This window comes from Capsicum annuum, chromosome 10, assembly GCF_002878395.1.
Source record: "Capsicum annuum cultivar UCD-10X-F1 chromosome 10, UCD10Xv1.1, whole genome shotgun sequence".
NCBI classification, from domain to species: Eukaryota; Viridiplantae; Streptophyta; class Magnoliopsida; order Solanales; family Solanaceae; genus Capsicum; species Capsicum annuum.
Genome location: NC_061120.1, coordinates 187,131,773 through 187,203,861, shown reverse-complemented (window position 1 = coordinate 187,203,861; position 72,089 = coordinate 187,131,773).

Here is a 72,089-nt window from a genome sequence, read left to right as displayed (position 1 = left end):
AATTGCATTTGCCACCTTGGTCGTGACCTGGAAGGGCACTGCGATGCGGTGGAATAACGTTAGTGCACTGGAATTTGACAATACTAAAATTAAGTCTTGGCGCGATGCACCAATATTGTGAAGGCTCACTGGAAATTGACAATTGCCATTTTAGATGGCTCCGCGATGCGCTGAAGTGCCAGGTGGCACACTGTCTCACTAAAATGGCTCTAACTCTTCACCCGAGTGTCAGATTTGGGCAAATTTGGTATTGATGGAAAGCTTATTCAATGCTCTACAGGATAAAAAGTCAAAATTAGGGAAATTCTATATGTTTAAATCATCATTCACTTTGGAAGTCATTTAAATATACTCAAAAGATAGATTTAGACTTAAGGAACGATCGAGGTATTACAAGCATTTCGCAGAGTCTTGGTACCCAAGTTCATTTGAGTTTTGCTTTTTATCCTCAGATAGATGGTCAAGCTGAGAGGACCATTCAGACTCTAGAAGATATGTTGAGGGCATGTGCTCTTGATTTCAAAGGTAGTTGGGATGAGCATTTTCCATTGATAGAGTTTGCTTATAACAATAGTTACCATGCTAGCATTGAGATGGAACCATTTAAGGCTTTATATAGTAGAAGATGTAGATCACCCATAGGTTGGTTTGAAGTGGCTGAAGCTGTTGTGATTGGGCCTGATGTAATGTTTAAGGCTATGGAGAAAGTTAAGTTGATTAGAGAAAGGTTGAAGACAGCTCAGATTCATCAAAAGTCATATGTTGATGTGAGGAGAAGAGGTCTTGAGTTTGAGGTGGGTAATTTGGTGTATTTAAAGATTTTACCCATGAAAGGGGTGAAAAGGTTTTGTAAAAAGGGGAAGCTTAGTGCCCGTTATGTTGGCCCCTATAGAGTTTTGAGCCATCTTGGGAAAGTAGCCTATGAAGTTGAGTTTCCCGCAAAGTTGTCAGCCGTTTATCCTATTTTTCATGTCTCCATGCTTAAGAAGCATATTGGTGATTCTGTTGTAGTGTATCCTTCGAAGAGTGCTGATATTCAGAACAGTCTTTCATTCTATGAGATTCTTGTTAAAATCCGTCAACTGAGGAACAAATATATTTCCTTGGCCAAACTTTTGTGGTGGAACCAGTCTGTTGAGGTCGCTACTTGGGAGGCAGAAGCAGACATAAGAGCCAAGTATCCACACCACTTTTCCGCAAGTTCAGATCAAGTCGAAGGTATTATTCTTCCTAACGTTAGCCCTTCTAAATATAAAGTTCATCTATATCTATTCTTGCATGAGTTCTTGCAATTTTTGAAGTATTCAAGAGTTTAGAAAGATTTTGAGCCATTTAGAAAATTGCTTCAGCTATGTATACTCAGTTTTTCCTGTGTTCTTGATCTAACAAGCGACATTTGAGGATGAATGTTCCCAAGGGAGAGATATTGTAATACCCCTGATTTGCTTTCAGTCAAGTTTCATCTTTAAGAAGAGTAAGGGCTGACTTCCCAAGTGAGAAATATTTTAAATCGTGTAGACTTTCCCTAATATTGATTTTTTGTCAAGTAGAGAATTGGATTAGCTTTCCAAGATACCAATTTTGTCCAAATCTGGTATCGGGGTATGGGGTTATGGCCATTTTACTGAGAGCTGTCGAAACTGCCCAGGTGCGACGGACAGGTTGACGGACCATCAAGTTTGAGATGGACCATCGCTCGGACCACCACAACTAAGAAATTGACTCCCTCTTCTGGCCCAAGTGCGACGGCCAAAAGGAAGGACCATCAAGCTAGCGACGGACCATTGCTAGGACTGTCGCAACTATGGTAGTGTGGCCTTTTTCTAACCAACATGCAACGAACGATCCGACGGACTGTCAGACAAGCGATGGACCATCACTCCAACCGTCGCACATCCCGTTCACTATTTTTAAGTCATTTTTAAAAGGATCTTTTGGGTCTTTTCCCTTTTAACACCTTGATATATTCAAAGCGAAGAAGATATCCACATTATCTCCCAAAATATCCAAGAGCTAGGGTTTCTTCCTCAAGAACAAATCCAAGACCCTTCTTTAAGAAATTCAAGAACTCACCATAGATTCTATAAATTGAGTTTTGATTTGAGTTGCCCATGTCCAAAGCTTCAAGAACCCCCTCTCTAAGAGTAAGAGGAAGAATATCAAACAAGCTTGTACATCCAATTACACAATCTAAGGTATGTGGGGTTTTGAACAAGGGTAATCCTTTCACCCTTGTGCCCAAAGACTTATTTTAAACTATAAGTTTTCTGTAATTTATGAGATTTTACATGAATTTGAATTAGGGTTTTTCACCCATTATTATTGGTTGCAAGCTTTTGATGTTTCCCATGAATTGAAAGTCAAATAGCATAATTTTACATGTTTTCTTAAGAAATTAAAGCTGGGTTTATACCCTATATTGTTATTCTTTGAGAATTTAATGGTTGTAATGCTCTAGAGATTGAAGTTTATGAGAACATTGAGTTTTTGAGACATTATTGTAAATTCTAGATTTCTATATGATTTATGAGTCCATATTATATCTAGTATGCATTTTGATGAGTCTTAACTTGGGATTTGATTACGGGTCATTAAGCCCTACTTGAGATTTGCAATTTCATGAACTTTTATGCTATAAGCACCCATGATTTTATTACTTCGAGATTATTGAGAAAGTTTTGACCTTAATGGTCATAGTAGCTTTGAAATTCACTTTACTACATAAGATTACAGATTTTATAATTGGGTTCTTTATGAACCACAAGATTATTTTTGAAGTGGATTTCCATGAGATGAGCGTAGCTAACTAAAGGGAGTAGTATTTAGCACCGAGTTGGGTAAGTTACTACAGGTTCATAACCCAGAACTATGTGCCATCATAGGATTTAGATTTATGGGCCCGAGACCCAGATAAGTAATCACTGAGTTGAGGTTATACTCCTTTGTAAGAGTATGATGCCTCTCCCCAATGTGAGGTTTCTTTCATAGGAGGACAAGACGTTGGAATCCATGTAGCTTTCATGGTTTATGTCGGTTAAGAGAACCTCTCTTGAGATAGAATCTTTTCCCTAAAGCTTTGAGATAAGTGATTTTCCCTAATAGTAAGATTTTCAAAATAGTTTCTTGAAGTAAAATTTTCCCAAGAAGAAAGTAGTTTTCTCTACTAGTAAGAGTTATAAAATTCCGAGTTCCAAGTGTCTTGAGTTTAAAAGAGTTCTAAGTTCTTGAGCATTAAAGAAGTTTACTCTCCACGAGATGTATGTATGAGTTTGAAAGTATTGTTTAAAGCTTTCTTTAGTCTTTGAGTAATGAGAATAAGAGAAGAGTTCAGATTTTAAAGCTAAAGTATAATGACTTATGAGATTTGTGTTACATGCTTCATTCTATATGATTTATGAGCTTTATATTGTAGACGTATTTAAGCTTTGTGAGTCATTCATATTTGTATTCATGATTTGATTAAAGAGTATGGATATTGTTATCTATAAATGCATACACCCCCATATACTCATTTCATTCCCAAGTGTTGATACATATATACGTATATGTGCTACATTGTCTATAATGTAGGTTCAGGTGCTCAGTCCCAGCCTCGTCAGTGATTTTTGAGTACTTTTATCTATATCTCCACAGTGGTAAGTCCTCATGGTTTGAGGACCTATCTTCAAACATTTCTGTATTTACTAGATATATTATTACTTTTAGTTCAGTTTGTGTCAATTAGGGACCTGTCCCAATAGCTCTCTAGTTCATGGAGTAGTAGAGGCTTTGTCAGACTAGCATCAGATTGTTAGTATGTTGAGATTTCCAGTTTTATTGTCATTTGGGCCGATTATTTTCTTCGTATTTCCTATCATTTGATATGACAGTACCAGTGTTTTGTTTATTTCATCTCGAATTGAGTTATTATATGTAGTAATAGGCTCAAAGGGTTAGCTTAGGGCTATTTGTAGCCTTAAGCTCCGTCTAAAGTCCCAGGAGGTAATTTCGGGTCGTTACAACATGGATCACATGATGACATAGATGGATTTACTTATAAAGCATCTACTATCTGGGAAGGTAGAAAAGGTAAAAGTTGTAGGGTCACATAGTAGAGGAGCTGCATTAGATTCTGAGGAGGAAGCAAACTATTTGAATAATCAGGGGTTTTTGAGGAAATAGCCAAGGAAATCAAGGTCAGACTTACTATGACAAGGCTAGTCATAGCGATTGAGACCAAGGCAGCTGGAAGAACAAGATTAATAAGAGTGGGTTATATGTACCACCTGGGAGTCGTGACACTGTTGTGACTAGTTCTGGGAAGATGTTAATAGAGGATATGATGGCTAAATTACTGAAAGGAATGGAATCAATAGATGTTGAAGTTAGAGAGATAAAAGGTCGCTTTTAGATTATGAGTCAATTAGTTGACTTACATTCCAAATTTGCCAAGTGATATCATGCAAAATTTGAGGAATGAAAATTCTTACATGGCTATCACCATGAGAAGTAGTAAAGTGTTACCTAGCCCTTTTGTGGGAAAACCTGTTATAGATGATGTAGTAGATTTAGAGGTAGAAGAAAACATCCATCGGAGTCTCAAAAACTGGAGACTAATGAGGTTTCATCTAATTAGAAGTAGGTTGATGGGTTAGAGAAAGACAAGGGAAGGAAGGAGAGACATTAGTTAAAAGAATACCAAAAATACCTCCTCCATTCCCGCACAAATTATAGAAAAAGGCAAATGACACAAAATTTAACACATTTATGGCCATGCTAAAGAAGCTAATACTAAATGTACCTATGGTTGATGCGCTACAACAAATGCCAGGATACGCTAAGTTTATAAAGGATTTTTTGACAAAGAAGTGGACTGTAAGATATGAACCAGTGGATAATCTTCACCATTGTAGCGTTATTGCTACAAGATCTTTGCTGCAGAAGAAGGAAGACTTAAGAGCATTCACTATTCTACGTACCATCAGATCGTTTAATTTTGCAAAGTCCCTTTGTGATCATGGGGTAAGTATAAATCTTATTCCGTTGGCGGTTTTCAAGAAACTGGGTTTGGGAGATCCTACACCCCCAAATATGCGGCTTCTAATGGTGGATAGATCAGTGAAAAGGCTAATTTTATTTTTCCAGTGGACTTTGTAATTCTATATTGTGAGGTAGATTTTGAGGTGCCCATAATCTTGGGTAGACCATTCTTAGCAACTGGGAGTGTATTAATTGACTTGCAAACCAATGAGCTAAAATTCAAACTTAATAATAAAATGGTCAGTTTGATGTTTGTCAAATGATGAAGCAATATAAAGAGATGAGTGTATTTTCAATTGTTGAAGTATCTATGAAGTTGAACAACAAGTACTGGTTGAGGAAAGATTTTCTATTAAGACATTGGATACAGTATTGATGAACTTCGGTAATGATGGAATAGAAGAATATGATGAGACTGTGTATGCACTGATAGTAATAGGGTCGTATTCTTATGCCTCCAAGAAGCTGGACTTGGACCTTAAAAATATCTTACACCACCGGCCAAACCTTATATTAAGGATCTACCAATATTGGAACAGAAGAAGTTGTCAGGCCATTTGTGGTATGTGTTTTGGGGTAGTGGAAATACCTTACCGGTAATTATTGTAACAGAATTGGTAGAGCAATAGGTTGAGGCCCTTATTTTGGTGCTCAGGAGATATAAAAAGACTATCAGATAGACGATTATAGATTTTATTGGTAATCCACCAGGAAACTATACACATATGATCCAGCTGGAGGAAGAATGCATACCTACAATTGAGCATTAGTGGATGCTAAACCACCAATGCAAGAAGTGGAAAAAAATAAATTATCAAGTCGCTCGACGCAGGGGTAGTGTACCCAATCTTCGACAGCAATTGGGTGAGTCTAGTACAGTGCATGCCTAAGAAAAGAGGCACGACTGTGGTTGCTAATGAAAAGAACGAGTTGATTCCGCTTAGGCCAGTGACTGGGTGGCGAGTTTGCATGGACTAATGGAAGTTGAACTAATAGTCTTTGAAAGATCATTTTCCAATGCCCTTTAAGGATCAAATTCTTGATTGCTTGGCAGGAAGAGGTTGGTATTGCTTTTTGGATGGGTACACGAGATATAATTAGATCTCGATTGCTTCGAAAGATTAGGAGAAAAAAAACATTTACATGCCCATATGTTATGTTTGTATTCAAGCAAATGTCATTTGGTTTATGTAATGAACAGGCCATATTCCAAAGGTGCATGATATAGATTTTGTCAGACATAGTAGAGGACACTTTAGAAGTGTTCATGGATGATTTCTTTGTAGTGGCTGATTCATTTGAATTATTATTGGTGAACTTGAGTAGAGCACTACAGAGATGTGAAGAGTTCAATCTCGTGCTAAATTAGGAGAAATGCCACTTCATGGTGAAGAAGGACATAGTACTTGGACATTGTATTTTAGCAAAGGGGATTGAGGTTGACCGGACTAAGCTAGAAGTTATTGAAAAACTACCTCCTCCTATCTCGGTAAAAGGAGTCCTTAGTTTTCTGGGCCATACGGGATTCTACCAGAGATTTATAAAGGTCTTCTCCAAAATTGCAAATCCACTTTGCAAATTATTGGAGAAGCAGACCAAGTTTTTATTTGATGATGATTGTATGAAGGCATTCTAATGCCTTAAAGAGAAGTTGGTTGTTGCTCCGGACTGGTCTAAGACATTTGAAATAATGTACGATATGAGTGGGGTGGAACTTGGGGCAGTCCTTGGTCAAAAAATGTTTCACCCCATCTACTACGCTTACAAAGCGTTGAATAGACTACAGAAAAATTATATTGTCACCGAAAAAGATCTTTTAGTAGTTGTTTAAGCATTTGAGAAGTTTCAAGCTTATTTGTTAGGGACCAAGGTGGTGGTCCACACCAACTATGCTATGTTCAGATATCTAATGGTGAAGAAAGATCCATAATTGAGGCTTATTAGATAGGTATTATTACTACACGAATTTGACTTTAAAGTTAAAGACTGAAAGGGGTATGAGAACCAAGTCACAGATAAACTATCCTGACTATAGCGAGGACAGTCCGCTATAGAGAAGATTGATATTGATGATGCTTTTCCAGATGAAAAAATTCTAGTGGCTGCTCTTAAGATGGTGCCTTGTTATGCTAACTTCGCCAACTTTGTTGTGAGTGACATTATTCTGGAGAATCTATCTTTCCATCAGAAAAAAAAGTTTCTTCATGATGCCATGAGATACTTCTGGTATGAACCATACTTCTTCAGAAGTTGTGTTGATGGCATTATCAAAAGGTATATCTCAGAAGTCGATATGCTAAGTATATTGGAGTCCTATCATGCTTCCCCAGTTGGGAACATCATGCAGGTGATCGTATGACGAGAAAGGTACTGCAAAGTGGCTACTTTTGGCCAATACTATTTAAGGATGCTTACAAGTTTGTAAGGAGATGCGATCAGTGCCAAAGACAAGGTTCAATCTCAAAACATCATGAGATGCCTATGGTGATAATGATGGAGGTTGAACTATTTGATGTCTGGGGTATTAACTTTATGGGGCCGTTTGTGAGCTCCTATGGGTTGAAGTATAGCTTAGTGGCTACGAACTATGTGTCCAAATAGGTTGAGGACGTTGCTTTAGCTGACAATAAAGGCAAAAGAGTGGTTTCTTTTTTGACAAAGAACATTTTCTCTAGATTTGGGGTACCACAGACTATCATAAGTAATGGGGGATCACATTTTTACAACAATATGCTCTGGGAAGCATTGTTGAAGTATGGTGTAAAACAACATAAGGTGGCCACTCCTTACCACCCTTAAACTAGTGGGCACATGGAGGTCTCGAATTGAGAAATTAAAGCAATCTTGGCCAAGACAGTGAATGTGGGCAGGAGTAACTGGTCTTGAAAGCTCGATGATGCCTTGTGGTCATATCCAATAGCTTTTAAGACACCCATTGGTATGACACCATACTAACTAGTTTTTGGAAAATCATGTCATCTTCCGATTGAGCTGGAACATAAAGTTTTGAGAGATCTCAAGCGATTGAACATAGACTGGAAGGAAGCAGCTAAATTGAGGTTGGGACAGCTGAATGAAATGGATGAATTTCATCATGGTGCATATGAGAGAGATGCCTTGTATAAAGAGAGAATGAAGAAGTACCATGACCAAAAAATTGAGAAGTGGGATTTTCAGGTAGGCGGTTGGGTATTGCTCAACAACTTCAAAATCAATCTCTTCCCAGGTAAACTCAAATCTAAATGGTCTGGCCCTTTTAAAGTCATGCAAGTCTACTAATCTGGAGTAGTTGAATTGAAAAATAAAGATGGAAGTATTTTTAAAGTAAATGGGCAACGAGTCAAGCAATACATCGGTCCAATAGATTTGGTGAAATGCTAAAGCACAGTTTATCTTGACGAATTCTGAGTAGTCAAGATAATTGTGTTGTGCCACGACAATAAATTAGGCGCTGCATAGGAGGCAACCCATGATTTTACTTTTATTTTATCATGTTAAATAAAAATACAAAAATAAGAGTCGAGCCATGACCAAAACTAAGACGCTTTGTGGGAGGAAACCCACCCTTGTAATTATTTGTAATTATTTTTATTAATGCTGCATTTATTTTTTTTAATATCCAGACATCTGAATCTAAATGCACCTTTGAATGATTAAGATGTTGTCTCTAGATTTGAAAACTAAATAATTAAGACTATTTGTTTTACAACATCTGAATGTGAAAAAAAAATTTATTTGCATATATAATAAAATAAAAGATATAATTTAAATAAAAATTAATAATATATCAGAAAAGTATGTAATTTAATACAACAAAAAATATTATTTGATTAAAAATTTTTCTATGTTTGTTAGTGATAGTGCAGATGTTTTATAATGGTGGTTACAGTGAAAATAATTGATGTTAGTGATTAGTAATATTAGTGGTGATAGTTGTGATGGTTAGTATTTTAGTGACTATTATGATGGTGGCGGTTGATAGTGGTGGTGGTGGTTGTGATGTGATGTTGTTTGATGTTAGTAGTTGGAGGTGTTGATTATGATGGCTGAAAAATGAATGCATGATGGTTGATGATATGTTGATGCTAGTTAGAGATGTTGTTAGTTGTGATGGTAGAGATGGTTGTTTGTAGAGATAAATTATAGAGATGATAGTGATTGAAGTAATGGTAGAGGTGGTGTTACTAGTGATAATAGTGGTGCTCTCCAAAGAATATGCGGAGGTTGTGATGTATTAGTGGTACTTAGCGGTGGTGCTAGTTGTGATAGATGAGTTGGTCGATAGTAGGGATTGACTGGTATTAGTTGATGGTGGTAGTGGTGTTGACGGCGATGGTGGCGGTAAATATAATTGGAGTAATAAAGGTAGTAGGTGTGGTAGCGGTTGATAATAGTGGTTGGTAGTGATGTTTGTTGTCGATGGTAGAGGTGGTTGGTGGTGGTTGACAATGATGCGGTGACAAAGGTGGTAAATGGTAATTATGAATAGAGTAACGGTGAATACTATTCAACACCAGAATACCTCTTCAGACATATTAAGACTTGATTTTTGATCTAAATGATTAAGACCTATTCAGACCTATTAAGAGCCAAAATCTTAATAAAAAATAAATGCACTTCATGGTTTGGAGTCTAAATTATTCAGATTCAGACCTCCATTAAGTGCAAACAAATAAAGCCTAAGTGTAGGTGTATGAAGTACTAAGGAGGTGATAGGTACCGAATTCAGGTTAAAAGTGATTCACATCAAATTTGTTGAGTTTTAAGTATTGGGCGCTTTACAGGTATGTTAAAGTGGTGGTAAAATGCTGGGTCTGAAATGAGTTCTTGTTGCAACACTGGAACTTTGATTTTGCTCTACGTCTTGGCCTTATAATATGGAAAGACTGCCTCCTATAGGCTATAGGGTGTACGGCGCCCAAGCATAAGTGTGCTATGGACTGTGCGGCGCCCAAGCCTAAGTAGGCCATGGCCAATGTTGCACCTAAGCCACCGTATATACTCACTGGTTCAATTAGGCGATCCCTTGAGTGGTGCCCAAGCCAATTTAGGCAATGATGTGTGCGGCGCAAAGGGTAATATTGGCGATAAGTTGGACGACACATACTTACACTTAGGCGATGACATTTGCGACGCCTACCATACCGCATACACTCACTGCCTCAATTAGGTAATAGAGTGTGAGGCTCAAAAGTCACAGTGTACGATACCTTGTGTGGCACGAACCACACCAAATTCAACTAATTTTCCAAACTCAAACCGGGTCAACCCGACCGGTTTCTTCTTTTATAAATAACATTCACACCCTAAATCCCCAAATTCCCTATTATTTTACCAAAAATAACATAAACTCTCTCCATTTTTGTCCGATAAACTTCTTCAACACTTATAATATCCCAAGAACTTTCCCTTTCTTTCCTCAATCTTTCATCTTCAAGGTAAGTTTTTGTAATGCCCCGAATCTAGTACCCAGAATGCTAAATGGTACTCATGACCCCAAAGGACCACAAGCTAACCCATGACTAATATTTGTACCTGAACGCTGCATAATATATGTATATAAATGTGGAACTATAAGCTGTAAGGCCATAAGGTTCAAATCTGAAACATAAAATATGATAAAAGAATGTTTAAAATGGGGTATAGAAATACCTAAAACTGAAATAAACTGTCTAAATACACCATAGTCTAAAAGCCTCTAAACTGTCTAAATAAGGAGTTGATGGGACATGTCCCCAACTAACTCCAACTACTAAAATGAACTAAGTACTGAAATGATAAAGTAATGATGATGTCCTTGGAGGATGAGGACTCACTGCTAACTCTGACTACTTGATACTGGAATGCTACTGATGCTCTGGAGTTCGTGCTTCTAAACCTATGGCGTAAAGTAAAACACCATAGAGCAAATGCATCAGTACGATTGAATGTACTGGTATGCAAGTGAGGTACGTTGAATGCAAGGGTTCATATGCATGAATAATACTAAATGATTGTATAACATAAATGTGAGAATACATGCATGAACAAGTAACTGTAACTGAGACCATACTGACACTGGGTACTGAGTTTTGAGTACTGATTTACTAATATCTGGGTTTACTGATACTGATAACTGAGTCTACTGAATACTGGGGAACTGATGGTATATTACTGATAGAGGAATGATTTTTTCTAATAGTTCTGATTATGAAGAACTGGTTTCATTAATTATATCTGACAGTACTGAAATTGATTACTGGTAACATGAGTTATTGATAACTGATATAACTAATATAACTGAGATAATAAGTATTACTGATATATATAATACTGAGCGACTATATTTGACAGTCTTTGTTTCGATGGAACTAGCTGAGTTTCGTACTATTCTGAGTTGACTGTATCTGACATTCCTAAATTCTGTAGAACTAGCTGAGTTCTATTACTGAGATTGAATGACTGTATCTAATAGTCCTAATTCTATAACTAAAACTATGAGAAGTATTTATCTAACCGATATTCCCCAAATAATCATAATATAGCTGAGTTGGGGTCCAATCTATAACCCCAATTGGAAGGGTGTCAATACCTCGCCACCGGCAAGGACAATCTGTGAGTAACCCTTATATAACAGGTAACTCTAGTGAGAACGATAGGAACCCTCATATAACAGGTTAAGCCACATCATCTTTTTTTTTGGTTTAATTTGGCTTTTTATTAATCAACTTAAAAGGAGTTTTGAATACATGTATGGAAATTTTAAACTTTAAACCTATGTGGCCCAAAAATTGACCAAATAAACAAGGTCCAACCCACTTGGTTTATTCGGCCCATGTTACTCTTTTAAGAAAGAGTAGGGTTTCTAAATTAATCCTCTTAGTTGATCTTTCCCTTTCACCACCTCTTTCTCCATTGCTATGTTCCTAAAGCTTCGATTTGTCCTTGTTTAGCTCTGGGTGGTCAATACCCTTCCTTTTTTGTTCATTTTGGTCCAGCTTTCATGAGTATGTAAGCATCTTCATTTCTTCTTTTACACTTCTGACTCTGACCTTTGCTTTCTTCAGGTGAAGTCTTCAGTATTGTATTTATGTTTTTTGGTACTAAAAGAAAGGTATCATCTACAGAAAGTTGTTTATCGTCTATAGAAAGTTGTTTCTTTCCTTTTGTAAGTGTCTTGACCTATTCACCTATACTCTTATTTGCTTCAAATCTAGTTTGGCTCTTGTCTCTCCACTTGCAGCTGTAGTTGGGATGGAAATACTGGGAAGCTCAGACCCTTTAACAATTGATGGAAAACAAGATTTTCAGCTGCTTGCATTCTATCTGACCTGGTGACCCCATGGCTTTCTTTCTTCTGGTTGAGCTATACAAGGGAAATAAATGCCTTCTTATCTTTTTGTTGTAACATTGTGATGCTTTGATGTATGTTGTGACTACCCTGAAATTCCACCATAATTTGCAGAATAATGCCATTGAAATATCTGTCATTTTTCTAAACCCCAATCCTCCCTCATTCTGTGGAAAACAAACCTCCTGCCATTTCACCCAATGCCTACTTTTTTCACCAATTTTACTACTCCAAAAACTGAGCTAGAGCTTTTTGAATTATATTCATCACATTAAGGGGTGGATTCATCACTGACAGGCAATGGATTGGGATTCTTGGTAATACATGTTGTATCAATACAACCCTCCCACCATAAGATAACAATTTTCCTTTCTAAGCCTGAATTTTATTTGTTATCTTCATCATCAATTGTTGATAGTAATCCTTATTCTTTCTCATGTAAAAAATTGGACACCCTAGGTAATTAAAAGGAAAATCTCCTCTAGTATACCTGTAGTTACTTCTGCCATCACCACAATTCCATTTGATACTCATTTATGCAAATATATTGCACTCTTCCCTTTGTTAATTTTTTGAACTGATACTACTTCATATCTCTCTAAAGTTGAAGAAACCATCTGCAGAGTTCTCACCTCAGCTTTGCATAAGATAATCATGTCATCAGCAAATGCTAGGTGATTAAGTTTAGGACTTTCTCTTGGCATTCCAAATAACCTAAACTCCTTATTTAACATAAGTTTCTTCATATTTCTTGATAAAACTTCAGCAGCAATGATGCAAAAAGTTGGTCATAATGGATCACCTTGTTTTAGTCCTCTTGTAAACTTAAAGAAACCTTTTGGCTGCCCATTAAGTAATATGGAACACCAATTATTTTCCAATAACCTGAACACCATATCAATTAATATTTCTGAAAACCCCATTTTCCTCAATGCCTTTGTCAAAAACAACCATTCCACCCTACCATAAGCCTTCATCATATCCAATTTCATAACCATATTAGGAGGTTTACCTCTTTTCCTAATTTCTGAGACAATGTCCTGCACAATCAATACATTCTCTGTGATACTTCTACCTTGTACAAAACCTGCCTGCTCTGGAGAAATTAACTGTGGAAGTAGGCCCTTTATCCTCTCATGAACTATTCTGGAAAATATCTTATTAATAAAGTTGCTCAATGAGATAGGCCTCAAATCTGAGAATGAATTCACCACTAATTTTTTTGGTAACAACACCAAGTTGGTGTGAGTGATGAATCTGGGTAAAGTATGTCCACAGTAAAAGGCTACCACCATATTCTGATTATCCAACTTAATGATATCCCATGCATCTTGAAAAAATACACCTGTCATTCTATCAGGTCCTCCAGTACTGTTCCTGTTTAATCCTATAATAGCATCTTTAATCTCCTCTTCTGTAGGGATTCTCATTAGTTCAGTGTTTTGTTCTTCTGTTACCACAGTAGGTAACTCATCAATCATTGAAAAGTCTTTTGCATCTTATTCTTTAGTGAACTGTTTATGGAAAAAAAGTGACAGCTGATTCTGCAATCTGACTTGTTTCTTCCATCCAATGTCCCTTATCATCTTGTATTCTTTTAATCCTGAGTCTATTTCACCTTCTTTTTACTATTGTGTGAAAAAATTTGGTATTTCTTTCACCATCTTTAAACCAGTCATACCTAGCCTTCTGTCTCCAATAATCTTCTTCTCTTTTCAGCTGTATATTCAATGTTGCATGTTCTTTAAACAATAGATCCATGTTAGTTCCACTTGGATTTTCCTCAGACTATTTTTATCTTACATTGATAATATCTTCCAAAGTTGCAATTTCTTGGAATATATTACCAAAGGTCTCCTTACTCCACCTTGTTAAAGCAGACTTAGTGTTCTTCAGTTTTTGATGAAACACTATGAATGGATCTCCTGTCAGTTCAGTTTTCCAGCTACCCCTTATGATATTCAGATAAGACTCTTCCTTTAACCAAAGATTTAGAAATCTAAATGCTCTGATTATTTTTTCCTTTTCCATTCTGCATTGTATGAGCAAAGGTGCATGATCAAACCCACTCCTTGGAAAATGTTCAACCTCTATTACTTGAAAAATATTCTGCAAGCTTTTATTACATTAAATCCTGTCAAGCCTTTTGAATATACACCCCTTATTAGTTCTCCCATTCCATCAAGTGTATTTACTCCCTTTAAATTGAGGTTCTTCCATGTTACACAAACTGATACACTGATTAAACTCCTATGTTTCATCAAGTGTAACAGGTAGACCCCCTAACTTTTCATCTTCATGCCTAATCACATTGAAATCTCCCCCTAATATCCATGGAATTTGATATGCATCAGCCATGTCTACTAAGGAGTCCCATGTACACTCATATAACAGGCTATTATGTCTCAACCTATGATGGCTACGTAGTTCAGGAACACAAGGATTGCTTCTAAGAATCACACCCTCATATAAGAGGTGAGTTCCTCCCATTTGAATAGACACGGAACATAATTAACTGAACTAAACTAGACTAATTTCATGGAGTTCCATTGATTGACGGAGTACTACTAAGATTTCTAAATTTACTAAGATTTCTTGAGTCATATGACTGACTGAGTTCAATGGATCAAGGCTTTACTGAGGATATCATGAAACATGACACTGGCTCTAGGTACTGTAACACCCTGATTTGCTGAACCAGAATGCTACACGATGCTCATGACCCCGAGGGATCACAAGCTAACCCATGACTAATATTTGTACCCATATACTGCAAATCATGATATAATAATACGGAATACATAGAACTGTAAGTCCATAAGGTTCAACTGAATAAAATCATGTGGGTGAAAATACCCAAAACAACTCAATCTAAAAGTTAAGTCTGAACGAAAATCTGAACATAAATCTGAAAGCCTCTAAACTATCTGCATAAGGAGTTGAAGGAAAATGTCTCCAACTAACTCCGTAAAACTAGACTGAAGAAATAAATAAATGTATCAAATCATATTGTCCTCGAATCAATGAGGACTCACTGTGTCTCTACGACTGGAATGCTACCGTTACTGCTGGGCTGGCGCTTGTGTCTTAGAACCTATGGTGTAACATGAAAAGAAAGCACCATAGCGCAAATGCGTCAGTGCAACTGGAGTATTGAGTATACGAGAAAAGTAGGCTGAACATAAAGGGTTTCATGCATAAACAACACTGACTGACTAATATGAACGTGGGAGTGTAAACACACATATATAGAAACTGGGACCGTGAATACGTGATAGCATGACCTGTAAGCTAATACATGGTTTACTGATAATTGTCATGACTGATACTGAAACTGATAACATGGATGACTGTATCTGATAGTCCTGTATATACTGAAATCTGAAGAACGCCCTGAGTTCTTTTACTGAGACTGATACTAAAACTGTGGGAAGTAGTGTTTAACCGATATGCCCCATGTATGCCGTTATGGCTAAGCTGGGGTCCAATCTCTACCCCGACTGGAGGGGTGTCATACCATGCCACGGGTAAGGATAGCCTGTGAGTGAGCCTTATCTGGCAAGTACTCAATGAGAATGGTGGGAACCCTAAACTAACCGGTTAAGCCACCTCATCAACCCTAATCTGATGGGTTAAGATGTCTCAACCTATGTTGGCTACGTAGTTCTAGAACACAAGGATAAATACTAAGAATCACACCCTGAACTGGCGGGTGAATTCCCATCCTTGGGTTCACTCGGTGCTAACCTCTACTCCCATCTGGAGGGAATGGACATGAATAACTGACTGTGCATGACTTAATCTTACTGAATTCCATTGACTGGCGGAATGTTACTGATATCTGACAACTGACTAAGATCATGTGGTTTTCCTGAGTCACATGACTGACTGAAGTCTATGGAATTATAGATTGAGTTCGGATATCATGAAACATGACATGGATCTAGGCACACAGCTATAGTTTTTAGGTACAAGTACCCCCAGGACTCGATCGAAAGAAACTGACACACATGACTGACTTGATCATAAGAGTAGAGTCCATAATTTATAATATCATAAGTAGGGATCTCATACTAAGCATGGTTATCAACAATGTATTGAATGGAAAGGATTTCATATCACATGGAAGTACTTGGACAATCTTAATATCATGTTCATTGTATAATCATATTGGCAACACATACCAATAGCATAGAAGTTCATGTGGATTGCAGGGTTATCATACATCTTGTTCATAAGTAGAATTTGCAAGTAAACATAGCATAATCTCATAACAATAGTTTATGAGTATTCCAACAACATTTACAAGGCACATTAACAACATAGAAGTCATTGGAACGTAAGGGCATATCATGAATCCTTCACTTTGTCACAATTTGGCTATATTGCATGATTTCTAGTTTCTTAGGCATTTTATCAAACACCTTACATGCACATCTTAAGAATAGGTGAAACCATCAAATTATACATCATGAACAACCAAATTTACATGTTTCCAACTCATATGATATCATGAAATTCAAAAAAACATATAAAGATTCCATCTTGGGAATCACCCAATATCAACAATATGATCATCAACACCCAACAATATAGAAATCATACTTTATAATGAAAAAGAGAGTTTTTGAGCTTTATGGATGAAAGGGATCCATAAATCAACTCACGCTTACCTTAGAAGGAAGATTCTTGATGATTGACGGAGGAATTTCCTTGAAATTGGATCTTCAAGCTTAGTTACGCAACCCTAGTTGTTTTTCTCTTTTAGTGATCTTGGATGATGAGCTTTGAGATGAAAATAGGGTTGTAATATGTTTAGAAGCTATATATTTCATAGGGTTAAGTTTAGGGATGTGTAAGGAGTGTTAAAAGACTTAATTACCCTTAAAATAACTCAAAACGGAGTATTTTTGGCACATGGAACTGACTTAGGCGGTTCCCAAGTGATTGCCTATACTAGGTTAGGCGGCGCCTAACCAATCGCCTATGCTTGGGTTGGGCAGCGCCTAACCAATCGCCTATGCTTACTGTCTCTCACGAAAATAGGCATAACTTTTTGCTTTAGTATTGGATTAAGGTGAAATTGGTATTGTTGGAAAGATAATTCAATTCTCTACAATTTAGTGGGTCTAAATCAGCCAAAATACCATATTAACATCGAGTTATACTAATTCAAAGATGACCCTTGTAAAATCGAGCACTAAAACTTGATAGATTCAAAAACTCTTAGCTTGTATTACCTTAAGTAACTCATATGAACATGCTTAATGCATCATAAGCTATCCTATCACTAGGAAATTCATTGTAAGTCATGTACTCAAGTATGAATCACAGGATAGGAGATTTCATACGTAGGAATACTTATTCACTTCCTAGCTTAGAAACATGCGGGGTATTACAGGTACACAACTATATTTTTTTGGTACAAGTACCCCCAGGACTCGATAGAATGAAACGGATAAAGCATGACTTTCTTAAATACATGACCAACATCAACAATTCATACTATGACTGTAGGGGATATTTCATGAAGCACATGGTTATCATAATCTTATATATAACTTAGAATGCACATGATCATGTATTAACTTCGTCATTTTAATATCATGATTATATCATCACACAATTTCATTACACAACAATCCTCATGGAAATCATTTTAAACATAAGGGAACACATACATTCATAACTTGGTTCACAGTCTAACTATCAAGAATAATTTCTATTCTACTAGGCATTTTATCAAACACTTAGGTTGCATGATTTAAGGCTTAGGCATGAGCATGAATTTAATACAATCTTACTTCGCAATTCAACCCAATTTCATGATTTCAGTCCACATATTTACGTAATTTCATAAAGACATAATAAAGGTTCCATCATGGAATTCATACAACAACAACATATGAACATAATTCAATTTATAGAATGAATATCATAATTCGTAATTTAAAACTTGATTCTTGGGCTTCATGGATGAAAGGAGTCCATGAATGAACACTATGCATACCTTAGATGGAAGATTCTTGATAATTCACAAAGAAATTTTCTTGAACTTAGATCCCCAATTGAAAACCCTGATGTGTTCTTGAGAGGATTTTGAGAGAAAAGGGTGCATTTTGGTGTAAATGAGGCTTAATCTCGTGTTTAAGCCTTATATAGGGTTGGAAAAATTACCCTTTTTCCCTTAAAAATATGGACATTTAATGACTAAATAACTGGGTACCGACGCAATGAGTGACGCAGCACGTCGAGGGCTGCGATGTTATACCCAATGCAGCGCGCTATGAACGCGTCGAGCCTCAGTTGTTTTGGCTCTGGAAATCTGCACAACTGGTCGCCAAAGCAATTGGCGACGCAGCGCGCCAAGATCGCGTTGTTCCACCATTTTGGAATTTCAATCTTGATCTAAATGATTTTTCCAAAAAATTTGAAACTTTTTCAGGAACACCTATTGACCTTCCTGATCATGAATCAATAAAAAAAATACGGACCATTAAAGGAAATTAAGTTGGAGAAATGAATTTGCCAACTTTTGAAGGCCAAAATTAAGCTAAGTCTGGAATGTAGCTAAAATTTTCTAAGTCTAGGGCCCCCTTGACATGCTTAAAGGACTGTATTAAACTTTAGAATTTTATGGGGTCTTACAATTTTGTTTTCTTAACCCTTAGTTGTTTCGACTTTATGTTGTAATTGTTAATCGGTTTCTTGTGGATTGTGGATGGAATTCTTGCCATGGCTATGTTAAAGCAAGGTTTTGAAAATCTTAGGAAGATAGACACCATTGTTGTAATGAACACCATTGTTGTAGTACTTTGAGCTTTTGTGTGTGATTGGATCGTTCATAACCAACATAGTTTAGTTGTGTAGCCATTATTTCACATCTTACTTTATTGAACATGGTGTTGGTAAAATTATAGGAAAGTTATGGTGTTTTATGTATTTTGATATGTTGTAGTTGTAAGGAATAACTTTGTTCAACAATCGTTTAATAGAAATAAAATTGGTGGAATTGGTGGTGTGAATGGGCTGATTTTGTACAACACTTGTGTGTTATGACATGTACTAATTTGAATTGCAATTTGTTATGAAATTTGAGGTATTTTGTAGAGTAAAATTGTGAATTTAAAAAAAAGGGTAACCACCATGTGAGTTGCAAATGTGCGAATGATGTTGGTGCCCAAGGTCAAAGTGTATGTTGGCAAAGTCTGAGTACCCGAAAACTCAACTTAATTTGTTTATATTAACAAATTAAGTATGGGTTGTGATGTCACCACCCTACTCTTAATTGTAGTTAGTTTTATTATGTGTGGCTAACATAAATGTACGATGAACTCAGGTATTATGGCTACAAAGGACACACGAGCAAAGAAATAGCATCTACATCTCAAAAGGGTCAAAAAAGGGCATAAAAGAAGAAGTCTGGCTTATCCTCCCTTCAAGGGCCTCGATGCACTTTTGGTATTAAATGGGTCAACCAGGAAGGTCAGGAGTGGTACAAAGACATCAAAGCACCTAGATACTTGCCACTGGAGCTCATCCAGAGAGAGAGTTTGGAGAGGAACTACCCTCGTATTTTAGCCAAGATCATTCAACTGATGCGTGACTTCATTTTTGAAGACATGGGTGAATGCAATTTGAACTGAGTCAGGGAATTTTATACAAATTAGTTGCCAAATATCTGTGGGAATGAGGTGAAAATCTGAGGGCAAATCCTAAATATGACAGCCGAGCTATTGAACTCACACCTTGGTACTCTGAATGTAGACCATTCTAGGCTGAGTGAACTATACAACAAGCCTCCATAGAACTATCAGACATACTTTATGTGGTTTACGGTCCCCAGATCATTGGTCCTATCACCAATATAAAGGCCACCCAACACTTTTCCATATGCTTTTCTGAATAGGGAAGCGCATATCTAGCTAAGGATAGTCAATGCTTGCTTGATTCTAGGAAAGCAGTTCACTAAAGTTTCTTATGATCGGGTATGTCTAGTGTTTTCTTTGATGACTGACATTCCTATAAATATTAGCTCAGTTATAAGTGTTTTTATGCATAAACCAAGGATGGACAAAAAGACAAAATTTAGTTTTGGAAGCTTGCTGACCTCCATCTTGAAAAAAATGGGATTGAGGATGAGCTAGCGGATCACAAGTTGCCACAAAACCCGAAAAGAGTAGATGTCACAAAGGTTAAGGATCTAGACACAAATCAAGGCCCAACTCTTAGCACTGTAGAAAGACATGCATGAGATGAGAGCTTCTTCCACCATCTTTATGGCTTGATAAAGCTCACTGTGATGAGCAGAGGCCGTGTTCCTACTACTGCAGAGCTACGTCAGCTATACTATGAGTATTCACTTAATGAGAATGTAAGTTCTTTGTGTGGCATGGGTCCTACTTTTTAGAAGCCAGTGGATGATGATGCACAGACTAATGAGGACCGAAGGATAATGGATTCTGACATAGAGGCCAAGTCTAGTGAGGATGACTCCGATGATGATTCCAATGCAGGTGGATAGACTCCTAGTGTGGAGGAGGAGGAGTACTATCCAGGTTCTTTATTTTATTTTCTGCATCGGGGACAGTGCTTAGCTTAAGTGTGGGGTGACTGGTTATTTTGTTCCTTATTTTGTAGAACTTGTTTTGTAGAAAAAATAGTAACTTCTTCTTAGTATACATTGATAGGATTAATTATTTTGTTTATTTTGTTTTTTGTTAGATGTTTGTTTGATTTAGTCATAGTTAAGTGCTTTTCTCAATTATGGATGGATGACGACTGTCTTAAGAGAAAATTAGTCATTTGTAGGCCCTGTGAACTTACATGTAAATGTTTTTTTGGATCACATGGTATTATAACATAAGTATGTGATGGACCATTATGTTTGAAACATCTAGGCTCTAGTTATGACTCTTGTTGCGATTGTTGGCTTGATTGAATTCATTTGATTATTGGGTCAAGAATCTATAATGATCCTAACTGAGTTGACCATGTGCCATGAGTGTGTAATACTATTATATATTCCTTGTTGCAATTGATGCTAGAACTTGCATGGTATATATGCAAAGTGAAATAAAGATTATGAGTTTAGAAGATGATTTAGGCATTTCTTTGACAACCATTCTTCATACCTTCTTTGACCTACCTTTGGAATTATATTAGCTAGCTCCATTGAGCCTTTAGCTTGTTCTTTGGTGACCTCATTAGTAGCCTAATCCCTTCTTTGGTTGACTTTAACTTGATCCTAAACTCCTAAGCGCTTTAGAAAGTTTTCTTTATTGAGTAAGGAGTTTGAAAATAAGAGGGAAAAGGTGAAAGTGAAAGCTGGGAGTATAGTTATTGGTGTGTTAAACAAATTTTTATGCGTGGTTGGGGGTGATATAAAAATAAAAATAAAAAATAAAAAGAGAGAAAGAAATGCTTATTCAAAGTGGAATAATGTTATCATAGCAAATACTCCCACCATAAGTTATGTTAGTGAGTTTAATGAGATGGGTTTAAAATCAAATCTGTGAAGGTAGTAGAGGTGAAAATTGGTTGTTAGAGATTGGTCTTAAATTCATAATGTAGTGTATTAAATCGCTTAGGAAAGATAGTCACTATTACTGGCCAAAATAGTTCCTACTTATCCCTTAGCCTGCAATACAACCCGTAAAACACCTATATGATCCTAATCTTAACATTCCGATATTAGTGGACCACTACACTAAGGGTAAGCATATGGTCATCAGTGGTAATTTGAGGATTCTTTGAGAGAGTGAGCACAATTGGATACTTATACCCATCTTGTTAGAAATTGCATTATTGTGAATGGTTATGGGTAACCTTCTTGTTATGAGGGCACATGTTTAGTGAAAGTTGGTAAGTTATATGATTTCATTGCTTAAACGGTATGCATGAGTTTGCTAATTTAATGAGTTTATTCTTGAGGTTTGGTTGTTTCTATTAATTATTCATTAATCTACTTTTTGTGCATAATTGTTATGTGAGCCTAATTTGAGCATCTCATTTTTCCTTTGTGGGGGTTAGGTCTTGTGTAGTATGTATAACTGAATATTTATTCGAGGACGAACAAAGCTTTAAGTGTGGGGTAGTGATCTTGGGTTTATTTATACTACTAAGCACCATAATTTACCCATATTTTAGCTAAGTTTTGAGAATAAAGTGTTTAGTTTCTTATGTTTTTGCACTACTTTTATGTAATTGAGCTAAACTATGTGATTAGCATGATTTCAGGTGTTAATGAGGTAGATGGAGACATAATGGGACTATGGAATGCGGATGGAAATGACACAAGGGAAACTAGCATGTTAGACCAAATGTTGCGCCTAAAAACTATGTCTATGACTATTTAATCACTTAAATTTAGTTTAGGGACTTAGAAGGCAATTGGAGAGAAAAGTTAGTAAGAATACCCCATATTGACAATTCATTTATTATTCTATATTATTTTTGAATTGAGATTGGTGGCTTAGCACAAGGAGAAAAACGCAACTTCATCTTGTTCACGTACATCTCCACCAAGATCGTTTTTACCCTTTCGTATGATGAATATTGTGATTTTTATTTTACTCCTGAGTAGCTAAGTTTATTAGTTAGGGTTATGGAAGGCTTGTAGCATACAATCTATTACTATGGGTTTTGAATTCATTATGCATTTATTTACTTATATCATACTCTCTTCCTTTAGCTTGAATTCTTATGGTTGCAAACATAGAGAATGTGCCATTATGACTCAACCTATTCGACAGAAAGGTTGATGTTCGGAAAAGAGAGTACTGACAAGAAAATATGGTTTCCAACCTCTATTTCACACGCTAATTCCCTAATAGGATTAACAACTTGGAGACTTCGTATAATTGTATAATCATTTTTTATTCGAGAGAGCTAAAGTGAATTATTCCTTGATGATGGAGAAACATTTGGATTAAGCTATTGAATGTGTTTCCCTGTAAGTACAATGCACGTATGAATTCTTAAATCCCATAGTTATAAAGTATTGAAAACCACAAGGTGGACATAACCCTATCTTGCTATTTCTTTGAATTCAAATACTACTACACATGACACCATATTCCCTGTCGGATTCGACCCCAACCTAGTTGGGTTATATATTTGACAACGACCGCTTACACTCTTGTAAGAGAGTTGTAATTTGAGTGTATCAGGAATAAATTTGGATAACTTTCATATAGAAGATGCTATAGCACGAACTAGAGTATGAATGAATGGGAAACATCTCCTAAATTCCTGGTAGCCTCCTTATTACAAGTGTGGTGCACAACATACCCATAAGTAAGACTCTTCTAGACACGACTTCGTAGACACCCTGAGACCCTAAACCTTGCTCTAATACCAAGCTTTTCATGACCCGAGCTGAAGCCCTGGACGCGCGGGCATCACGAACCACGAAGGCCTGAGAGACCCCTTAGCATACTATTTTAAGCATAATTCATACATAAATTAAGTGCTGAAGATATATTGAAATTAAGGGAAATCTTATAATCAAACTATGTCAATAATGTTATGACAATACAATAATCAAATCCTGTCTATGAAGCCTTTACTTTATACTAACTATCTAGGCCAGGACAAGGGCCCCAGCTGGACCATAAACTGAAAAAAGTAAACATTTGAATAAATTCCTTTCGAAATATGGATGGCATACGAACTCTATCATATCCCAATGTTCTATTGATGTGATAGGCCATGGGGCTGTGGCTAAGAACCAACATTATGAGACAATGCAGCCGCCACAAGGATGATCAATACTTGGAATGTATTGGTATGCAGAACAACCCAAAAACAATATATACTTCATGTAAAATAATCGAGTGCATTGGGAAAAAAATTAACATAATGGATATAAAAATACATGGGCATAATTAAAAACTTCAATCAACCTCATAAAACAAGACTCAACTCTTTGCTTTAGTTTTGAACTAGATGGTACACCTTTATCTTTACAATTCCATAGGTTATATGGAATCCACCCTTAACTCTGTGGCCAAGCCCCCAATTCAAGTTTGCCACAAGAAACGGGGTATATAATATCTAGTATGCCAAAAGCACATAGAAAATTTACAATCTATTTTTAGGACATAATAAACCCGCATTGGGAAAACACAATTTCCGGCAATGAGTTATCTAAAATCATGCCTTCTTCAGGTAACCATATAACTCTCTTTATGCTCATTTTTAACCTCTTAAAATCATTGATCATGCTTATAAAATTTCATCTCTTATTCTGTTAAGGGCATTTCATAACAAGGTATCGTCATACCTAGAGTCGAAAGTCATATCATATCATACCATATCATATCCATAGCTCTTTTTTTTCATAAACTTATTATTAACCACCGAGATGATTCGATTATCATAAAAGAGTTCTTTTTCAAAAAGGGCATAAAAGTTTAGGCAAAACAATTTCGTTTCAAGCCATGACTCTTAGGTGGTCGTTTCTTTCACAATTCGTACAAGTTTCATGAGAGACAAAGAGTATCTTGAAAAACATTAAAATGATCTCTAAAATTAAGTATGAAATCAGTCTGTAATTTAATAATAAAGCATTATAAATATCAATTTTTTGTATTCATTTGAGAATCCACAATAATTGTCAATTTCATAATCATTATCATATAAATGAGGTTCATAGTTCAATCACTTCAAACATTACAAAATCCATAACATATATACACATATCAAATCTCTATTTCATCAAAACCCCATAGAAAATGCATAATCCATCATAGAAAGTGGTTTCATAAATCGTAATTTTTTTCAATCAACTTCTAAGCCTTATCATATACATATAAACACTATTTGGACTATCATAAAATATATTTTACAAGACCATGAACATTGGAATAGTTCTACATCCTTTTGACGGAGGAAATTGAAGAAAAACCTTGAGTTGGAAATCTACAAGCTTTAGAATTGAGAAACTCCTTCTTGATGTTCTTGAGAGGAAGAGAATGAGGGTTTAGGACTTTTAATTATTTTTTGAAAAATTTAGGGTTATATGACGGATTTGGGGAGTTAGAGGGTGAAAGGACCATTTTTTCCTTGATTAAAGTGGGAAAATGTGTTTTAAAATCTGGGAAAGAAGGGTCGTGCCGTGGAACTAAAGGCATAACTCTAGCTTTGCCTCAGGACACAAATGCGATGCACCAACATTGCCTTATGACCCCAATCGCACACCCTGGACAGTGTCTTACTAAAACCCTCATAACTTTGACTCCAAATTCAGATTAAGGAATGGACAGTGGCGTTGAAAAGAGGACTCGAAGAGCTATAATTTGATATATGGAAAAGGGAAAAATATACCCCCAAACTATGATAAATGATACGTATATACCCTTCATCATTTTTGGGTATACATATGCTCCTGTCGTTATTGAAATGGTACATATATGCCCTTCACACTACCGTTAGGGGCATATGTGTACCCAAAGTATGATAGAGGGTATATACGTACCATTTATCCTAGTTCGAGGGTATATTCATCCCTTTTTCATTTAAATTTTCTTATTACAAATAATTAATGCAAACCCATTACTCGGCCCAATAAACCCATTGAATCCAATTTCAACCAACTCAACCCGACTTCTATTTTTTATTCTAAATCCGATACTCTTTCTGTTTTCTCTTAGACATGAATCCCAATCAAATTTTTGTGATTGGTCGCTATTGGTAGTTGGTGTTTATAAAAGTTGGAGGGAGTAAAGATTAGGCCAGAGGTGGCCGGAGCTAGGGGTGTGGCGATGGTTCATCGATGGGCTGTTTTCATTCGATAGAGACGGTGGCTATGTAGTGTTGATCGGTGATGGGTAGTGTTTTCCCTAGGGGATTTCACTAAAAATTGAAACGTGAAAGGTTCAATTTAGTTGGTGTTGTGTTGGGGTGTCATGGGTTAATGTTTTTTTTTAAAAAAAAATTAATAGTAGCGGGTGTTACTGTATTGTGTGTATATATCGTTATAGGTGTGGGAAAATGCATCTATTAGATAGGCGTCTCTTAGGATTCAATTGAGATTGAGTGGGATAGTGGGTTTATTGGGTCGATTAGTAGGTTTGAGTTAATTACTTGAAATAAAAAAAATTAAATGAAAAAGGGATAAATATACCCTCAAACTATAATAAATGATACATGTATACCCTCTGTCATACTTTGAGTATACATATGCCCCTACTGTTAGTGTGAGGGGCATAAACATACTATTTTATTAACAGTAGGGGCATATGTGTACCCAAAGTATAAATGAGGGTATATGCGTATCATTTATCATAGTTCAGGGGTATATTTATACTTTTTCGTTTGATATATAATGGGACACATACTTATTATATTCTAGGAGTAATGGTCGTTGGAAGTTGACCCAAGAAGAATCATATACTAAAATTCAATAGATAGGAAAATGCTCAACTTAACTTTGAGCTAGGAGATATTTATGACTTCAATTCTTCTCCGAAGATGTTCCCTCCCTACAGAATTATTATTCACACTTATTTTTAAATAGAAATCATTGAATTTGGGTCTATACATATAGGAAGGACGGTTCAAACTCTAGCCTGAAAATGTAGGGTGTTACATTTATGATAATTTATGTTGACGATTTATGAAGTATATATTTGGATATAAGTGGGGTCTCATCAATTTTTCTCATCATCAATCACCATATGCACGTTGCAACTAATCTGTCAAAGTTCTGCTATACCACCCATCAATGTAACTTCTTGTGTTCTGTACGAAAACAAAAAATTTTATCCTTCAAAGAATTTATATATAATCTAGGTAAATGCGTGAAGATAGGGGGCTAAAAAATTAACTAACTCAGAACATGAAAAAATTTAAAAACATTTTCCGCAAATATATTTTCTTCAGTGCCGAATACACCCGTACGCTGTACACAAAGCATGACATGACTTAGGACAAGATGCTTAATAGAACAATAGTTGCATAAGTCCTACTTTTTTAAATCATTTGAATACAAAATGTTCCAACCTCATGAAAATGCACGTATGTGCATATAGCAATTCAGGGCATTTCTATGAAAATAAAAGCAGTTACATGTTAAAAATCAGGCACTTTTGAGGTCCTTGTTGGAGTCCCACATCGGTGGGTTAAAGGGTCCTTGGTCTCCTTATATGGTCTTGGACAATCCTCTCCTCATGAGTTAGCTTTTGAGGTTGAGTTAAACAACAAGGTCCATTTCTATATCATGGTATCGAAGCCAAGCCTACCCAGTTCATTGTTTCCGATGTTGAGCCCTCCGTCTTATGTCTTATATTGTCCATGCTCTAGATGTCACGTCCTGTGCATGCGGGGGGTGTTGGAGGTCAGCTAGCTTTTGAGGTTGAGTTAGGCTCAAGTTCCATTTCTTTATCAGAATGTATAACATTGACAAAGACGAAGAAATGATTCGCTGACGCCTATTTACCAAAGGCCTATTATGATTAGCCGGTCTCATATAAGGATTTCTAGCACGAGGACCACGCTTGGGAGTTCCCTCTTGTGAATGTCACACAACTCCACTGCCTGAACCATCTGCTGCCTCTTGGACGAAGAATAATTAATAATGTAATACCATCACAGTTTGGCCATCTTTTATTTAATTTTACGCTCTATAAGAGACCGCAATAAAGATTATATATCCATCAGTATTAAATAGTATACACAAACAAAACTAACCTCTTTCAACTTCTTGGAAATGCTCCTGGAACTTTCTCTTAGTTGCCTCAAGTTTCACTTGTTCTGCCTCCTCGTCTGGACGTTTTAGCTTCTTGTACAACAAAATTATAAACTGTTAGTTAGAAATCGAAGCTATACATGAACTAAAGACCGACTCCCTTCAAATACTTACATTTGGTTGAGTAGGCACAGGCCTCGTTTGAATTTTGCTTCAGTCTGATTTTTGCTGGAGTTTCGTGTCATCATTGTTGAGCTTCCATTGGATTGTTGGTTTAATCAGTCTTCCAGGCATAGAATTGTCTCCAGGAAGCTTATTTGATTTGACAAGTGATGTTTGTTTCTTTTGATGGTCACCCTTCGAACCAGCAGTGCTGTTCTGCTGCCTTCTGGCTGGATTGTCGTCCTTTTGGCCTTAGGTTGCCCACTGTTTAAAGCATCTGAAAGAAATCCCAAGATGAGAAAAAATACAGAATATAAAAAAACTGTAATTTATATTATAAGGACAAAAATTTCAACGAACTCCCGTCATCATGCATCCAGACCATCAAAGACCTACATTTGATATATTAGGAATGAGGGAAACGAGTTACAGCCTGTTTGGATGGTGGTTTGCCATGGTTTCATAATGTATGGTACAGTATGGTATGGTATGGTATGGTACAGTATGGTTTGTACCATGTTTGGATGGACTATATCATTCACTGTGGTTTAATAATAGTTTTTTTGTTTGGATTGATGGTATGGTATTGTATGTTAACCGGTAATTTTACTAAAATACCCCTACTTGTTATAAATTTTCAATGAGGGTATTGATGACGTCGTTTTCTCTGTCAGCTACGTTGAGCTCATCGACCCACCTCCTTCTTCCACTTCCCACCGTCCCCGTCGTGGTCGGCCTCGCAAAATACCTATACCTATATTCATTCTACCGGAAAATTCTAACCCCGAAAATGGAAAAACCCTAAAAGGGGTCAATGGGGTAGCAGCACCTCTTATTTCTTCTGAGGATACTGCTATGTTAAATGCTAGGGTGGTGCCGGAGATGGATGTTGTAGTGAAGAAGAGAATTAAGTTGAAGAAGAGAGTATATAAGGTTAAGAAGAGTAAAAGGGTATAATGGGTTTCAACAAAATTATATAAGGGCAAAGTTGGAAAAAAAATGGGAAAACCATGCCACACCACCAAATTGGTGGTTCAAGAAATTGTCTCATTCCATGGTTATCAAACCATGGAATAGTAATATACCATACCACCATTTTTAGAAAACCATGAAAACAAGCATGGTTCCCATGATAACCATACCATACCATACCATGACAAACCACCATCCAAACAGGCTGTAGTCAATCCCGAAGACAAGATAAACATTTTTGTAGAAGAAAGGGAGGATATTAGGCATACACGTGACAATGTGATGTGATTGAAGTGGCCTGATTTAAAACAAAAGGTAAGTCCTCGAAAGGCGGGGAAGGAAGTCTTTCTTCCTCTTCACCAGCAACAGTTGCTTTCGGAGACTCAGGGTTCCTTTCTGTGTTTAATATTTTACAACTCACAACATTAGACTTCAATAATAGACTACAAACATAGAATACAGAACACTAAATTTTGAAGTGAGAACCGGAGAATGGGGTAGGAGAAATAACAATAACCTGCAAATGCTGCTTGAGATTTCAGCCAGTACTCTTTTACCATTTCCCTCCAGTTTCTGTGATGCATGAGAAAAGGAATAAACATAAGCGCTAAGATTAGTGCAATTTTAGCCATTCTACGCGAACAATCAACGTTTCTACACAACACTAGTTCCATACATAACGGCAGTCAAACACAGGAAGTAACGGTTGAAGTGCACAACTAATACTGAAGTAGAAAATTGCTAAAGCACTGTGTAAATAAGGTAACGACATCATCACACTTCCTCTGATATATCCATGGTATCATGTAAAGTAACAGAAAATGATATAAAAATCCAACAAATAGCTGCAAGTGACAAAATTCTGCGATATCTTAAAAAGGAAATATAGATCACAACTATAATAGATAAAGCAAGCTTTAAGAGTAGCCAAATGACAAATTTACTATGTTCATTTTACGAAACAATTATCGTACAAATCTAGGGCAAATCGAGATACTTCATAACGTAAATTTGTACATTATGACTTATATTGGCAATCTTCTAAAGGTGAAGTATGTCATATTTCATCGGTAATAGTGAAAAAGTTACATGCTCGATCATTTTCTTGGCCAGATTCTGAATATTCGCTGACCTGTGCTTCCTGAGAGCCTTCACAGACTTTCCAATGTCTGTAGCCTGATATAAAATAAACACATTGCGTATGAATTGCTGATAAAAAGAAAAATTTTGCAGATCAAGTTTATACGTTAGGAAAAGATCAAACCTTAAGAGCCTCCACAGTTAAATCCATCCGTCGAAGCTTCCTTAAGCTCGCGTATACACTCAAATCAAACTCTTGATAGAACATAACATTATCGAAATCTTACAACTGAAGAAAAACCAGAATTAATAATTCTATTAAGCAATAAGTAAAATTACAAATGTTACCGCCAATTCAATCAAGTATTAAATTTTCAATGATTACACAAAGTATACTTGTTCGTAGTGTAATTCCACAAGTGGGGTCTCAGGAGGATCAAGTGTATGCAAACCTTACACCTACCTTAGGAGGTAGAGAGAGTGTTTCCAAAATACCCTCGGTCCAAGGAGGAAAATCAAAGAAGATAAAAAGGAAATTAACTAGCATTATATTTCCACATTGTTTACGCAAAGCACATACTTGTTTAATTAAGGGAACAATAACATATGCAATGTAATCCCACAAGTGAGGTCTCGAGAGGATATAGAGTGTTCACAAATCTTACCCGCCTTTCAAGAGATTATTTTCAATAAGGAAAGACATTTCAAAGTAGAGAAAAAGGAAACTAAATGGCATCATATTTTCACATTGTTTCATAGGCTAACAACAATCATGTATCAACCACAAAAAAATCTTATTTCATAAGGTCTAAAAACATGAAACATGTATAAAACCAACAATAGCGAAAAATAATTCAATTGAAGTGACACTACTATAAAACATTATTTTTCCGACAGTTGATGTAGTCAGAATGTGGTCGGAAAATAAGGTAGTTTTGACTATTTTTCGACTGTTTCATGGTAGTCGGAATATAGCTTGTCAGAAATGTAGTCGGAAATTTAATAAATATTTATTTAATAATTATAAATATTCCGACTACTATAGTCGAAAATTTAATAAATAACTATTTAATAATTATAAATCGTCCGACTGCTGTAGTCAAAGATTTAATAAATAATTATTTAATAATTTTAAATCGTTCGACTACAGTAGTCAAAAATTTAATAAATAATTACTTAATAATTATAATTATTCCGACTATCGTAATCGTAAAATTAATAAATAATTATAATTATTCCGACTACTGTAGTTGAAAATTAATATATATTATTTAATAATTATTGGTCCGACTATTTTAATCAGAATTTTAATAAATAATATTCTTTCCAATTACTGTGGTAAGAAACTAATAAAAAATTATTTAATAAAATAATTATTCCGACTACTGTAGTCGGAACATTAATAAATAATTATTTAATAATTATTTTTCTGACTACTTTAGTCAGAATTTTAATAAAAATATTCACCTAATAAATATATAATTAAATCTTGCATTAGCTTACACTGCTCTCAGATTATAAACAACATAACTAATGTATTTTTCACAGTAGGATCAAACACAATAAAAATTTATAAATACAACAACTTTAAAACATCCAAAACAAACATAAAATCAAATAGTTTAAACATCTAAATCTCACAACCAAAAATAAGAACAATAACTACAATCTAATTATCATCAGATTCACTCTCTTCCTCATCATGAAATACTTGAGGCATGTGCTTCTTAACCAACTCCTCAAATTTAGCAAACTTAGCATCGTTAGCTGCATATTGCTGCATTAATTCCACAATTTATTTTTGCATCGCTTCCATTTCTTCCATAGTTAGCAAAGTAGAAGAGGAATTGGGAAACAACGAAGGACTACTAGAGGATTAGAGAACCCCTGTCCCGTAGGTTCTATCTTTCTTTGGACCACCTACCATAACTGTCCACATATTAGTCATATCTGCAGGTGATAGTTGGACCATGGTACCATCCTCTGAAGTAGGTTGGGTTTGACGCCAATCTTCTATATTTTTTCGAAATTCTTCCTGAAAAAAATTATTTGTCAGTAAATAAACAACCTGAGTTGAGTAATAATAAAATAATGTATGTAAAAGTTATTATCTTACATATGCATCCTTAGCACGCAGTTCGACCCAATCTCCTCTTATACCGTCCTTCTTTTTCTTCCTATCTGTCTCTTTATAGACCTCAAGAAAAGTAGGTTCCTTTTTCCCATTTTTATATTCCTGCAAAATTTTAGAAAAAGAGATAATGCAAGTATGAACTAACTGGTATATCAAACAACCAGATGTGAATTGAAATCCAAAGTCAAAAGTGGTAGAAATTAACACTTGTTTAGGAATGAGGCACAGTCATTGTTGTTGTATATTCAGTTACATCGCAGTTTTATAAAAGGAATATTGAACAGTACAATATTTAGAAGCAGTTAAATCAAAGTCATATTACACAAATAAATTAAAAAATAACATGAATTAGTTGCTAACATATTCATTAGATACAAACGTTCATCGGTGATAGAGAAGGTAGTGACCAAAACAAGTGTGATTTGTAATGGCATGTCTGTTGGACGCGGTAAAGCATATCACAATTAAAACAGTGTGGTCTATGATGGTTGACATTAGCATTCAGCTAGACAATTTTTTTATTAAATGATCACTAGTAAATTATTTTACAACTGGTTGGAGGGATAGATCAAGTACAACAAAGCATTGCCCTTAGAAAACGGCCTCACATTATTGTAAGTACTGATATCTACTACCACATTTTATGTCTCTTGTTAAGGTGAAGAAGTATTAATGAAGCTACAGATGGAAAAATCTCTTTTCCAAATACTATATGAGGGAGAGTTGGTGGTGTAATATTCTTATGGCAGTGCATGTCTAAGGTACTAGCAGAGAAGCATCAGTTGTATTCTAAGGTACTAATTCCAGGCAAAACCTCAAATAGTTACATTGTGAATTTTTTCCATTCTGTGACTTTGTCACCTAGTGTTCTCTTCTAAGCTTTTTGTTAAATTTGTTGCCAATATTTTGTGAGAAGTGATTCTTACCCATTACGAAAAAAGATAAGGGTTACTCACCCATTATCATCAGGGATGATAATTAGCCTCCCGTTGCCATCATATTCTACTACCTCTTTAAATTTTAGAATCTAAAAAGCAGCTTTTGTAGAATAAGACGTTGTAGCACTATCATGGATGGTGATGTTGATGTGCTAGGACCTCCAATTCTCAATTCAGAAAAGCTAGGTGTGGATGATGTCGAAGATACAGATAAAGAGCTACTATGTAGACTATTATGGGGAGAAGAGGTGTGGAACCGGTGGGATGGTGGGGAAATGAAAAATACATTTGGTAGTGAAATAGTTGCCCTTGAAGGAGGAAGAATATTTGTAGTAGCTAGTTGAAGAGTTGTGGTAACAAGTGGTGGTGGTGGTGTTGTATATTGACCTGTGGGAAGATTATCAGGTCCTTTCTTACCTTTCTTATGCCATCCATTACCATGACCTTTTGATGTCATTGATTATTTTTTATTAACCACCTGAGAAAAAAAAAAGAACAACCAAATTGAACAAAATAGATAACACACAGAAATATGCCCATGCCATCACACATAAACTATACAACATTTCATATGAAAAATAGACTTATATGATATAATATCAGACTTATATGAATTTTCAGAAACTATACAACATTTCAATGGTTGCAACTTTTGCTCTGAACTGGATCTAAGACACTAAATCCCTTGAAACAATTATATAAGTCTGTACATAATATAAATGTATGAACAAATTAACGAATATTCGCCCTCTTGGTCTAGACTATAAATCCTGCCTAATTGTGCTATTATACCATTTTCTTTCCTATTGAAAGGCTATTTAGATATAGAGGTTTCATTCTAAATTTAGGACATAAGAGTTGTTCTTGTAAGAAAATAGTGATACGAAAAGTCAATTCAACATTAAGCAACCTTTTCTTCTTCTTTACCCCCACCAGAAGAAGAAACTGGAAACAGGAAGAAAGAATTAAGTTACCTCTGCACTTAAGTTACATTTAATATTTTCTTTATAAGTTAAATTACTTTTACACTTTACATAGCAATATTTTCCTTTTCAAAGATTGTTAGTACATTAAAAAATTTTATCAGGTTTAAAGCAATTGTAAGAATTCACTTAATACGAATTTCACAATTTCAAAGGTTCCCTGCATATGTTAGTGCATCACAGGCCACTTAAATAAAGTGTGCAAAAATCACCTTCATTATCATATTATTAGAGAAGGAGGTCAATCATGAAACATCTTATATGCAAAGAAGATCAACGACAAACTTCTTTAGGGATGACTAGATTCAAATATAATTTATATATATGCATAGCCTTTTAGTATGTCCATTGAAAATGGTCTGCTATTTATTCTTATCAAGTCGTTCTGAATTAACAATTGAAATGATTCTCCAGTTACCTGAATAACTAAGTATGCTTCCATGCACATATAGTTTCCTATTAAGCATAAGACGCCAAGGTGTCAATTATCAAACCCCAACTAAGAATACTAGACATTAAGAATTATTGGAGGATACAGTAAATGTGTGTAGATAATTTTTTGACATGCTAGCTGAAGAGAAAGCAAGCTACTGTTCTATTGACCCAAATAGCAAATGCAAACTTTACACAAGAACTTATAATTATTGCTAACCGTTATCTGAAAATCACAAATATTGTAAACAATACCATTCTAAATTGCTAAATGCTACAAGCCTACAACTTAACAGTGAGATTTGAGGCCAACAACCCTATGGCACCTCTTTTATGATGTTGTCTAGCTATGTAGGAAACAAACTATTTCAAAAACCAGCTTATTACTAGTTTCTTTTTTTTTTTTTATTTTCTTATAATTTCAGTATTTGATATTTGAATCCAAGGTTAACACCATTCATCCTGGTTTAACAGGGAAACTGCCATTGCATAAACTACTTAACAAGCTAAGATTGAATGAAATGGAAGACAACACTCAAGAAATCATAAATAGGAAAGACTTAGCTACCGGATAAATTCTGGACTACACCAAAGACTTCACAAATAAACAACTTGCTTTATGAGGAGGAACTAAAGAAGTAGCAGTTAAAAAAATGCAACAAGACAAGAAAATCATGCATAGTACCAGTAGTTTTACCATTTCTATTTAATCAAACAACCAGAAATATTCTTACTGTCACTACAAATGTTAACAAAGAAAATACACTATATTGTCAGGAAAAATAGCAAAACATAGAAGCTAAAATATAATTCAAGACCTTGTTACTACACGTTACTACTATTAATAATAGCTAAATCCTCGTCGCTTGTTTCATAGTCATTCATCAATTCTTCCTCATCACTTGTTTCATTTTCATCAAGTAATTCTTCGTCGCTTGTTTCATTTTCATCAAGTGATTCTTCCTCACTTATTTCATTTTCATCGGTTGGATCTTCCTCGTCATTTGCACCGGATGTTCCTTCTCCATAATCATTAACATTCATTCTAAGTTTAGAAGAATCAAATTCTTCATATAGGACTTCACTATGCTGCAACTCACTTGCTAATTCATCATCCACTATTTCTTCAACACTTGAAATGTCATTCTGATACGGTACATCTAATGCATCTTCTACTTTAACTCTACTCACGAGCTTTGTTTTTATAACTACCCGTCATGCAGATTTATTCTTATACAAAGGATAAGGAGCGTAATACACTTGTTTCATAGTTTGTGCTATGACAAATGGATCATAGAGTCTATACTCTCTTTATCGTTTAATTTCAACTATTTTGTACTGAGGATGCACCTTTGTACCTAACCTAAGCGTAGGATCGTACCACATACACCGAAAGAGTAACAACTTTTTCTTTGGCCAACCAACATAATAATGAAGTTTTAAAATCTCTTGAAGCACACCATAATAATCAACAACACCATCACCTTTCATCTATACCCCACTATTATTAGTTTTCTAGCCCTTAGAGAAATCTTCTGTATGAAATTTTTACCCATTGACAGAGTACCTCGAAAACTTCCTAACTTTAGCATAATGTCCCCAAGATTTATCACGTAAAAATTGGCTATTTGGGTCAAAATTATCTGGATTATGAACCTATAAAAAGTTCAAGAAAGGTTAGAATTTAAACATGCATAAAACTGAACAAAAGTGTAAATCATGTTAAATATTAAAGTTAAACTTACATATTCTCTAAACCACACTGAAAACATAGGATAAACAGCAGCATCCCCATGTAAAGCCACGAAATAGCTGTCCGACAAAGTTATGACCTTCATTAGTTAAAGCTTAGATAGTCCTTGAATGATTGTCGTTAATATAAATATACTCACTTATAAAAAGGCATGACCTTGGGACAATTTAATAATACAAGTGTTGTAGCTGACTTAAGCTCCACCTTATTCAAATATCGAAGTGGACCAACTTTCGGACTTCTTTTACTTAGTTGATTGAATATTAATAATAGTGGTGCTGAAGGATCTGTATTTTATCCATCATCATGCCTATTAGGTCGGTTTCTTAGACATGGTACATCATGTTAAAAATTAAGAGGTCTCGTTAGCCAAATAAGCCTCACATATTGATCCCTCAATTCGAGATCTATTTTTTATGGTCCGCTTACATTTGCCAATGGTCTTGCATAGTATGATATTTTAGATGAAATAATGTTCAAGTTAAACACATGAAGGTAAATTTAAAAGTCAATACCTCTAAAAAGGATACATCCATCTATACTGAACAGGGTCCTGAAAGTCGTGTCTCTCGCATAAGGTGAATTGGAAGATGCTCCATAACATTAAAAAAATTAGGAGGAAAAAATTTTGTCAACTTGTTTAAGGTTAAGCAAATATTGATATCCATTAAAGATAGGTTCTCCTCCCTTAATGTGTTAGAACATAAATCTTTGAAAAATAAGCTTATTCTATTATGGTCTTCCAGATTCTATCGGGCAATGCACATAATGCAATAGGCATCAATGACTCCATGAAATGTGACTGTCATGGCTCTTCATAGAGGTCAACTTTCCTTTCTTCATGTCAACACACCTAGAAAAATTTGATGCATATCCATCTGGCATTCTCAAATTGTTAACCTAATCACAAATCACTCCTCTATACTCCAAAGTAAATGTGTAACTAGCCTTGGGCTTCTAAATATTATTGTTTAAGTATGTTAGGTACAACTCACTGCGCCGAGAATACTCCTTTAAGTCCATCCTGACCTTTAAGTTATCTTTTGTTTTATTACTTACATCCATCACAGTATTAAACAAGTTATCAAAGAAGTTTTTCTGAATATGCATGGCATCCAGATTAAGAGGCAGAAGATTATCCTTCCAGTAATCTAACCCCCAAAATATACTTCATTTAGTCCAGTTATGTGTAACACCATAACCAGGTATCCTGGATGGTGGAGACTATTATCTTAGGCAGATTTCTCACTCTATCCCAAATTTTCTCTCACGACAAAATTAGTGGTGGCTCCTCAAAATCAATCTTATTCTTTGTAAAATCACTATTATTTATCATAAACTTATGTTGCATTGGCAAGAATCGATGGTGACAGTCAAACCATGAATTCTTACCCCCATGTTTCAAAGTGAATGCTTTTGTGTCTTCTATATAACAAGGGCAAGCTAACTTGCCCACAGTCGACCACCCAAACATCATTCCATAACCAGAAAAGTTATTTATAGTCCACATCAAAGTAGCACGTAATCTAAAGTTTTGTTTCATTGATACATCATATGCTTCCATACCTTCATGCCAAGTAAGTTCAACTCAACAATCAATGGCTGCAGATATACATCAATCAAAACTTTTGGATTTCGAGAACCTGGAATAATACAAGTTAGAAATATATACTGACTCTTCATACATAATTCAGGCGGGAGATTATAAGGAGTCACAAACACTGGCCAACATTAATATGGTGCAGCTGAGACAGAAAATGGAGTGAATCTATCAGTAGATAATCCCACCTAATATTTTTTAGTTCACTAGAAAAATTTGGATACACACTATCAAAATGCTTCTATGCTTCTCCATCTGACGGATGACATAAAACACCAGGTGGTCTTTTATTTTCATAGTGCTATCTCATATGAGGGGTAGAGCTCATTGATGCATACAACCTCTTTAACCGTGGTATAATGGATAAGTAATGCATCGACTTTATAGAAATCTTTTTCCTTTTGGTATGTGTGACTTCCTTATAACGAGGCTGATTACAAAATTTGCAATGTTCTAAATTTGCATCTTCCTTATAGAATAACATGCATCCTTTCTCGTAACAGTGAATCCTCTTTGATGAAAGTCCTAACTTAGAAACCAATTTCTTTGTTGTGTAGAAATCTTTGGGTAAGTCAAGTTTATATGGGTTAAGTTCATTCATAAGTCTAATGATAGAATTCACACCCTCTTGAGAAATAGAATAATCTGACTTAATACTCAGTAATCAAACGGCAACAGATAACTTAGAATGCACTGATCCTTCATACAATGGATGACTAGCTTTCTTTAACTGTTCATAAAAGTGCTTAGCCTAATTATTTGGTTCATTTTGATCCCCTTAGTATGTCCCAAAAGCATCCCTGACCATCTCACTATATCATGAACTATTAACATTATTCTTTCTTATTGGACTTTCAACATAATTCTGAAAAGTAAAATTATTAGCAGCACTACTCTCTCCATGAGCTGCCCACACAGTATAATTCAACATAAAACCCTTCTTACAAAGATGTAATATAACAACATCTGGACTAAATAACTTGCAACACTTGCAATTCCAACAAGGACACCTAATTGTCCCTTCAGTAAAAACTCATTAAGTTTCACTGCTTTAGCAATAAATTCAACTACTCAACTTTATATTCCTCCATCAACTCCACACGGTTAGGATAAGTTCTATTGTACTTCTATGTACGATCTTCATTTTTCATCTACACAAGAAAGACAATAATAATAATAAAAAAAAACAGAAACAAAAATAAGAGAACCAAAATAATAACAAGAGAAAAAAGTTGAGAACTATAGTCCACTAACACAGGCTCTCTCTTTCAGTTATATATTCCAGAACAAGTGAGACATTTAATACTTGAGAACTATAGACTATAAAAACAACAACAACAACATAGCCAGTGTAGTCCCATGAAGTATGGTCCGGGGAGGTTAGAGTGTACGCAAATCTTACCCCTTTATCAGAGGTAAAAAGGTTGTTTCCAATAGACCCTCAGCTCAAGGAATAATAGTCCAAAGCAATCCAGAAAAGAAGTAACAAAAGAGCAACTACAACAAAATAATACGATAATCGAATTACAAAAACATCATATAGTAACAGAAATCGAAGGCAAGAAAAAATAAGAGATCTATACTAGTATGGACGGATAACGAGAAGGTGTAAAAAGAAGGTTTCCTATTAGTTTAAGCAGACTAAAAATCTGATAATCAAGGTGAACTCTAGTAAGAACAGTAAATGAACAATAATGTTTAGTGAATATGCATCATCTTAATATACTCAAGCCTTCTACCATTTAAACAATGCAGGGTCTTTTTTTGTTCTCTTCTTTGATATCAATGGACAACTTCAATCACGTAATCCATAAAATGGATGTGCCTATAGCACAAGTTCTGCAATCTAGGACTGTAACTAGAACTACTGGTGCCTAAATAATGAATGAAAAGAAATCCAAGGCCAACCAATAACTCAATAATTGAATATGTAATGTGTCTACTACCTATCATGTGTGTTCCGCAGCCTAGAACTGCAATCAAAATATCAGTTGCCCAATGATTATGCAAAGGAACACAATGACTATAGCAAGTAGAGTTTTTAGTAAAAGCATCAGCTACAATAAAGGCTTACAGAAGGAAATGCAAGAAGTCTATCAAAAATCATCCAAGCAATAAATCAATAACAATTTAATCTTTGACCATAAGTATACAAACACACCCACGTATATGTATAATTGAACAAGGTATAGTCGTTGTGGATTCATATAACGAACCCCAATTAGTTTTTCAAGAAAAAACAGAAATTACCAGAAATCTACATAACTAAAACATAGGTAGGACATTTTAAGGGAGGATGGAGAAAACACAAAGGTTCAGCAAAAGGAAAAAATGGAATGTCCGAAGCATAAGCAAAACTTACCATTAACTCAGAATATCCAAAGACCTTACCACTACCTCAGATACTTAGATATAGAAAATCAAAAACTAAAATTTCACAGCATTTGGAACAAACTAAATGGGGATTTCATCAAACCCATACTGGAATAAATTTTTACCTCAAATTACGGGATTCAGTGAAATTGACCTTCAATACCGCTTTTTTACCATCCCCGTTACCACTCCATCATAACCTTCACCATCAATTTTTGAGAGAGAACACAGAGAGAAGAGAGCCAAGAGGGTAGTACCCTAGCTTAGAGAGAGAGAGAGAATTGGGAAAGCTCTTGTGTGTGATATGTTTAGTTTATATTTTATATAAATTATTTAATAATGAAATATATATTTCCTACTCCATCAATTAGGTAGAAATTTAATATATCTAATTATTTAATTTTTTCGACTGCACAGGTCGGTGGTATATTTGACATATTTAATAATTTATTTTTTTCAACTACTTCAGTCGGTTATATATTTAATATAATTAAATTATATATTTAAATTAATTATTTATAATATTTTCGACTACAATAGTCGGGAACATTTTTATTATATTTAATTATTTAATATTTTTTACTAAATCAGTTGGTTATATATTTAAATTAATTAATACAACTTAATTAAATATTTAAATTAATTAATATAATGTGAAAGGCTACTGTGTAACTTATATTTTATATAATTATTTATTTAATAATTAAATATAATGTTCCGACCACTAAGTCGGGTACAATTAAATATATTTAATTATTTAATATTTTCGACTACAGTAGTCGGATACATTTAATATATTACAGAGCAGCCTTTTGAAATGTATTTAGTAATATATTTATTTAATGTATTTAGTAATAATATAATTAATAATATATTTAATTAATTATTAATTTTTTGTATAAGGGTATGATTATATGTTTAGTCATATATTCATTTAGTATTTTCGACTACAGTAGTCGAAAATATATATTTAATAATTTATTTAAATAATTATTTAATTTTCGTATAAGGGTCTGATTATATATTTAGTAATATATTTATTTAATTATTTATATTTTCGACTACAGTGGTCGGACATACATATTTAATAATTTATTTAAATAATTAATTAATTTTTATATAAGGATCTGATTATATATTTACTAATATATTTATTTAATTATTTTTATTTCCGACTACAACAGTCAGAATATATATTTTTCAAAATTTATCGCCAAATATTTTGACTATTGTAGTCACAAATAGTATCAAAAAAATATTTTATAAAAATAAAAATAAAAAACTAAATTTTCCGACTAAAGTAGTCAGAAATTGCGACTAATTTTTTTCCGTCGAAAATTTCAGTTGAAAAATAACGAATTTCTGATAGTGTGAATTAAATTCATCCGACTGATATGAACCTTGTTTTGATTGTTATTGATGATTTTCGTATTCCTTAAAACCTCCTCAATGAATCGCAACTCTTCTTCCAGCTCATCACTCAATTTTCTCAGGCTCCTCCTCATTGCTGACATTGCTAGCTTTATTCAAATTAACATCACTTTTCTTTCTTTAACAGCCTCATCTTTAAACTTTTGTTTATCCTTATCAACATTAACATCGACAACATTTGATACAACTTTATCAGCAGTCGATACAATATTATCAACATTAGGTACAACAAATTCAACTTTGTCACAACCATTACCCCTAGTGATTTTACATGAAAAAAGCAATTCAGGAATTCTATCTCTTCTCAATTTGAATTCATTTCCATGATCTATAGCTGAAACAATTATAGCATGCTCAATTATATCAGATATATCTGTTTTTGATGAAACATGTCCTTCTATTTACTATGTTTTCTATAAATTTTGGCCATGGCTGTCAATACCAAAAAAAAAAATAAAAAAAAAATATGTAATATCAACAAAGGCAATCTGGTTTACTAAAACTTTTGATATGCACGGATTAACTATATATAAGACCCAAAGTATAAAAATTTTAATTTCTACCTAATCTTGATGATACAAAAAAATCTAAAAATGGTTGACAAATTATAGCACTAAGATTATAAAAGTCAATCTTTATAAAGTCTAGATTAAATCAAAAGGTAAAAATTGAATTTTTTTAATAACATTTCTGTCTATAGAAAACAAAGCTTCTTTTAGTAAAATCTTTTATTTTTATCAAATTTTGACTCATCTTTTAATTAGAACAACATTTTAGTCGAGAGCAGAAATTGATATGAGAATTAGATTCTAGATATCAATAGAAAAATCCATAGAGATATTCTCATTCCACAACAAGGAGAAATGAAATTTACTTATTTTCTTAATTTTTGATAAGTTATTTATTTGTTGTTTTTGCATTTAATTCAAATAATATTGTTTCTATCTTTGTCAACAAAAAAAGGCGGGTTCTTTTGTCCTTTGTTTTCAAAAAAATAATGTTTAATAAAGTTTGACTAATTAGATTCTTGAGTTAAGCTTGCAAAACAAAAGGAAAAATAAAAATAATTGGAAAAGATAAAGTAAAATGATTTAATCATTTGTGAAAATAGGATGTGACTAAATTGGGGTGTTGTAATAGTTACTATTAATATTATGTGATTAAATTATGAAACGTAACTTACAAAAATATTTATCTATGTTTTAGCTTGTGTTTTAGGTGTTTGTATTAACTTTGATTAAGGAGCGACGATTCTACTATAAGATATATCACAATTTATAGATCGCGTTGTAAAATAACTTCAGCCTGATGATATGTTCTCTACTAGAAGTGCTTACCTTTATCTTTTAGTTATCGACCAATAAAGTTGAAGAGTCATAACCAACCATTCGATAAAATTAAATTTAAAACAGTACATTCATATCCGATCCGACCCTCTTATTGATGAATATTATTAGCGTGCTTATTTATTTCGTTTGAACCCCTTTAATAAAAATCCTAACTCTAGGCTCCCTGCATTCACCACATGCTTCACCAGTCCTCACAGATCTCTAAGCGACAAGGCCTACTCTTGGCCAAATCTGACAACTTAACTCCTATCATAATTAACACTGATGCCACTGACCTAACTCTTATGCTGCAACAGGACAATATGGTAGATAGTAACATTATATCTGAGTGCAGCTTACTGATAACGAAACAGCAGGAACATCCCCCAGCACACATATTAGGGAGCAGAACCACATAGCGGATAGGCTAGCCAAGGAAGGAACAGTTACAAGACAAAGCAACCAACAGCACCGCTACTGGAAGCAAATTGTAATGGTCACTTTTTTGCTAGGAAAACTACATATCCTCCTATTAACCTATCAAGTCCGGATGTAGCTAAAACTAATATTCACTAGTTACCTTTTGTCGGGAGAATCTCCCTCAAACTGTTCTAGTTTAATATTAATCTAATTACATTTTTTTCCACCAAAGAAAAAAAGTGTGACGGTTCTATTATAAGATGTATCGTGGATTTATAGATTTCGTTGTATATGGTAATATTTTAAAGGATTTTAGTCTTACTATGATTAAATAAATTCTAGTTTCAATTAATATTTTGATTTGAGCTTACAATTTTTAGTTTAAATTAAATTATTATTTTAAAAAGTAAATAATTAAGTTACTCGTTTAACGGAATTACAACAATAAATCATGGGATTATTCTAGTAAGTGTAAAAAGGTAACTTCATAAACCAAACAACTCCTTCTAAATTTGGGCAGTAAACTTTAAGTTCCAGGTTGAATTTACTGTTAATTACCAAATTAATTGTAAGAGTTAATTTAATTTGGAATGTTTTTCCTCCGTACCGAACACGCCCTCACACAAAGCATGGCATGAATTAGGATCCACACAATAATTGATTGATAGAACATTAGCTTCATATATAGGTCCAACTTTTGTATTCATTTCATATATGAATCATCTGAATACAAAATGTTCAACCTCATGAAAATGCACTTATGCGCATATTGTAATTCAGGGCATTTCCACGAAAATAAAAGCAGTTTAATGTTCAAAAAAATATTCAAAAATCGGGGCACATTTGAGATCCTTCCAACTGGAAACTGTACAACTTCGACAACATTTCAGAACGCGAGCCTCTCCTAGAGGAGATCCACTACAAGTTGAGTGGGTAGTTGAGATCAGTAAGATGAGTTGCCACTGGTGCTGTTCCACAAGCTTGAAATGCAAAGGCGGAGAAATTATTCACTGACGCCTATTTACCAAAGGCCTATTATGGTTACCCACTCACATATGAGGATTATTTCTAGTGCGAGGATCTTGCTGGTGGAGTTCCTTCTTGTGAATGTCGCGCAACTCCACTACCTGAACCATCCGTTGCTTTTTCGTGGAAGAACAATTAATAATGTAATATTATCACAGTTTGGTCATGTTTTATTTGATTCTACACTCTGTAAGAAACCACAATGAAGACTATATATCCATCAGTATTAAATAGGATACGGAAACAAAATTAACCTCTTTCAACTGCTTGGTAACGCTCCTGGAACTTTCTCTTTGTCCCCTCAAGTTTCACTTGTTCTGCATCCTCGTCTGGACACTTCAGCTTCTAGTACAATGAAATTATGAACTGTTAGTTAGAAATCAAAGCTATACATGTACAAGAAACTGACTCCCTTCAAATACTTACGTTTGGTTGAGTAGGCAGAGGCCTCGTTTGAATTTTTCTTCTGTCGGATTTCTGCTGGAGTTTCATGTCATCATGGTTGAGCTTCCGTTGGAATGTTGGTTTAATCGGTCTTCCAGACATAGAATTATCTCCGAGATGCTTATTTGGTTTGGCAAATGATGTTTGCTTCTTTTGATGGTCACCCTTCTTGTCTTTCGGAGGAGCAGTGACATTCTGCTGCCTCCTGACTTGTTTACTGGCCTACGAAACAACAGTGATGTTCTGCTGCCTCCTGACAGGATTGTTATATTATAAAGATAAAAATTTCAACTCACTTCCGTCATCATCGAGGCCATCAAAGACCTAGATTGATATATCATGAATGAGGAAAACAAGTCAGTGTCAATCCTGAAGACAAAATAAACATTTTTTGTAGAAGAAAGGGAGGATGTTAGGCATACCCGCGACAATATGATTGAAGTGGTGTCACAATTCGAGTTGGGGCCCTGGTCGTGACGGCCATCTCGAACTAAGAAGGCTAGAGAGACCCCTTCACATACTATCATAACCATAATTCATGTGAAATAAAAGTGTGGAAGATAAACTAAAAACATGAAAATCTCATAATCAAACTTAATACTGCATGACAACAATCCATAAGAAAATTCAAATCCAGTCTAAACCAACCAACGAAGCCTCTATTGAACTGAAAACACTAATTTGTCTACACCGGGACAAGGCCACCAGCTAGACCATAAAATAAATGAAACTAAAATATAGATAGAACACCTTCCAAAGTAAGGGACACTCACCAACTCTGACTCTTTGTAATGTAAGGGTCAATAATTGAAAAGTATTGGTATGCAGAACTAACCGAAAATAACATACACATAAAGTAATCGAGAGCATTGTGAAAACAATAATTGTACTTTTTCAAGGTTTATTTGAAGCTCTTTTAAAGAGCTTCAAATAAACCTTGCAAAAGTACAAACTCAACTCTTTCTCTTTATTTTAGTTCTGAGCTAGATGGTACATCCTACATTTCTGAAAAATATCTCACGGGCTATATGGGATCCGCCCTTGACTCGGTCGCCAAGAACAACCCAAATTTGCCGCAAGGGCTGGAGTTTTGATTTCTGATAAGCCAAAGGGTATAAAGCCCGCGTATAGTCTATGTTTCAAGACATTATAAACCCGCATCAGCAAAACACGATTTCAGGCAATGAGTTATCTGAACTTGTATGTTTTTATGGTAACCATCTAACTATCTTAAACCCCATTTTTACCCTTTTAAAACATGCTTATTACTTAAGACATGGTCTGAAGTATGAAAAGTCTCTATAGTCTGTTTTGTTATGAGTCTATCATGGAATTTATCTAATTTGCTATCATCATACCAAGACTTGCAAGTCATATAAGCCATATCATATCATATCATATCATATCATAGTCTTTTCATTCAAAATATGTCATTTGACCACCAAAAGGATTTACTTATCATATGAGAGTTCTTATTTCAAAACATATGAGAAATTATGCAAAACATTCTCTCTTGTAAGACTTTAACACATAGTGGTCAATTCTTTCATAAATCACATGCAATTTCTTCATTAGGACACAAGAGCCTTTAGCATGAGAAGTACCTTTTCAAAAACGTGCAAAATAACATTGCATAATAGTGAAAGAAGCATTTAAAACTCAAAATTTATCATCATTCATTAAACAACCCCAACACTAGCCACACATAAATCTCATGATCGAAAAAAAGAGACTTCTTTTTCATGCTCTCAAACCCATTTTACAATTCATAATATGTTAAGACCATAAATTTCATCATGGGAGATGAAATTTCATAAATCATGCTCATGAATCACTTTTTGAAACTCATATCGTATATGCACATGATTATAACTAAAGTTTATGGAAAAACCCATGATAGATGCATACTTTTATCAAAATGGGTTCATGATGCGTGCTCTTTAAACAGTTTCCAAAATCCGCTACATATATATATATATACACATCTTTAAAACTTTTTAAAACATAAAATTTATGCTCATGAGAGTTAGGATATTCCCACATACCTTGATAACAACGAAACATAGAGTAATTTAACCCTTGGAGATTAGAATTCCTCAAACCTTAGGTAGTTTCTCCTCTCTTGCTTATAGAATGATAATTAGGGATTTTGTGGGGTGAAAATAATATTTTTAAAACCTTATATTCATCCATAAAGGATTGAAAATGATTTAAGAATGTGAAAAGACATCAACGCACTTAAAAAAATAACAAAATGGAATAATTTTTGACTTATGAGAGGGGGTCCATGGCGCAGGGCCAAAGCGGACCAATTCTAGTGGCCCTCTGTGGCGCGGAGCCTTTGTAAAGTGTCCATTTTTCAATGAAAACCCATTTTCAATGTCTAAAAATAACCCCAATGCATTCCATCCTAACTTAGCATGATTTACCATCAATATAGGGGTCCTAAAGGCTCATTTTATATGATATTTAAGTGATGTAATATAATGCCCCGAATCTGGTACTTGGAATGATACACGGTGCTCCAGATCCCGAAAGACCATAAGTAACCCATGACTGATATCTGTACCTGAACACTGCATAATATACTGTATAAATGCGGAAACATGAACTGAAAGGACATCAGGTTCAAAACTAGTAAATTACCATAGGACATAACATCTAGGATGGGGTATAAATACCCAAAACAAAACTGTCTAAACATACTGTAGTCTGAAAAGCCTCTAAAACATGACTGTCTAAATAAGAAGTTAATGGGACATATCCCCAACTAAATCCAACTAATAAATTAATTAATGAGATAATAAAGTAATAGTCATGTCCTGAAGGATGAGGACTCACTGTTATCTCTGACTACTGAGAATGGATACTACTGATGCTCTGGAGCTCGTGCTTCTGAACCTATGGTATAAGACAGCATAGCGCAAATACGTCAGTACGTTTGAATGTACTAGTATGTATGCGAAGTAGGCTGAATGCAAAGGGTTCACATTCATGAACTATATTAACGGATTGAATAACATAAACATGAGAATGCATGTATGAATACATAATAACTGTAACTGATTTTGTGATAACATAATTACTGAGCCTGAGTACTGATAACATGAGTACTGATAACTGTATAACTGAAATAACCAATATGGATCGATTGTATCTAAAAGTCTAGGTTCTAATAGAACTAGCCAAGTTTTGTGTTGTTCTGATTTGACTGTATCTAACAGTCCTGAATTCTATAAAACTATCTGAGTTCTATTACTGAGACTGAATGACTATATCTGATAGTCCTGATTCTGTAATTAAAATTGTGGGAAGTAGTCATCTAACCGACTAAATAACGCAATATAGCTGATTTGGGGTCCAATATGTAACCCCAATTGGAAGGATGTCAATACCGCGCCACTAGTAAGGATAATATGTGAGTAACCCTCATATAACAGGTAACTCTAGTGAGAATGATAGGAACCCTTATATAACAAGTTAATCCACCTCATCTACCCTCATATAACAAGCTATGATGTCTCAACCTATGCTGACTACGTAGTTCTGAAACTCAAGGATTGCTTCTAAGAGTCAACACCTTCATATAATAGGTGGGTTCCCGTCCTTGGGTTCACTCGGTGCTAATTTCTACTCCCATCTGAATAGACACTGAACATGATTAACTGAACTAAATTGGACTGAGTTAACTGTGTTTCGTTGACTGACAGAATATTACTGAGATCTAATAACTAAATGAGATTACTGCGATTACTGAGTTTTCCTGAGTCATGAGACTGACTGAATTCTACTAAACATGGATTGACTGAGAGTATCTAGAAAATGTTTCACTGGATCTAGGCATACAAATAAATTATCGGGTAAAAGTACCCCCAGGACTTGATAGAAAAAAACTGACAAAGCATGATTTTCTTGAATACATGATCAACATCAACAATCCATAATATGATAAGTTGGAGAATTCATGAAGTACAAGTTCTTAAGAACCACAATGGCTATACATATATCCATAATTCATTGACTAGGACATTTCATCAAACACTTGACATGCATAAACTTGTACATGAATGGGGATTTCATATTATTATATTAGTATGGCATTTTTTCTTCACATAGGCATTTAATCAAACACATGAATCAAAACTCTATAACATCATGAACATTCATAAATACACAAATCTTGAATTTTGAAAAGAGATTCTTGAGCTTCATGAGTGAAAGGGACCCATGAATCAACACATAACATACCTGGGTGAGTGATTTCTTGAAGATTTATGGAGGAAAACTTGAATTCTTGGCTTGGAATTAAGCATCTAGGGTTTCTTATTCTTTGGGATTGATCTTGGAGAGAAACCCTAATTTGTTGTTGCAGAAGAAAAATAAATTTATGAGCCTTGGTCTAATATAATTAGGGGTTAAAATGAGTGCAAAAGGACCCAAATACCCTTTTAAAAATGAATTTAGAATAATTGAACAGGGTGTGAGATGGTGGGTGCGATGGTCTGTTGCTAGCTCGATGGTCCGTCAGCTCTCACCATCGCACCTAGGTAGTTTGAATGCTTTCTGCATTTCATCCATAACTTTCTCTTCCGATGTCGGATTCATATTTCAAAGTAAGTTTCTAACATACTCGGGATGATTTCAAGCTAGGTAAGAGTACGGGGTATTACAATATCTTCCCCTTGAAAACATTTATCCTCGAATGAGACTGAGTGAGAGGGATGAAGATAAACCGACATACATACTGAACATGAATAACTGGAACATGATCTCATGACTGACATGATTGATAACTGAATATATTATATCAAACATGTATATCTGATGCATGTGTAACTGATTCATGAATGCATGACTGAGTGTTCTGAGGAACTAAGTTTCTCACAATGGGAATGCATATCTGATGCATGATTATATAACAGAACTGATACATGAATGCATGACTGACTATGCAATGGTACTTAATACCAAGTTTATAATGAAATTCTGAACATGAACTATATACCAAGTTTGTAACTGAAATCTGAACATGAAACTGAAGAAGCTTAAAGAGAACTGTTTCCTTAAGCTAGATTTATGTTTGCGGAGAATAGGTGACAATACTTGGTCTGCATGTCTGCTTCTGCTTCCCAAGTAGCTTCCTCAATGGAATGATTCTGCCAAAAAATTTTAACTAGAGGGACTTGTTTGTTCCTCAGTTTGCGAGTCTGATAGTCTAAGATTTTGACTGGAATCTCTTCATAATAGAGGTTGTTTTGAATGTCTATGTTCTAAATAGGGACTAAAACTAATGGGTCACCTATGCATTTATTGAGAAAAGAGACATGGAAGACTGGATGAACTGTGGCTAGATCTGAAGGAAATTTAAGCTCATAAGCTACCTTACCTAAATGATAGAGAATTTGAAGGGACCGACATAACGAGGACTGAGCTTTCCCTTGTTGCCGAATCTCTTCACTCCCTTCATGGGAGAGATCTTTAGATAGACATAATCACCAATCTTAAACTCGAGATCATTTCTACGCACATCTGCATAAGACTTCTGTCGGCTCTGAGCAGCTCAGAGTCTTTCTCTGATCAACTGAACTTTCTTTAAGGCATCGAATACTAAGTCAGGCCCTATAACTGAGGCCTCATAAACTTCAAACCAACCGATTGGAGATCTGCACCTCCTACTATAGAGAGCTTTGAATAGATCCATCTGAATACTGGAATGATAGCTTTTGTTGTATGCAAACTCAATCAAAGACAAGTGGTCATCCCAACTACCCTTGAAATCAATCGCACACGCCTTTAGCATATCTTCTAAAGTCTGAATGGTCCTTTCTTCTTGACCATATGTCTAAGTATGAAAGGTTGTACTAGGATGAAATTAGGTACCAAGATCCTTTTGGAACTACTTCCAAAAATGATAGGTGAACTGGGTACCTCTGTCTGAGATAATAGACAACGGAACTCCGTGCAATTTGACCAACTCTCTGCTGTAGATTTTGGCATAATCCTCGGCTGAATAAGAGGTATGGACTGGAAAAAAAGAGCTAATTTGGTCATTCTATCTACAATGACCCAGACTGAATTATGCTGGCGATGAGTACGAGGCAAACCCATCACAAAGTCCATGTTCACTTTTTCCCACTTCCAAGTAGGAATACTGAACTCCTTCATGGACCCACTAGGCTTGTGGTGTTCTATCTTAGCCTATTGACATATAGAGCACTTAGCCAAAAAATCTACAACATCTTTCTTCATCCCACTCCACCAATAGATTTCGTTCAGGTTGTGGTGCATCTTTATGGATCCTGGATGAATTGAGTAGCGTGCACTATACTTCTACAAGAATTCGCTGCCTTAAGTCATCTACACTTGGAACACACAGACGACCCTGACAACACAATACACTATCTCCCTCTTGGGAGAAAACCTCTATTTTCTGATCCTTGACTGACTCTTTTAACTTAAAAAGGCTGGGATCTCTATCTTGCTTTTCTTTCACCATGGAAACTAGAGATGATTATGAACTACTCTGAACCTATATGTCACCCTTCCCAGAATCGACTAAGCGAATGCCTAGTCTAGCGAGCTGATAGATTTCCCAAGCTAACTTCTTCTTACTGTCCTTAACATAAGTAATACTAACCATAGATAGTCTACTGAGAGCATCGTCCACAACTTTGGCCTTGCTCGAATGATAAAGGACACTCATATCATAATCTTTCAAGTGCTCTAACCACCTTCTTTGACGAAGATGGAGATCTTTCTGAGAAAAGACATACTGAAGGATCTTATGATCTATGAACACATCTACATAAACTCCGTATAGATAATGCCTCCAAATCTTCAAGGAAAAAACTATGGCTGCTAACTCAAGATCATGAGTAGGATAATTCTTTTCATGGGGTTTAAGCTTTCTGGAGGCATAGGCTATGACCTTACCATGCTGCATGAGAACACAACCCAAACCTACTATAGATGCATCACAATAAACTACGAACACATTTGGACCATCTGGAAAAGCTAATACTGGAGCTGAGGTGAGTCGAATCTTCAACTACTGAAAAATCTTCTCGTAAGGATCTGACCACTAAAACTTAACTTTCTTCTGAGTCAATCTAGACATAGGGGATGCAATATAAGAAAATCCCTCAACAAACCATCTGTAATAGCCAGCCAAACCCAAGAAACTCCTGATATATGATGGAGAGACAGGTCTGGGCCAGTTTCTTACTGCTTCGATATTATGAGGATCAAACCTAATGCCATAACTGAAAATGATATGACCAAGGAATGCTATTGACCTTAGCCAAAATTCATACGTACTGAATTTGGCGAACAACTGATGGTCTCTGAGTGTCTAAAGTACAATTGTGAGATGGTCTGCATGATCACACTCACTACGGGAATAGACGAGATTGTCATCTATGAAGACTATGATGAATATTTCCATGTACTGCTTGAACACACGGTTCATTGAGTTCATGAAAGTTGCTGAGTCATTGGTAAGACCTTATTTACTACTTATGAATCATAACACTCCAAGTCATAATATCCCTCGAATTCAAACTCTATTTAACAATATTGGTTTATACTATCTCCTCTCCTTAGCATTATCTGGATAAAAAGGGTTAATGAGGAATTTGGATACATAACATATTCTGTCTTAAGTGGACAACTCATACGGACGAGGACATAAGCTTTCAAATTAAGGGACTTATAATACACTAGCGAGCTTCTCTTAAGCCCCTTGTGTGACTCCTGAGTTACTGATAGTAAATTTGAGAACATCATCTTGGGAGAAATTGGAATTTAGCACTCAAATTATCTCGGGAAGTCTTACATTGATAATTATGGAGTAACACATGAATCGATATAAGTTTCTAAAGAACAACTTTACTTCACGGTCTATAGTATGAAAGAAAAGAGACATTTATTAAATGCCCTGTATCCTCTCAAAGAAAAGAACCAACGTTTTTGTACCATTTGAAGTGACCATACCGAGTATGGAAAGCTATTTTTGAAATGTCACATTCTCTGACTCAGAGTTGATGATAGCCTGATCTGAGGTCTATCTTAGGAAAATAGCTGGCACCCTAAAGTTGGTTGAACAATTCATCAATTATGGGAAGAGTATACTTGTTCTTTACCATGACTTTATTAAGCTGACGGTAGTCTATATACATTCTAAGAGAACCGTCTTTCTTGCGCACGAATAAAACTGGTGCACCCCACGGGGAAACACTAGGCCTGATGAACCCCTTATCTAAGAGATCCTTCAACTGCTTTTTCAATTCTCTGAGTTCTTCTGGTGCTATTTGGTATGAAGGAATAGAGATAGGATGAGTATCTGGAAGAAGATCAATACCGAAGTCTATTTCCTATTCGGGAGAAATTCTTAAAAGATCTTCGGGAAAGACATCTGAATATTTATTCACGACTGGGACTGAATCAAGACTAGGAGTTTTAGAACTAGTGTCATTAACTCAAACAAGATGAAAGACACATCCCTTAGATATCATTTTCTATGCCTGAAGGTAGGAAATAAGCTGACCTATGAAAGCTGAAGTACTACACCTCCACTCTAGGATAGGTTCATTTGGAAACTGAAACTGGACTATTCTATTTCTACAGTCGACTATGGCATAGCAGGAGTGAAGCCAATCCATTTCGAGAATGACATCAAAATCAGTCATCTCTAATTTGACTAAATCTATTGAGGTGACTTTCTAAAGTTCCTGTATACTTGTTGGGCTATGATAGTTTTACCCACTAGGGTAGATACTGAAAAGGGCTCTATTAGAATTTTTGAACTGACTCCAAAATCAACTACTATACAAGGAGTAACAAAAGACAAAAAAGCTCCTAGATCTAGAAAAGCATAAATATGAAAGTGAAAGATCTGTAATGTACCAGTAACAATATCAGGAGAATTTTCCTGATCCTGTCGAGACTGGAGAGCATAAAGTCTATTTGGGCATTGCCCACTAGTACCACTGGAAGTGGCACCCTGCTGATTTGGCCGACCGGACTAAGCTAAGGAATGGTTCTGCTGACTCTAAGGACCAGGCTGAGGACAGTCTCTAACTTTATGGCCTGGCTTGCCACATCCAAAACAAATACCACTGCCAGCTCTGTAAATACCCTGATGGTGCTTGCCCAAGTCTGGCAAAGAGGATAGGTCCGGGTACTGCTAGCACTGCCCTAAGACTTATAGCCTGGCGCTCTATCTCTGATACCGTCCCTGAACTTAGGAGCTGGAGCACTAGCTGAAGAGGGAGCTAGAACTGATGACTTAGGAAAAAACTAAGAACGGTTTTCTCCCTTTGACTTAGGCTGAGCAAAGTTGAAACTACCTGTCCTTGCTCTATTATTTTGCTTCTCTCTTATTTTAATCTTTTGCTTCTCTATCTGTTGAGCATAAGTCATAAGCCTGACTAAAGTCATGTCCCTTAGTTTAATCTTTTGCTTCTCTATCTATTGAGCATAAGTCATAAGCCTGGCTAAAGTCATATCACTATTCAATATCGCAGATCTACACTCGTTGACCACACTATCATTCACCCCAAAAAAAACTTACTCATCTTGGCCCTACTATCTGTAACCACATGAGGGGCATATCTGGATAATTAAGTAAACTTAAGAGAATACTCTTTCACCGTCATGTTGCCCTGCCTGATATTGATGAATTCTAACACCTTAGCTTCTCTCAACTCTAGGGGAAAGAACCTCTCTAAGAATGCGGTGACAAACTCCTCCTACTCTATGGGTCCTGCATCAACTGAACTTTCTGACTTTCACTGCTTGTATCAAGTGTGAGCAATATCCTTTAACTGATATGTAGTTAGATCAGCACTCTTAATAGCTGATACCCCCATAACATCAATAACCTTCTGAACCTGATCGATGAATTCCTGAGGGTCCTCATCTGACTTAGACCCGAGAAAGGATGAAGGATTTATTCAGGTGAAGTCTCGAATCCTGGCTGTAGCTAAATTGGCCACTGGGTTGACCAAAATGACAGTTGGTAATTTATTCTAAGCAGCAACTGACTGAGTAAGAGTAGTGAATGCAGCTCTAAACTCTGCATGAGAGACATGTTCCCCCAAAGGTTCTTCAGGCTAAGAGGCTTACTAATTGTCATTTCTTCTTTTAAAAGGCATGTTTTGTAAAAGAAAGGGAGAAACGGATTAGACTAGACTGAGAGATTAACTGGAGATTATTCTCACTGGCATGACATAAATACTTAAAGAAGGGAAACTATTCCTAAAACATCTTATAGCCTCTTGTGTATAAATGTGGCACGCAATACACCCATGTACAAGACTCTACTAGATGCGGCTTTCGGACTTCCTAGGATTTTATTGAACCTTAGGGTCTAATACTAAGTATGTAACACCCCAAATCTAGTACCCAGAATGCTACACGGTGCCCATAACTCCGAAGGTCCATAAGCTAACCCATGATTGATATCTGTACCTGAACAATGTATAATATACTGTATAAATGCAGAAACATGAACTGAAAGGCCATAAGGTTCAAAACTGATAAATTACCATAGGACATAACATCTGGGATGGGGTATAAATACCCAAAACAAAACTGTCTAAACATACTGTAGTCTGAAAAGCCTCTAAAACATGGCTGTCTGAATAAGGAGTTGATGAGACATGTCCCAAACTAACTATGACTAATAAATTAATTAATGATAATATAGGGTAATGGTCATTTCGTCAAAGGATGAGGACTCACTGCTAACTTTGACTGCTGAGACTGGAATGCTACTGATGCTTTAGAGCTCGTGCTTCTAAACCCATGGTATAAGACACCATAGCACAAATGCGGCAGTACGTTTGAATGTACTGGTATGCATGCGAGGTAGGCTGAATACAAAGGGATCACATATATGAACTATACTAACTGACTGAATAACATAAACATGAGAATGTATGCATAAACACATAATAATTGTAACTGAGTTCATGATAACATAATTACTGAGCCGGAGTACTAATAACATAAGGTATTGATAACTGTATAATTGAAATAACCAATATGGAGCGACTGTATATGGCAGTCTAGGTTATGATGGAACTAGCTGAGTTCCATGTTGTTTTGAGTTGACTGTATTCGACAGTTCTGAATACTGTAGAACTATTTGAGTTCTATTACTGAGATTGAATGACCGTATCTAACAATCATGATTTTGTAACTGAAACTATCCGAAGTAGTCATCTAATCGACATGCCCCAAATAATACAATATGGGTGAGTTGGGGTCCAACCTGTAACCCCAAAAAGAAGGGTGTCAATACCGCTCCACTGGTAAAGATAATCTGTGAGTAATACTCATATAATAGGTAAATCTAGTGAGAATGGTGGGAACCCTCATATAACGGTTAACCATCTCATCTACCCTCATATAACATGATAAGATGTCTCAACCTATGCTGGCTACGTAGTTCTGGAATGCAAAGATTACTTCTAAGAATCACACCTTTATATAATATGTGGGTTCCCGTCCTTGGGTTCACTCGATGCTAATTTCTACTCCTATCTGAATAGACACTGAATATGATTAACTGAATTGAGCTGGATTGAGTTAACTGAGTTTCGTTGACTGATAGAATATTATTGAGATTTGATAATTGATTGAGATTACTGAGATTACTGAGTTTTTCCAAGTCGTGAGACTAACTGAATCTACTGAACATGGTTTGAATGAGAATATTTGGAAAACGTCTCACTGGCTCTAGGCATACAATTAAATTGTCGGGTATAAGTACCCCAAGGACTTGATGAAAAGAAATTGACAAAGCATGATTTTCTTGAATACATGATCAACATCAACAATCCATAATATAATAAGTTGGAGAATTCATGAAGTACAAATTCTAAAGCACCACAATGGCTACACATATATCCATAATTCATTGACTAAGACATTTTATCAAACACTTGACATGCATAAACTTGTACATGAATGGGGATTTCATATTATTATATTAGTATGGCATTTTTCCTTTACATAGACATTTAATCAAACACATGGAGAGCATGCTTTGTCTATACAATCATCAACACATCTAATAATCATGGACACATCAATTAACTTGTAAATTGAAGGAGTTTTATCATAATTATTATGCAAATCACCACATACTAGGGTCAATCATTGGAATATGTAATTTAAAACATGAATCAAAACCCCACAACATCATGAACATGAATTTCAATTCTATTTACATCATGAACATTCATAAATACATAAATCTTGGATTTTGAAAAAAGATTCTTGAGCTTCATGGGTGAAAGGGACCCATGAATCAACACATGACATACCTGGGTGAGTGATTTCTTGAAGATTTATGGATGAAAACTTGAATTCTCAGCATGGAATCAAGAACCTAGGGTTTCTTATTCTTTGGGATTGATCTTGGAGAGAAACCCTAATTTGTTGTTGTCGAAGAAAAATGAATTTATGAGCCTTGGCCTGATATAATTAGGGGTTAAAACTAGTGGAAAAAGACCCAAATACCCTTTTAAAAATGACTTTAAAATAACTGAACGGGGTGTACGACAGTGGGTGCGATGGTCCATCGCTAGCTCGACGGTCCATCGACTCTCACCATCGCATCTGGACAGTTTGATTACTTTCTGTATTTCGGCCATAACTTTTTCTTCCAATGTCATATTCATATTTCAAAGTAAGTTTCTAACATACTTGGTACGATTTTAAGCTAGGTAGGAGTATGGGGTATTACATGTAAGGTTTGGGGCATTACATTTTCCTCCCTTGGGATCATATATCCCCGAATGATGACTCAAAATAAGTCAAGTACGATTTAAAGCATTACGTGAACTAAAATAAGCAAAATAACATCAACGCCTTCCATAACATCATCTGCGGATTCAACGAGTGATGGGTATCTAAAAAACATATCATTTTCCGACTCCCACATAGCTTCCTCAACTTTATGATTCTTCCATAACACTTTAACCGAAGCTATCTATTTACTCCTCAACATTTGAACTTGCTGATCTAGTATAGCTATGGGTTCTTATTTATATGATAAAGAATCCTTTATACTAATTTCCTCAATAGGAAACACAAGTGAATGATCTCCAATACACTTCTTAAGCACTAACACATAAAATACAAGATGAACTGAAGCTAAACTTGTGGGAAAATCTAACTCATACATAACTCCACCAATCCTCTTCGTAATCTGGTAGGGACCTATGAAACGAGTACTGAGCTTTCCTTTATTCCACAATCTCATGACTCCCTACATAAGAGAGACCTTTAGAAATACCCAATCATCAATGTTAAATTCTAACTCCCTTCTTCTAACATTGGCGCAGGACTTTTGGTGACTTTGTGCTATATTAAGTCGCTCTCTAATGACTTTCACTTTCTCTATCACCTGATGAACAAGGTTTAGTCCAAATAAATGGGTCTCACCTACTTCATACTGCCTAATCAATGATCTACACCTTCTCTCATAAAAGCCTTAAAAGGAGTTATTGGATGCTAGAGTGGTAGCTACTATTATAGGTAAATTCTATTAGCAGCAAGTGATCTACCCAACTACCCTTAAAGTCAATTACGCAAGCCCTTAGCATGTCTTCTAAAGATTGCATTGTACGTTCCACTTGACCATTTGTTTTAGGGTGAAAAACGGTGCTAAAGTTCACTTGAGTACCCAAACTGTTTGAAATGACCGCCAAAATTGAGAAGAGAATTGTATACCTCTATCGAAAATAATGGATACTGGAGCCCTATGAAATTATTTCCTGAATATACAGCTTTGCATAATCATCTCTCGAATAAATAGTTCTCACAGGCAAAAAGTGAGCAGGCTTAGTCATCTTGTCTACAATTACCCAAATGGAATCATATTGGTTCTGGGATCGTGGAAGCCTTATAACAAAGTCTATGTTGATCATCTCCCATTTCCATAAAGGTAACTCCTTGTTCTGAGAGGTACGACCTGGCCTCAAATGTTCCACCTTAACTTATTCACAATTCAAACACTTAGACACAAAGTTAGCAATATCTCTTTTCATGTTATTCCACCAGTACTCCTTTAAGTTATGATATGTTTTTGTGGAGCTAGGATGAACAATATATTTGGAAGTGTGAACTTTATTATGAATTCTTTCTCGCAACCCATCTACATTTGGCACACACATCCTGCCTAGGTATCTCAAAATACCATCTCCTTGAATTTCAAAAGTCGTTATATTTTTGTTGACCAACATCTCTCTTACTCTGTATCAATATGGGGTCTCTGGCCTGCTTTATCTTAACCTTTGCACATAGGGATGACTTAGCTTTCTCTTGGACGAACAACCCTCCATTCTCTAAATCTAGGAGTCAAAATCCTAGATTAGCAAACCGATGAATATATCTAACCAAATTTCTCTTTCCTTCAACAACATGTGAAAGACTACCCATGGACAACCTATTAAGAGCATCAGCAACCACATTAGCTTTACCTGGATAATAATGCAGGCTTATGTCATAATCCTTCAACAATTCCAACCACCGTCTCTGCTGGAGATTCAACTCCTTCTGGGTGATTACATATTGTAGATTCTTCTGATCAATAAAGATGTCAACATGCATCCTATAAAGATAATGACGCCAGAATTTTAGTGCAAATACCACCTCCGCCAACTTTAAACATGGGTGGGATAGTTTTTCTCATAGACTTTTAATTGTATGGATGCATAGGTCACCATTTTCCCATGCTGCATAAGTACACATCCAAGTCTTACTCGGGACGCATCATACTACACCACAAATCCCTTTGTACCATCAAGAAGGGTCAAAACCAATGCTATAGTCAGCTTATATTTTAACCTCTCAAAACTATTTTCATAAGAGTCAGACCATATGAATTTTACCTTTTTTTGAGTCAGTTTGGTAAGTTAAGTAGCTATGGATGAAAAACTCTCTATGAACCCTCTGTAATACCCTAACAAACCCAAGAAGTTCTTGATGTCGGTTGGATTCGTGAGCCTGGGCCATTTATTTACAGCCTCGACCTTTCGGGGATCCATTTTAATTCCCTCACTAGAAACAATATGACCCAGAAAAGCTATAACTCACACTTAGAGAATTTGGCATACAACTCATGGTCCTTAAGATTCTAAAGGATAATTCAAAGGTGATTGGCATGATCCTTCTCACTCTTGTAATAAATCAAGATTTCATTAATGAAGACTATGATGAACAGGTTTAAGAACTGATGGAACACCCTATTCATGAGGTCCATAAATGTTGCATGGGAATTAGTTAGTCCGAAGGACAGGACTAGGAATTCATAGTGACCATATCGAGTTTGGAAAACTATTTTGGGAATGTCAGCCTCCCTAACCTTCAACTAAGGATAACCCGAATGAAGGTCTATTTTAGAGAAATACTTAAAACCCTGAAGTTGGTAAAAAAGATCATCGATTCTGGGAAGAGGGTACTTATTCTTTACTGTGACTTTGTTCAACTGATGGTAAACTATACAAATATAGAGGGAGCCATAATTCTTATGCACAAAGAGTAAAGGAGCACCTCAGGGGGAGACACTAAGATGAATAAAGCCTTTGTCAAGGAGGTCCTTTAACTTCTCTTTCAACTCTTTCAATTCTGCAAAAGCTATACTATACAAAAGAATATAAATAGGACGAGTGTCTGGTAATAGGTCAATGCTAAAATATATCTCCCTATCTGGGGGTATCCTAGGGAGATAATTATGAAATACTTCTTGGAATTCATTAACTACCAAAACCGACTGGGGAGAATGGCGTTCAACACTAGTATCTTTCACTAAAACAAGATGATACAAACAACCCTTAGATATAAGTCTACGAACTTTAAGATAAAATACAAACTACCTGCTAGGTAAAAGAGAATACCCCTCCCACTCTATTACTGGCTCATTAGGAAAATAGAAGGTGAATTTTCTAGTTCTACAGTCTAAGGTAGCGTAACATGAATGAAGCCAGTACATTCCCAGAATAGTATTAAAATCAACCATGTCAAGTTCTATAAGGTCAGCCATATATCCTAATGAAAAAAAAATACCACATAGTTTTTATAAACACATCTAGAAACAATAGAATCACTAATAGGAGTAGAGACAGAGAAAGGTTCAGAAATATCTTTGGGCTCAAAACAAAAATCGACTTCTACATAAAGGGTCACATAAGACAAAGTAGACCCGAGATCAAGCAGCACATACACATCATGGGAGAAAATCTGTAACATACACATAATAACATATGGTGAAGCCTTTGAATCCTGGTGGTTGGATAATGCATTCTGACGATTACGACCACCCCTGTTATAAAAAATGATCCCCTTAGGTGGCGGAGCTGTAGAAGCATTTTGCGATTTAGCGCCTCCAAAATTTCCACTAGATAAGGGGTAGTCCCTCATGTAATGGTCTGGATAGCCACCTGTATAGTACACAAGCTACCAAATTGACACTTTCCTAGGTGATACTTGCCACAAGATCCACATTATAGGTGTGACCTGTATGACTAGACCATACTATCTTATGAGTAAGTACCCTGAGTCCTCGACCTACTGCTAGGTTAGGAATTATGGAACCGTTGATGGACTGGAGGTCTAGGCGTCAGGTCTCTAGCTGATGACTGAGCATTGCTCTAAATTTCTTACTGGACTATTTATTATCTCATTTTCTATCCTGCTGTTGATTGGCCTCCCGATCTGTCGACATGACTTTCTTATCTTGACTCTCCTCTTCCCCTGCTTGCTTTTTATTCTCCTTCCCCACCTGTTGTAGTTACACTAATTAATCTGGAGATATCCATATCCTTGTTCATCATTGCCCCTTATATTCTAACACCAAATTATTTGAAAGATCGAATGAAAACTTTCTTATACGAGCCTTCGTGTTGTGAACCAACTTTGGACATAACGGGACAACTGGGTAAATTTCAATGCATATTCCTTGACACTCATCTTTCCTTCTTTTAGATTAACAAATTTCTTGTCCTTGGACTCCCTCAATTCCTAAGAAAAGAAGTGATCCAGGAAGGCCTCTAAAAACTCTTTCCATACACCAGGTGCAACATCTTTACCTCTGAACTTTTCCAACTCATCACACCACTGGTAAGCCACATCTTTCAACTAATAAGATGCCCCCATAGTATCACTAGTATGCATGAATCTGAATATCTCTTTCATTTCATTTATAAATCCTTGAGGGTCCTCCTCAACCTTGGCACAATTAAAGGTGGGTAGGTTCAGCCTCATGAACTGACCATCCTAAGTGATTTCAGAAGAACCAGACACAAAACTCACATCTCTAGAATGATAAGACTGAGAAGCTAAAGGTTGAGCAATCATGTGTATTGACTAACGAAACTCAGCATTTGACACCTCTTTTTATAAGGACTGAGTACGATTAAAACTGGATTGAGGAGCGCGGGGAGGGTTAGTTTGGACTGAAGGAACCCTTGGGGTAGTAGTGAACTCTAGGGTACGAGCTCTATAACGGGTAAGCATCCTATGATTAGGCGGACATCTTAAGCATTTGTCCCAATAGGGATTGATTTCCTAGATGAGGTGTTCTGACCACTGGATCTACGGGGAGGCATTATCTGAAATGTGGAAAATCATAAGTTAGGAAACATTCATATGTTATAGCATGAACTAGAACATGAAGAAAAAGGGAAACATTCCTAAATGTCTCGTAGCTTCCTCTTTATAAGTGTGATGCGCTATACACCCATAAAAATGACTCTACTCGACATAGCTTCGTAGACACTCTGGGACCCTAAACCATACCCTAACACCAAACTTGTAACAAGTGAAGTTGGGGCCCTAGTTACGATGTCCATCTCAAACCGTGAAGGCCCAAGAGACCCATTCGCATACTATCATAAGTATAATTCATGTGAAATAAAAGTGCGGAAGATAAACTGAAAACATCAGAATCCCATAATCAAGCTTAATACTTTATGACAACAATTAATAAGAAAATTCAAATACAGTCTAAACCAACCTAGAAGCCTCTATTGAACTGAAAACACAAATCTAGTTAGATCGGGACAAGGCCCTGGCTGGACCATAAAACACTTGAAACTAAAATATATATAGAACGTCTTCCATACTAAGGAATGCTCACAAACTAAGACTCTTTGAGGAAAATCTACGGTTGAACTAGACCATAGGAATGTGCCTTATAACCTATATTGTAAGGGTCAATACTTGAAAAGTATTAGTATATAGAACTGACTGAAAATAACATATATTCCATATAAAGTAATCGAGAGCATTGTGAAAAAAATTTAGCATTACATATATATATATATATAACATGGGAATATGTAATGAGCTTCAAATAAACCTTGCAAAAGTATAAACTCAACTGTTTCTCTTTATTTTAGTTCTGGGCTAGATGGTACACCCGACATTTCTGAAAAATATCCCACGGGCTATATGGGATCCGCCCTTGACTCAGCAGCTAAGCCCCCAACCCAAGTTTGACACAAGGGTTGGAGTTTCTAATTTTTTTATACGCCAAAGGTCATAAAGCTCAGGTATAGTCCATGTTTTAGGACATAATAAATCCGTATTGGTAAAACACAATTTTGGGTAATATGTTATCAGAACCGTACCTTCTTTGGATAACCATCTAACTCTCTTAGAGCCCATTTTTACAATTTTAAAACATTCCTCGTACTTAAGACATGGTTTGAAGTACGCAAAGTCTGTAGTCTATTATGCTCTAAGTGTGTCACGACATTTATCTGATTTGTTAGCATCTTACCAAGACTTGCAAGTCATATAAGCCATATTGTATCATGTCATAGTATTTTCATTCAAAACATGTCATTTGACCATAAAAAGGATTTACATATCATATAAGAGTTCTTATTTCAAAAACATGTGAGGACTTATGCAAAACATTCTTTCTTGTAAAACTGTAACATATAGTGGTCAGTTCTTTAATAAATCACATGTAATTTCTTTATTAGGATACATGAGCCTTTAGCTTGAGAAGTACCTCTTCAAAAACGTGCAAAATAACATTGCATGATAGTGAAAGAGGCATTTAAGACTTGTGATTTATCATCATTCATAAAACATCCCCAATACTAGTCACACATAAATCTTATGATAAAAAAAGGGGACTTATAGTTCATGCTCTCAAACTCATTTCACAATTCATAACATGTTAAGACCATAAATTTCATCATGGAAGAGGGAATTTCATAAATCATACTTATTAATCACTTTTCGAAACTCATATCATATGTGCACATGATTATAACTCAAGTTTATAGAAAAACCCCATGATAAATGCATACTTTCATCAAAATTAGTTCATGATGCCTGTTCTTCAAACCGTTCCAAAACCCATTACATATACATACTTATACATCTTCAAAGCTTGTTAAAACATAAAATTTATGCCCCTGCGAGTTAGGATAGTCCCACATACTTTGATAATGATGAAATGTTGAGTAATTTGACCCTTGGAGATTAGAATTCCTCAAACCCAAGGTAGTTTCTCCTCTTTTGCTTATGGAATGATAATTATGGATTTTGTGAGGTGAAAATAATGTTTTAAAGAACTTATAATCGTCCATGACGGATTAGGAATGGTTTAGGGATGTGAAAAGTCCTCAACGCCTTTATAAAAACAATAAAATGGAATAATTTTTGACCCACGAGAGGGGGTCTGCAACGCGGGGCCAAAGCTGACCTATTCCAGTGGCCCTCCATGGCCCCTTCCGCAGTATGGAGCCTTTATAAAGTGTCCATTTTGCAACACAGATCTATTTTCAACGTCTGAAAACAACCCCAACGTATTCTGATTTACCATCGATATAGGGATCCTAAAGGCTTATTTTATGCAATATTTGAGTGACGTCAGGTCCGGGATTACAAGTGGCCTGATTTAAAATTAAAGGTAAGTCTTCCAAAGGTAGGGTAGGAAGTGTTTCTTCCTTTTTACCAACAATAGTTGCTTTCAAAGACTCAGGGGTCCTTCCTATAACTAATAATTTACAACTCGCAATGTTAGACTTCAATAATAAACCACAAACAAGAATTCAGAACACTAAATTTGAAGTGAGAATCGAAAAGGGTATGAGAAATAACAATAACCTACAAATGCTACTTGAGCAGTGAATACTTGTTTACCATTTTCCTCCAGTTTCTGTGGTACATGAGAAAAAGAGCAAACATAAGCACTAAGATTGACTAATTGTAGTCATTGTACACGAACAATCAATGTTCTACAAAACACCAGTTCCATACATAATGACAATCTAATAGGGGAACTGACGGTCGAAGTGCACAACTAATACTGAAGAAAAAAATAGCTAAATCAATGTATAAATAAGATAACGACATCATCACACTCCCTGCAATATCCATGCTATCATGTAATGTAACATAAAACGATATGAAAATCTAACCAATAGATGCAAGAGATAAATTAAGCGATATCATAAAAAGAAAATATATATCACTCTTTCTTTCTTTAACGACCTCATCTTTAGACTTTCTTTTACCCTTATCAATATCAACATCGACAATATTTGGTACAACTTCATCAGCATTTCCTACAACCTTATCAACATTTGTTGCAACGTTATCAACATTTGGTAAAACAAATTCAACCTTGTCACAACCATTATCCTTAGTAATTTTACATAAAAAAAATGATCCAGTAATTCTATCTCATCTTAATTTGAATTCTTTTGGATGATCTACATTTGACACAATTATATCAAATATATTTGTGTTTGATTAAACAAAGTAGTCCCTCCATTTAATAAGTTTTTCGAAAATATTGGTCATGACTTGAATTGTCACGACCCAGACCGAGGCCCTGGCCATAAAGGACATCCCAAACCATGAAGGACCGGGCGCCCTCTCTATCTAGCAATCATGCACAATGTTCATACAATATAAAAAATACAAAAAATTATCATACAGAAATATGGTCAGTCTCATAAATAAACTGAACAATTCGAAAGGAAGTTCTTAACATTCAAAAGACATGACACCAGTCTACGAATCTCTAATAATACAAGAATAAATATATGTCTAAAAATAGGGACAAGGCCCCCAGTCAAACCATGAAACAAACAAAATAGTAAAGTACAATACCCAAGACCTTCCAAAAAAAGGAAATCTCACCAACTACAAACTTCAGACAAATAATCTATATCTTAGTAAGACCCCAAGATTGTGCCTCAGATTCTAAAATATAAGGGGGTCAATAAAGATGTACTGGTACACAGAGCAATCTAAAATAACAAATTTTTATAAAACATAAGTGAGAGTACTTTATGAAATATTTTACATACAATGTATGAAAACACATGGGCATACTTAAAAGACTTTGAAACATTCCTTTGAAATCATGACTCTCTCTTTATCTTACTTCTGAGATAGATGGTACACCCTATATTTCTACAATACTACGGGCTATTTGGAATCTTCCCTTGAATCAGGGGCCAATCCCCCAATCCAAGTTTGCTGCAAGGATTAGAGTCCTAATCACTATTCTAGTATACCAGTATCTCAAGGACTAGTATACATTGGCATTATATAATCATATCACCCGAATCAATAAAACTCGATTTCCAGTGATGAGCCCTTACACTCAAATGCCTTCTTTGGGTAACCATCTACCTATCTTTAGGCCCAATTATAGTTCTTTAAATATCATTATTCATATATAAAATCATTCAATATTTAAAATCTTAAGGGCATATCATCTCAGGGTATCATCATACCCAGACTTGCAACTCATTCATATCAAATCAATTCTATAGCCCTTAACATTCAAATCATGTTATTTGGACCACCCAAATTAATTAAATAGTACAAGAGATTTGTAATTCAGAATACATGACAACTTATGCAAAGATTCTCATCTTTCAATTCTTAAATATATGTTGGCCAGTCACTTTGCATCAAATGATGTGTGAGCAGATTCTAACATATTTGAGGCTTTTAACTAAGAATAATTGCAAAGTCTTAAGCAAATGTTGTTGTTTTTGATTGTTTTATGTTTGATTTTGCAGTAGAAGAGATATGATAGAGAACCAACAAGAATGGAAGCAAATAAGTTAAAATCTGAAGAAATCTGAAGAAAAATATGGTTGACGATATTTGTAATAAGTCGTCAGCCTTGTGATAAGCTATCAACTTCATCGTCAGTAGTAGATAGAGAATTAGCCTAAGTTAAAAGCTGTGATGGCATTTTTTGATAGGTCGTTAAGGGTCTGATAAGCTGTTAAGAATGTCGTCAGCCTAAGGCAGCATAGGAGAACTGAAGCAGAGCCTTGACGACATTTTGTGATAGGTTGTCAAGGAGCTGATAAGGCATCAAGATTGTCGTTAGCCTTAAGTAGGAAGATCCAAAACTGAAGAAGGAGTTGACGGCATCTGTGATAAGTCGTCAGCCTCCTGATAAGCTATCGCAAATGTCATCACCTATTACGAGGGATTTCTGAAATTTTATTATTTTGTTTTATTATTTAGGGTGAACTATTTAAAACCTTATTTAGGGGTTTCTTAGAGAGGCCCGTGAGTTTTGATGATACTTTGATATTTTCTCTCTCTAATTTCTTGGCTTGAAAAAAAAATAATTTGAAGAGAATATTATCATTATTTTGGGATTTTCTTTGTGATCTAATCTGCGATTCACTAGTTATTATTATTATTCTTGTGGTAAGTTTAACTTTAGAAGCATAAATACAACTCGTTGTTTCAATTTTAGCATTATGAGTAGCTAAATTCCATTAACCTGAATTATGGGATTTAGGATTAGGGCTTGATACAGTGCTGAGTGATTAGGATTCAAAAGGTGGCAGGACTTCTTGATAATTCTGAGGTTTTAATTAACGTCTGTTGGTTGCAAACAATAGATTAAACCCACTTTGATTTTCTTGAGAAAGAACTCAAATATAGTGGGAAGTGAATTATCAACAAGGACTTAGAAATACTCTGTTTAATAATCAGTGTTGTAACAAGGTTGGTTAACCTGAGGTAAAATTTCGGTTATGAATATAAATTCCCTAAGTCCAAGAGGATTAGGTAATTAAATGCTTAAGGAGGTTGAGAGACATTTAGGCATAACTTCAATAAAGATAACTTGTTGTCCTATCTACTGTGAGAATCTTGAACTACTATTAGTATCTGTCAAGTACCAAAACCCCTAGTGAACATAATTTTAGTTTTTCATAAACTCTTGATTACGAACACTTAAGTTAAAGTGACCAACAATTTGTTGGCTAATCTCCAAAACCCCCATTTTATATTTTTGTATTATCTGTTTGAATTCAACTTGTAGCTTTAGTCTCAAATTAGTTTAATCTTCACTAACATTGTTCCCTGTGGATTTGACCCTGACTACAAAAGTTGGGTAAATATATTGACAACGACCGCCTTGTACTAAATTAAAGTGTAAGTTGAGCATTATCAAAAATGGCGCTGTTGCCAGGGAAAAATTTGGCGTATAGAGTTGGTTTGGAATTTTAGCCTACTTGCTTGAACTCAAACTTGTAAATATTTGTTTTTAGTTTTTTTTTTAATTTCTTGTGTTAGGTAGATTTTTATTTTAGTTTACTTATTACTATGGCATCATGGAATGAACATGAGCTTGGTTGTTAGAAATCTTATCTTGATGATCCATGTCCATATTGTGATCGACCTCACTTTTGGCAAGATTGTAGATATGCTCCCTGGAGAGAGATGTGTGCACCATCTCTATTCTACCAGGAGTAGAATTGTTCTTTATGTGGTGGTCAAGATGGACATTGGAGTGATTTATAAAATACCCCTCCCCCCATTATGCTAACCTAAATTCTAGTTTTTCTTATGATTTTGATAGGTTTTTTGGTCAAAAAAGGAAGAACGGAGCACCAGAAAGAGTGGCATTGAAGCTATGATTCAACTAATGTTGGATCATATGGACACAACGAATGATATAATATGTGACATACATCAAGACATTAGGGAATTTAACAAGGAAAGAGAAAGGATAGGGGAGATGGATATCGAGGTCAATCATTTAAAGCACTCTTCTATATTATGTTTAGATGATATCTTGTATGTGGAATCATTTAGACTAATCGAAGAGTGTGAAGATGAGGAGAAAGAATCCTATAGTGATTTTGAGCTTGATGATGAGCAACCCTTTGTGATTACCCAACCAACCAAAGCATTCATGAATGAAGATGTCAAAGATGAGGAAATGGTACTAGAGTCGAAAGAAGAAATCAAGCACAATTCTTGTGAAGATTCTAGTCCATTTTTGAGTAAATATACTACTATGGATACTACTCCAAAATTAAGAGTTAGTCCTCATTCAAACCACTTTTCAACATTATGCATGGTGGATGTGATGAAAGTTGAATCACCCAAGCAAATAATGAATTTTGAAAATGAGGAAGAAAATTCTTACATTTTGGAGTTTATCATTCCAAAAGGGTATACTACAACCCCAATATTGAAGGCCAAGAAGCTTAAAGATCAATGTCTATTTAGTGGCTTTTTCAGATCCTTACTATTTCCTAATGAGCCAACATGAAAGTTTGATGAAAAATTGGGCAAGAGGTTCAAGTATTCAAAGTGGTGTGATAGAACATTCCTTATCATGCCATCACTTTGCCCAACGGACCTAAAAGATGTAAAGAACGAAAGATGGGCATACAATTCAAATCATCAAAGTGGAGGGATAAAGCATGACTAAATATTATCGTACCGCAACACTAAATTAGGCTCTTCTTGGGAGGCAACCCAAGGTATTTTGTTGTTTGTATTCTTATTATGTGATTAACATTAGATCTTAACACCCATGGTACCACAGGTATGTTTCTAACTCTCTTATTTTAGTTTAACACATTAGGGACATTGCATGATTTTAAGTTGAGGGTGGAGATACTTTCGGCCGTTGATGTCCTCTTGGGGTTTTTGTTGTCGTACCTCTTTTTTCCAGAGTCTTATTCCTAGTAGAGCCAGCATGTTTAGGCGTATTGTGTTTTTTTGGTGATGTGTTATGGTTAACTAGGGGGAAAATAAGTGTCTAGGACAGTTGGCATAGTTTTGTTGATTGGAATGATAAATACCTCTCCAATTATCTATCTAGTACCTGTGTGATAAGCATCTATATATGACTATTGTGAATCTTTTTATGGCATTATTATTAGGGACATGATAATCACTGCTAACAATGCATGAACCGAATGGGTAGTAGCTTGTGATATACCTTTGTGCCATGTGTGTGAGATGCTAACTAGTTCCCGTTGTGTGTTAGATCTAGAACTTGCCCGGTTGGTCTTGCCTTGGTTGTAGGATAGCAGTTAGGAAATGATCATAGGTCATTGTTGATAGTTGTCCACTTTTAGCCTAAATGACCTTTTATTTCAGAATAATATCCCTTGATCCAGATTTTGAGCCTGAATACCTACACTTTTTATTATACCTATCACTTTTCCCTTTGTATCACAATGAACCTATTTTGGCCCTGATCCTTCTTGGATATTGCGCACTTTGACTTAGGAAAATAGCCTAAGTTAAGGGTGGCTATCATAGGGGTACATGATATAAAGTGAGTATGAAAAAGGGTAATAATATATATATATATATATATATATATATATGCAAGGCTGAGTATGGTAGAAAAAGAATGAGAAAAGAAAAGTTGCGCAAAAGAGAAAATGATTGATTAAATGACCATACCCATCCTGAATTTGCTTAATTAAGAAAGGGACAAATAAGGTAAAGGTTGATAAGTGAGACCCCCCCAAAAAATAGTGTAGTGCCAAGGATGCTTAGTTACTTTAAATATCCTTGCGTATCATACCATCCCCAAGCCTACATTACAAACTGAAGAAAAGTCCTATAGTGATCCTAACTTAACTGTCTGAAAGCTTCAGTAATGAAAATAAGGGCAAGCTTATGGTATGTAACATACATTGAATGGAACTTTTTACTGAGAGTGAGTGTCTCTTGACCGTACGTTCATTTACATGCTTGATTTCATATATGAGTGAGGAGGGACTTCTTTGTTGCAAGGGAACATCGGTTGCATTGCTGATTGCCTACTTGTTTGGGTAGTTTAATTTGTATATCGACATGGTTATTGTTGCTAAGTTGATGCCATATCTTGATTCCTTCTATCACATTGTTGATCTTTATGGATATACACAGATGGATTTAAAGTGAATGAAAATAGAGAGGGTAATGTGTTTTGAACTAAAATTAATGACCAACTGTCATAGGTATCTTATGTGTCTCTTGGTTAAGCATTTTAATGTTGTGTTTTAGTTGTTTGAGGATAAGCAATTGTTTTAAGTTGATGGTGTTGATGTGTGAGAAGATGCTAACACATTTGAGGCTTTTAACTAAGAATAATTGCAAAGTCTTAACCAACTTTTGTTGTTTTTAATTGTTTTATGTTTGATTTTGCAGTAAAAGCTAATATGATAGAGAACCCACAAGAATAGAAGCAAATAAGTTAAAATCTGAAGAAATCTAAATAAAAGTGTGGCTAACGACATTTATGATAAGTCGTTAGCCCCGTGATAAGCTATCAGCTTCATTGTCAGTAGTAGACAGAGAATTGGCATAAGTTGAAAGCTGTGATGACATTTTGTGATAGGTCGCCAAGGGTCTGATAAGCTGTCAAGAATGTCATCAGCCTAAGGAAGCATAGGAGAACTAAAGTAGAGCCTTGAAGACATTTTGTGATAGGTCATCAAGGAGCTGATAAGTCATCAAGATTGTCATTAGCCTTAAGCAGAAAGAGCCAAAACTGAAGAAGGAGTTGATGACTTTTGTGATAAGTCGTCAGCCTCCTGATAGGCTATCACAAATGTCATCACCTAATCCGAAGAATTATTTAAGGTGAACTATTTAAAATTCTTGGAGAGGACCGCACATTGAGTTTTGATAATACTTTGATATTTTCTCTCTCTAATT